Genomic DNA, 72,089 nt, shown 5'->3' with positions numbered 1-72,089 from the left:
TCCACTGTGCCATCTCTAGATTCTAAAATAACTTTTAAAATATACAATTATGATAATTTTACTCCTCTATACACACACACACACACACACACACACACACAAATTCAAGAATTCTACATTGTCAGAGGATAAAAAATCAGGTCTTTTACTGTAATGTTTATATCTCTCTGCTTATCTGGCTCCAAAGTACCTGAAAAGCTTTTTTTTTTTTTTTTTTTTTTTTTTTTACAGTATTCCTTTTTATGAACTGTATATTCTGAAATAGATGATTATGCCAAGATTTGCCCTTCCTGGCTGCATGTATATGAACAAGCTGGCTAAGTCTAGAACATTCCAATGTACCTTTCCTCTTGCTGAATTTTTTCTCTTCAAAATAAAATAAAACAAAATAAAAACTTTTTTAAAAGGTAAAAAAAAATGAATGTTCAATGATAAAAATGTATCCTAGATAGTGTCTAATAACATATACATTTCAATATGTATGTTGTTTTATGTGATTGAGAAAATGAATGTAGTCTATTTATATAAAAGAAACTTAATTAGGTGCTATCTCAGATCAAAATTATAGGATTATCACAAAATAAGGTTAAAGAATGAGATTATTTGCTTTTTGAAGAAAAAAAAAACTCCATGAATTTCAAAATATACTACTGGAATAAAAAGGAAATGTGTGTATTTCACTGATACCTTTCAGGCCTATATACTTCTATGTGCTATTTTAAAAGTTGTAATAAATGATTTATTTTATAACATAGAAAAATAAGATATTTAGAAATGGACACCTACTGCTGTGCCTCAGTTTCCCTGAACTGTACGCCTTGAATAGTGTTGTTATAGCCCCACTCCTTTGTCCCTTGCCATTGGGACTGAATTGGAGAAAAGGCCTTGAAATCCCATTGAGTCATAAAATTCCAGATGTCTTATTTCAAATGTTTGCTGGGATAATTCCCCCTCCTTTTGAGTATTGCCCCTTACCTTGCTGTCTCCTGCCTTTGGCCTTCTTATCTTGCCCCCTCCTGTCAGGACTAAGAATGCTTTCCTAGAATTAAGGCTTGTCCACCCAACCCAGTATCCTTGCCCCCCTTATCTGACTTATTCAGGCCATATTACCTATATACATTAAAAAAATAAAAGTTCCATGTATCTAGCTAGCCCCAGCTAGTCTAAACTCTTCACATGAAAATATTAAAAACCAATCTTTGTCTTGCCTCAGTTTCTCTGGAATACACTATTGTATTGATCATAAGGGTCCTGTAATTAATATATATATATATATATATATATATATATATATATATATGTGTGTGTATATATATATATATATGTAACTTGGAAGGATCTATAAAAGGTAAAATTTGAACTTATTTGCCTATCTATTACATTTTCATGATTCTGGGCTTTCATCTTCTCCTGCTGGGCAGGGGATTAAAGGGAGAAATATGTCCTATATGTTTTCATTCATGAAAAAGTAACATCAATGCATCATTCACTCTTCATGACCCCATTAAGATTTTCTTGATAAAGATAATAATAGAATGGCTTGCCATTTCATTTTTCGTATTTTCCTGATGAGGAAACTGAAGCAAATGGGGTTAAATAATTTATCCAGGATCACACATCTATGAAGTGTTTAATGCCAGATTTGACTTCAGGTTCAGCATTTTATCCACTGTGCCAAAAACCTGAATTACATACATTACTTCTTGATTTTTTTAGAGTTCTAAAATGATGTGATGCTTTTTTCATTTGCCTATAATAACAGCTTACTTCTTTCTGCATATCCTTATAAATAAAAAGGCCTTGGGGGAAAATATTTTTAAGTAACAACAATAAATAGTTAAATACAGTGTACTAATTTAAATTCTTTAATTAAACATCTTAAAATAAAGTTTTTTAAAAAAAGATAAAAACAAAACAACCACCAAATTGACAAATCCTGCTTTATTGTGTATAAATATCATCAGTCATGAAATATAAATTCAGTATAGGACAACATCTAGCATTTATATTTACAATCCAATTATTTTTACAAAATGTCTTTTAAAATATCTTGTTAGTTGGAAGAACAAATTATGAGAAATACTAAAATCCGTTAATTCAGTATTTGCCAATTACACTGAATTTTATACATAAGATTTTTTTTTGTTTGCTTGTTTGTTTGTTTTTATATTTTCTACATGATTCCCAAAAATGAACACACAAGACATTGGTTTATGGTTGCATAATAAAAATTTTAAGTGAAAAAAAAATTAGATAATTTTAGAAAAGAATAATATACATTTTAAAACTACATTATTATATTTAAAGTAAAATATAAATTCAATGTAAAGGCAACATGTATGTGTGCATTATAAATATACATATATAAACATATCTATGAAGCAACTTTAGCTACTAAAATTTTGAAATATATAATTCAATCCATAACTGGATCATGTTATATTTAGACTATTTCTCAGATTTAACTTGCTATGCATATGTTATTGAAATAGAAGGTATATTCTTTAGAAAGTATGGCATATAAAATGTCTGCAGAAATAAATAAACAAATTAATTAATTAATTGATGTGCCATGAATTCTTCTTAAGTCAGTGCTTGAGCTACCCAGATCTACATTCATTACAATTCAAGAGATTAAATGAAATGATGCTTCAAATATAATGCTATAAATAATAATGTCAGTGTCGATATATGTCAACTAAAATATTAATTTTAAAAAACTTTAAAATACTTATGTTTTTATATCAGATAATGGTATGTTTCTGTCTCACAGAGAAACTATTGAAAAGCTCTATTTATTTTTAAAAGTATTTTAGGTTTAAATATAGCTATGCATTTAATTATGGAATTGTTCATGTATTTCTGTAAAACATATAACTGAATCATGTCAACTTTATGATAATCAGATGTTTAATCATGTATAATGTTAAACTTAAAATATACAATATTATATTGTTTTTAATCTTTAAAATAATCATATTGTTTCTATGGTCTATTCATGAAATTGAAGAATATAATATTCCACTAACACTTTTTGTTTTTATTACTCTAGATTTTCACAGTGCTATAATTACTGCCTAAGTTCTAAACACACATTTTTGGAAATTGCATTAACTTTAAATTAAATTAAATTGATTTAATTAAAAATGAATGTACTTCCTAATGTTAGAAATAAAATTCTGAACTCCAAAGAGGGTGTAACAGTAAATGAATCACTTCACAATGAGTGAAGCAGTTTAAATTTTTTATACTCTCCTGCAGAAGGCTGTGGAAAAATCTTCTTTTGAAAGAAAGGAAAACAAGCCTAAATTCTAAGTTTAGTCTTACTCCTCCCTTCAGAGTTCTGTTTGGCCTGAGTCCTTTTCCTTTACAGTCTTCCTCATCTACCCCTTTGTGGTGTTCTTCTTTTCTCAAATATGATGGTTCTCTAGGGGTGCAGGTTTCTTGGGGAGGTTTTCTGGAGGCAGCCTTAGTTTCAATTCCAATTAATAATCACCTCAAATGCAGCCAGCTGTTATAGTAGTTCTTTATTTTCTCTTCCAACATAGCCCAGTTAGCTTTCTTTGGTTCCAAGAGCTCTTGTTGCTAGTCTTTTGCTTCTGCCAGCTTCTGCCTCTAGCTCAACTCTGACTCCTGGCTTCTCAATCCCCTCAACTGACTGACTTCTGGCTTTCAATCTCTTCAACTCTCTTGACTGAAGCTCTAAGAGCTTCTTATATATGATCTCTTAAAGGTGTGAACCCAAAAGTTGACTCCTTCTCTGAGAGAGTGGGATTGTGGGAGATGTAAACTCGTGAATCTCATACTGAATCCTGAAATCTGCCAAACTTGTGAACTAATGTGTGAGCTAATGTGTGAACTCTCAAAGGTGTAAACATAAGCACTGTTTCTACCAATTCTAGTGACTTAACACTTTGTAAGGATTCTAACACTTCTTACATGTTGCTCTTAGACATGTTTCCTTTCCCTGGTCATATGTCCCAAGTTAAAAAATGGCTGTTATCTATGCCCTGAGATGTGTCAAATTATATGCAATGAACCTATTAAGCAAGCTCAATGAAGAAAATCCCTTTCCTTGTCATTGACCCTGGCCGGTTTAAGCCAATTTCTAACCTAGTCCCCTTTATCAAGACTTTATGGTTAAGCTAATTCTTACTTCTGAAAGCTGATCGGTCAGTAATTCTCAGTTATCCTACATTACCTTGAAACATACAATATTTTGTGGAAACTTAACTTTGAGTAGTTCTCATACTAGTAAATTTTAAAACCTGATATAGAGTAAGTTGGATTTCTTTTTTTTTTTTTTAAAGGGCAAAAGCCTAATATAGAATAAGTTAGGTTTCTATTTTTTAGAATATCAGGAACATGATTACCCATTTGTAGGCCTGCTATAGCATCCTCTACTCCGAAGACAGAAGTTGAAATTCTGTTTAGCTCAATGTCAATGACAAATGCCATTCCCATATATCTTTTTTTTTTTTTTTTTTTTTTTTTTTTTTTGGCTGAGACAATTGGGGTTAAGTGACTTGCCCAGGGTCACACAGCTAGGAAGTGTTACATGTCTGATAGCAAATTTATTTGAACTCAGGTCCTCCTGACTTCAAGGCTAGTGCTCTATCTGACGAGAGGAGCCCCAAAAGTCTCTCATTCTCTCTCTCAGACTTTGGGGGAAAAGCTTGGGAAACTCCCTCAGAGAAACCTCCCTTGAGAGACCTGCCCCAGGAATCAAGATAACTGGTTTTATTCTGTTATCTGGGTGGGACTAGTTGAGTCCAGGACCACTCCTACTTGGCCAGAGTTGGAAATTGAGACTTTTATCCAACTCTATTGAGTGAGAGACACTCATTCAAATAGAAAATTTCTATTCAATTCCAAAAATCTCGGTCTCATTCCAACTCAAACTGCCTCCCAGCCTCTAGCCAAAGTTTCAATTATAAAAAGAGGCAACTGGCAGGAGCCAAGATGGCAGAGAAGGCATACACGACTTTCTAAGCTCCTCTCTTACCCTCACTATCAATAATATATTCAGTTTCAAAAATGGCTTGACTGCTACAACTCATAAAGGTTAGAAGTACAACCCACCAGCTGAAGATTATCTGGAATCTCGACAGAAAAGGTTTGTTCTGAGGGGCTTGGGAGAAGATCATCACAGACAGGGAGAGAACTAGAAGCAGACTGAGTGGAACCCCAAACCAAAAAAAGTGAGAGCACAGATCACAGCACAATCTTGCAGTCCCAACCCGCAGTACAGGGCTTTTTCTTGGGGCGAACTTGCATGGCAGAGGGGCACAGCCCAGGGCAGCCTCTAATCTGTACAGTGCAGGCTCGGCTTAGGGCAATAGAACTTTCGCAGGGCGATTTGCTTCCGGGCAGAGACTTCTGGGCAGAGCTATTCACTGGTCAGCTACTAATACCCACAACCCCACAAGGGGCTCTAGCCTGGGACAGTGACACTTTCACAGCTTAATCTCTAGCCTTAGGGCAGTCACTAAACCACACAGCGGTTCTCCACTGGGCTAAATCACCTCCTATTGGGGGAGAGGGAAACTTGCACTCAGAACACTCTGGAAGCCGGTTTACAACTCTCCCTGCTCTGCAGAGGAAGCTGGTAATCCCCTTGCCCTACAGGCATACCCTAAAGGTTTTAAAAAATGAGTAAAAAAAATCAAAAAAACTATCTATACAGAAAAAGAACAGGTCTGAAACCCTGAAGAGACTAATAGCAAACATGACAATATCCCAAAGGGGAATGTTACCTGTCCCCTTTTACATAACACTCTCATAGAGAATATTATTTTCTTTTCCCAATTCACAGATCCTACTTTCTTGTGAGTTCTTTATCTTTTCCAATCCACAAATCTTCCTTTTTTGTTCACAAATCTTACTTTCCAGAGATTTTTTTTATCTTTTCCAATTCATATTTCAAAGCTTCTCTTTCCTTTCCCCATTTTTCTTCTAACTCCCTTTTGAGACTTTTAATGGTCTCTTCTATGAGAGTGTTATGTAAAAGGAGACAGGTAACATTCCCCTTTGGGATATTGTCATGTTTGCTATTAGTTTCCTCAGGGTTTCAGACCTGTTCTTTTTCTGTATAGATAGTCTTTTTAATTTTTTTACTCATTTTTTAAAACCTTTAGGGTATGCCTGTAGGGCAAGGGGGTTACCAGCTTCCTCTGCAGAGCAGGGAGAGTTGTAAACCGGCTTCCAGAGTGTTCTGAGTGCAAGTTTCCCTCTCCCCCAATAGGAGGTGATTTAGCCCAGTGGAGAACCGCTGTGTGGTTTAGTGACTGCCCTAAGGCTAGAGATTAAGCTGTGAAAGTGTCACTGTCCCAGGCTAGAGCCCCTTGTGGGGTTGTGGGTATTAGTAGCTGACCAGTGAATAGCTCTGCCCAGAAGTCTCTGCCCGGAAGCAAATCGCCCTGCGAAAGTTCTATTGCCCTAAGCCGAGCCTGCACTGTACAGATTAGAGGCTGCCCTGGGCAACACTCTCATAGAAGAGACCATTAAAAGTCTCAAAAGGGAGTTAGAAGAAAAATGGGGAAAGGAAAGAAAAGCTTTGAAATATGAATTGGAAAAAATAAAAAAAAATCTCTGGAAAGTAAGATTTGTGAACAAAAAAGGAAGATCTGTGGATTGGAACAAAGACAAAGAACTCACAAGAAAGTAGGATCTGTGAATTGGGAAAAGAAAATAATTCACTAAAAAAAAATTTTAGTGAAATGGAAAAACATTCCATAGAGCAAAACAATTCATTTAAAAACTCAATTGGACATATACAGAAAGAAGAAGAAGAAAAAAAAAAGCTAATGAAGAAAATAATTCATTAAAAATCAGAACTGAACAAATAGAAATTAATGATTCATTGAGAGAGTAAGAATCAGTCAAGCAAAACCAAAAAAAATGATTAATTGGAAAAAACCATGAAATATCTACTTGGACAAATGTTAGACCTGGAAAATAAATCTAGGAGAGATAAACTGAGGATTATTGGACTGTGTGAAAATTATGATGAAAAAAAGAGCCTAGATACTATTTTACAAGAAATCATCAAAGAGATATGTCCAGAGGTAATAGAATCAGAAGGTAAAATAGGCATTGAAAGAATTCATCGAACAACTTCTGAAAAAGACCCTAAAATAAAAACTCCAAGGAATATTGTAGCCAAACTTCAGAACTATCAGACTAACGAAAAAATATTACAAGCAGCTAGGAAGGTAGCTAGGTATTCAAATACCGATGTGCCACAATAAAGGTCACTCAAGATCTGGCTGCCTCCACATTAAAGGATCGAAGGGCCTGGAATCTGATATTCCAAAAGGCAAAAGAACTTGGAATGCAACCAAGAATAAACTACCCAGCTAAGCTGAGCATTTTCTTCCAGGGAAGAAGATAGACATTTAATGAAACAGATGAATTCCATTTGTTTCTAAGGGGAAAAAACCAGAACTAAACAAAAAATTTGATCTCCAACCATAGGACTCAAAAGATGCAGAAAAGGTAAAAAGAACTCTTGAGAATTGTATTTCTGTTGTGGATATACAAAAAGACCACATGTATAATTTGATTTTACTGATATAACATAGAAAAAGGGAAGTAGAAATGGAAAAGGGATAATATCAAAAAAGGGGGAAAAGAGGGATAAAAAGAGGGAAACTACATCCCACAAAGAGGCAAAGGAAACATCATATTTGAGGGAACTCAGAGAGGGGGAGGAACATTGTGTGAATCTTACTCTCATCAGAGTTGGCTCAAAGAGAAAATAATTGACATGCTTATTTTACAGAAAATCCTCTCTCGCCTCATTAAAAAGGGGGAGAGGAAAAAGGAAAAGAAAAAGAGTAATAAGGGAAGGGTATAAGAAAGAGGAAGAGATTCAAAGTGGGGGGGGAGGAAGGGATCCTAAAGAGGGTGAGCCACATGATACAAGTGGGGCACAAAAGTTTAAAACTTGGAAAGAGGGTTGAGGGGGCAATTAAAAGAAAAACATAATCTGGGGATAACAAGATGGCAGAAAATACAGAATTAGTCATTTTAACCATAAATGTGAATGGGATGAACTGTCCCATAAAGAGGAGGCGGATAGCAGACTGGATCAGAAGTCAGAATCCTACAATATGTTTTTTAACAGGAAACACATTGAAAGTAGGGAGATACATATAGAGTAAAGGTAAAAGGCTGGAGCAGAATCTATTATGCTTCAGGTGAAGTAAAAAAAGCAGGGGTAGTCATCCTTATCTCAGATCAAGCAAATACAAAAATTGATCTAATCAAAAGAGATAAGGAAGGAAACTATATCTTGCTAAACGGTAGCACAGACAACAAAGCAATATCAATACTAAACATATATGCACCAAATGGTATAGCATCTTCCTAAAGGAGAAGTTAAAGTAATTTCAAGAAGAAATAGACAGCAAAACTGTAATAATGGGAGATCTCAACCTTGCATTCTCAGAATTAGACAAATCAAACCACAAAACAAATAAGAAAGCAATTAAAGAGGTAAATATAATATTAGAAAAATTAGGTATGATAAATCTTTGGAGAAAACTGAATGTAGACAGAAAGGAATATACTTTCTTTGCAGCAGTTCATGGAACCTATTCAAAAATTGACATAAAGACCTCAAAATTAAATGCAAGAAGGCAGAAATAGTAAATGCTTGCTTTTCAGACCACGATTCAATAAAAACTACATTCAACAAAAAGTTAGGGAAAAATAGACCAAAAAGTAATTGGAAACTAAACAACCTCATCTTGAAGAATGATTGGGTGAAACAGCAAATTTCTAAATTTGAAATTCTAAAATTAAAAGGAGAAATTAATAATATTGAAAGCAAAAAAACTATTGAACTAACAAATAAAACTAAGAGTTGGTTCTATGAAAAAACCAATAAAATAGATAAGCTTTTGGTAAATCTGATTAGAAAAAGGAGGGAGGAAAATCAAATTAGTAGTCTTAAAAATGAAAAGGGAGAACTTTCCACCAATGAAGAGGAAATCAGAAAAATAAGGAGTTACTTTGCCCAATTTTATGCCAATAAATTTGATAACCTAAGTGAAATGGATGACTACCTCCAAAAATATCGGCTTCCCAGATTAACAGAAGAGGAAGTAAATTGCTTGAATAGTCCCATTTCAGAAAAAGAAATAAAACTAACTATTAATCAACTCCCTAAGAAAAAATCCCCAGGACCAGATGGATTTACATGTGAATTCTATCAAACATTTAAAGAACAATTAACTCTAATGCTATATAAATTATTTGATAAAATAGGGAATGAAGGAGTCCTACCAAATTCCTTTTATTACACAGATATGGTACTGATACCTAACCCAGGTAGGCTGAAAACAGAGAAAGAAAATTATAGACCAATCTCCCTAATGAATATTGATGCTAAAATCTTAAATAAAATATTAGCAAAAAGATTACAGAAAATCATTCCCAGGATAATACACCATGACCAAGTAGGATGTATACCAGGAATGCTGGGCTGGTTCAATATTAGGAAAAATATTAGCATAATTGACTATATCAATAATGAAATTAACAAAAAAAAACCAAAACTAATTAACATCACATGATCATCTCAATAGATCAGAAAAAGCATTTGATAAAATCCAACATTCATTCCTAATAAAAATACTTCAGAGTATAGAAATAAATGGATTTTTCCTTAATATAGTCAGGAGCATCTATTTAAAACCATCAGTAAGCATCATATGTAATGGGGATAAACTAGAACCATTCCCAATCAGATCAGGAGTGAAACAAGGTTGTCCACGCTCACCATTACTATTCAATATTGTATTAGAAATGCTAGCTTTGGCAATAAGAGTTGAGAAAACGATTAAAGGAATTAGAGTAGGTAGTGAGGACACCAAATCAACACTCTTTGCTGATGATATGATTGTGTACTTAGAAAACCCCAGAGATTCTACTAAAAAGCTATTAGAAATAATCCAGACCTTTAGCAAAGTTTCAGGATACAAAATAAACCCACATAAATTATCAGCATTCTTATATATCACTAACAAAATCCAACAGTCAGAGTGACAAAAAGAAATTCCACTTAAAGGAACTACTGATAGTATAAAATATTTAGGAATCTATCTGCCAAGGGAAAAATCTGAAACTTTATGAGCAAAACTGCAAAACACTTTTCACACAAATTAAGTCTGATCTAATTAATTGGAAAAATATTAAATGCTCTTGGATAGGGCGAGCAAATATAATAAAGATGACAATACTACCTAAACTAAACTATTTGTTTAGCGCTATATCAATCAGACTCCCAAAAAGCTATTTTAATGACCTAGAAAAAATAACAACAAAGTTCATATGGAAAAACAAAAGGTCAAGAATTTCAAGGGAATTAATGGGAAAAAAAAATCAAATGAAGGTGGCCTCACTGTACCAAATCTAAAATTATATTATAAAGTAGCAGTTACCAAAACCATTTGGTATTGGCTAAGAAATAGATTAGTTGATCAGTGGAATAGGTTAGGTTCAAAGGACAAAACAATCAACAACTATAGCAATCTAGTGTTTGACAAACCCAGAGACCCCAGCTTTTGGGATAAGAACTTACTGTTTGACAAAAATTGGAAAATTGGAAACTAGTATGGCAGAAACTAGGCATCGACCCACACTTAACACTGTACACCAAGATAAGGTCAAAATGGGTTCATGACCTAGGCATAAAGAATGAGATTATAAATAAATTAGAGGAACACAAGATAGTTTACCTCTCAGACCTGTGGAAGAGGAAGGAATTTATGACCAAAGAAGAACCAGAGATCATTACCAATCCCAAAATAAAAAATTTTGATTATATCAAACTGAAAAGCTTTTGTACAAACAAAACTAATGCAGACAAGATTAGAAGGGAAGCAATTAACTGAGAAAATATTTTTACAGTCAAAGGTTCTGATAAAGGACTCATTTCCAAAATATATAGAGAATTGACCCTAATTTATAAGAAATCAAGCCATTCTCCAATTGATTAAATTGATTGGTCAAAAGATATAAACAGACAATTCTCAGACAAAGAAATTGAACCTATTTCTAGCCATATGAAAAGATGCTCCGAGTCATTATTAATCAGAGAAATGCAAATTAAGACAACTCTGAGATACCACTACATACCTGTCAGACTGACTAGAATGACAGGGAAAGATAATGCAGAATATTGGAGGGCATGTGGGAAAACAGGGACACTAATACATTGTTGGTGGAATTGTGAATGCATCCAACCATTTTGGAGAGCAATTTGGAACTATGCTCAAAAAGTTATCAAATTGTGTTACTACTGGGCTTATATCCCAAAGAGATCACAAAGAAGAGAAAGGGATCTGTATGTGCACGAATGTTTGTGGCAGCCCTCTTTGTAGTGGCCAGAAACTGGAAACTGAGTAGATGCCCATCAATTGGAGAATGGCTGAATAAATTGTGGCATATGAATATTATGGAATATTATTGTTCTGTAAGAAATGACCAACAGGATGATTTCAGAAAGGCCTGGAGAGACTTACATGAACTGATGCTGAGTGAAACGAGGAGGGCCAGGAGATCATTATATACTTCAACAACAATACTATATGATGATCAATTCTAATGGACCTGGCCATCTTCAGCAATGAGATGAACCAAATCAATTCCAGTGGAGCAGTAATGAATTGAACCAGCTATGCCCAGCAAAAGAACTCTGGGAGATGACTAAGAACCATTACATTGAAGTCCCAATCCCTATATTTTTGCCTGCCTGCATTTTGGATTTCCTTCACAGGCTAATTGTACAATATTTCAGAGTCCGATTCTTTTTGTACAGCAAAATAATGGCTTGGTCATGTATACTTATTGTGTATCTAATTTATACTTTAATATATTTAACATTTACTGGTCATCCTGCCATCTAGGGGCAAGGGTGGGGGAAGGAGGGAAAAAATTGGAACAAAAGGTTTGGCAATTGTCAATGCTGTAAAATCACCCATACATATAACTTGTAAATAAAAAGCTATGAAAAAATAAATAAATAAAGCAACTTTAAAAATTTTTAAATAAAAAAAAAGAGGCAACTTGGGGCTCATTCCTTGCAGAAGACCTAGAAGCAGGAATTATGCCAAGGAACCTCTCCTTAGCATAGTTGCGACCCTCTGCCCACTGAAAAGACTTTCTCTTTTCAACATTACTCTCTCTTTATCTCTCTCACCTAGTTCCCTAATACGACCCTATTTACTTCTCTGTCAGGATTTCTCTGCTAGATCTTTACTTCTCTGTTGGGACCTGCCACTAAGGAAGTCAGCCTGAAAAAGCTGACTTCTCAGTTCTAATAATAAACTTCTTTTGCCGGTTTAACTTTTCAGGTTTGTAAATTCATGTACAAAGGACCTGTACCACCACAAGGGGGTTGCCACAACTCCCTTTCCTGCGCCGAATCTCATCATTTCTGGCTCCCTGACTGAGAATCAAGGGGAGCCCAACCTCATCATATCCACTGCATCACCTAGCTTCCCCATTCCCATATATCTTGAGATGGATTCCTTGATTAAATTCACATCAATATTTTGATGAATTAGGAATTTCATTTGAGGAAATAACCTTTCCATTATGATTTGGCCTTCGAGAAATTGCTGTGAATGCATATTCACTCAGATACAAGAACCTATGAGTACCCTTTCCTCATCCTTCTTAATGATTTTTGCTTTTCCTTTGATGATTGTTTCCAATCAGTCCTGAATACATTTTGTTTGTACATAGTTGTTTTCATGTGGTCCAATTCATTAAACTATAGAAAAAAGGGATTGTCTCTGGCCTTTTTTGGTATCTTTTGCACTTACTTAGCATAATATCTGGCCAATAGGAGGTGATTAATAAATACTCAATACATTGACTCACTGAAGGGAAATTTCCAGTTATTGTATTCCAGGTGGTATTGCTGCTTTTTAAGGAGTAAATGCCCTGAACAAATATCTTTATTGAAAGTGCCTGAATTTTTCTGTCTCCTGATACAAAAATTTTACCAAATATGCAATTTATTTAAAATTAAGAAGGATAAACTTTTAAAAATCCAATTACTTCTAGTAGGATTAAAAAGCTTCTTTAGTTTAAATTTATATACTACTTCGAAGTTTACAAAATATTTTCCTTACATTAAAAACCATTTTACAAATGTGAAAACTGAGGTTAAGAGGTAAAATAAAAGTAAATCTTTTGTCACACAAGTAATATTTTAAGCTTGGATTAAAACCAGACCTCCAAATCCAACTTTTCTTTACTACAAATTCTACCTCACCAATACAAACAAATTCATTCAATTAGATTGCTTACTTTTTAATTCTTGAAGGAATTGGAAGTATGATTAGTACAAGTACCTAAGGTGGAATGTCTGGGACAGCAAAAGAACATCAAGTACTTTTAAAAAAAAAAAACCTATCTTGATATATTATCAAACCCCAGCATAATAGGAGTAACTTTCTATAAAACATATACATATATATTATGTATAATATATATGTATATATTTTTTAAGTTATTTTAAAATACAATGAATTTATATATTTTTAAAATGTATGGCACAATTACTACTCTTTTTTCCCCATCTATTCTTGGACTACATAGTCCTTAAGCTCTGAGAATAGTATTCATACTCTTAATTGACCTGTATTACTGGTTAAATAGTCTCTCTCTGTATGAGTCTGTGAAATCAATCACTATTCACAACATTGTTTGCACAACAACAACAAAAAGAATGTTCTGTACAACTACCTTTTAAAACACAATATCTCCAGAAGACTCACTTCAACATAATTCAATGGCATTTAATTAAGTATATAATATAACTTGTATAATATAATATTCTAGGTGCAAAGAATGCTAAAATGAAAAATGACAGTTCCTAAAAGAATTTACAAATCTAGTAAGAATGCAAGATATATAGCGATCAGTAAGGTCAAATAGATAGAAGTAAGATCAGGAAAGTCTTCATGGGAGAGACAGAATTTGGTTAGATGTATGGGACATAAAATATCTATTTATAGGGGTTAAAAAAGAGGGGTGGGCAAAACATGGTAACAGATAGTACAACATTTTCACCATTTTGTGGCCTGAAATGTATGGAGGAAATAAAGATTTTTAAATGTCTAATCAGAATTAAGAATAAGCTAACAATTATAAAAATATCCACAGCTTACGTCCATTGACAGTTCTGGCTGTGGCAGTTTTCCTTGCATTATCAAATCCCAGCATAATAGGAGTAACTTTCTATAAAATATATACATATATATTACATGTAATATATATGTATATATTTTTAAAGTTACTTTAAAATACAATGAATTTATATATTTTTAAAATGTATGGCACAATTAAGAAAACCATTTTTATGATAATCATTTTCTAATGATCTAATATAGAGGGGGAAATGTAATAAATATTTCCAAATGACATAAATATCAACAACAATAGTTTTATAAATATTTTTGTATCCTATAGGACTTTTTAATCTATTAGGCCTCCTTGGCCTAATTTACTTTAGTGATGTTAATATAACTCCACATAGGTTTTCAGAATGGATACAAGTCATAGCTCTACAAAAAACTCTTTAGAGTGCCTATCTTTCCACAAAGCCTTTTACAATTGTCATTTTTTCTGACAATTTCAGGGGTGTGAGGTAAAGTCTTAAGAATCGAATTGCTATAAACTTACATTCTTTGACTATTTATTTGTTGAAGAATGGCTCTTCTTATCTATTTGGTATCAACTATCAAGGCTATGGAACAGCAGGTACAGTTCTTGGCCCAGTGTCAGGAAAGTCCAAGTTTAAATCACTTCTACAAAAGTGAACAAAACCTGGAGAACACTGTACACAGAACAGTAATAATGTACAATGATCTAGTGTGAGAAATTTAGCTTTTCTCAGCAATGATCCAAAAGAATTTCAAAGGCTCATGATGATGGTGTGGTACCTTTCAGGAAAATTATGGGGAAAATAATAATATTATTCTATATACATCTTTTTTAAAACTCTAATTTTTTTTCTTTTGTAGAAACAAAGGAAAATAACTGTGGGTTATCTATTATGATTATAAAAGCTCAGGAAATAAAATCATAAGTTATAAAAAACTGAATCTACAGCACATCAAAGTATCAAAGGAATAAATCATCTCATTAAAACCTACAAAATTACAAAATAGTCCTGTAAATAATTATCACCAAGCTTGAGCTCCAGGGAAGAAAGAAAAATATCTTCCCATGTTCCTCTCTCCTTTGAAGGGATAGAGTGTGGATCCTTCCACATAGCATAGCATCAATAGGCAGATTGTTTAGTTATGTTGGCTAGTTTGTTTTTTATGTTTCTTTTAAAATTCTTTTTTTGCTTTATTTTTAAATGTTATTTTATTTTTCCAAATACATGTGCGAAGTTTTCAACATTCATCTTTGTAAAACTTTGTGTTCCAAATTTTTCTCCCTCCCACACTTACCTCCCCCCACAAGACATCAAACAATCTAATGTAGACTAAATGTATACAGTTCTTTTAAACATATTTCCTTATAATGTTGTGTATTCTTTTTCACTTTAGTTTGTTCATGGGGTAGGGAAGCAAGGGAGGGATGTTATAACTAAAATGATACAAGAAAAGTATCATAAAGTAATGTAAATATCAATCTTACATTTGTTTTTAAACTTTGAATTCCAGATTCTCTCCTTCCCCCTCCCACTGAGAAGACACATGTGAAGTTATATAAAACATTTCCATAAAAGTCATGAAGAAAACAGATTTCCCCCCCAACACACACACACACACACACACACACACACACACACACCTCTCAAGGAAAAAAGGTAAAAATATAAAGTATGCTTCCATTAGACACAATCAGTTATTTCTCTGGATATGGATAGTATTTTTCATCATAAGTCCTTCAAAGTAGTCATGGATAATTGTATTGCTGAGAATAGCAAAATCATTCATAGCTTATCATCCCACAACAGTGATATTACTTTTTAAATAGTACATTTCACTTTGCTTCAGCACATGGAGGATTTTCCAGGTTTTTCTGAGAGCATCTGCTCCGTATTTCTTATAGAAAAATGATATTCCATCAAAATTATATCCTAGTACCTTCCTCTCTCACCCTTTAATTTTATTTTTTGGATTATTACCCATTAATAATCAACTCACGCCTGTGCCCTTTATCTATCTATCTATCTATCTATCTATACATATATTCCATCTATAAATACTCTTGCCATAATAATGAGAAAGTAGGAATGTAAGCAGACTAACCTTATTAAATCTCTTGTGATTTTCCTTTCCTGATTACCTCCTTATGCTTTCCCTAAGTCCTATATTTAAAAATCAAATTTTCTATTCAGCTCTGTTTTTTTCATTACATATACTTCAAAGTCCTTTTACACTGAATATCCACCTTTTCCTCTAAAAGATTATGCTCAGCTTTGCTGGATAGGTGATTCTTAGTTGTAATGTTACTTGTAATGTAATTGCCATTGCTCTTCAGAATATCCTATTCCAAGTCCTTTGATTCTTTGATGTAGAAGCTACTAATTCTTATATTATCCTGACTGTGACTCCACTGTACTTGAATTGTTTTTATTAAAGTTAGTGCTCTGTTTCTTTCTAATTCTATTACTTTCATTCACTAGGAAGTTGGAAGTACACCACCTTTCACTACAATTCCATATCAAAGGATATCTGTCACAGATTTCAGGCACCGTGGTCAAGACGAAGGACTATGTTAAACTGAAAGGGGAACAAAGGGAATGGCCATTGTAAATTTGTCACATTTATTTCAAGTTAGGAATTGCTACCCTGCTATCATCAATACAAATATTTTTTAAACATTGGCATCCTGTTTTATTGATTTTGCAAAGTAAGTATATCTATTAACTTTTTAAAATACATATCTAAATAATAGATGCTGTTATACACAAGATCAATGAGAGTAATGTAGATGAGGAGATGGATATAGAGAGGCGATGTATAGAATCTTGGTAGGCTGATAAGAATAATATTTTGAGGGAGCTGAGAATTTTGTAGTATAGGTTGTTACCTATACTTGCAACAATTCATAAAACTGATATTTTTGTTTTATCTCTTCCTTATCTATATACTGATAATCTTGATGATTTCCTTGTTCTTTTTCTTCTTCTTCCCTCTCCCCAAATATTCTACAGTATTGTGTGTGGGAACTGAAGCAGTAATACAATTAGCTTAAAACACCACTTTTTGATGGAAGTTTTAGTCCTTTAATATTCATTTATGCAGCCTAACTTGTCAATTAATCAGATATTTCAGTTTCTGTGCCAGTAATGTCAACAAGTTAGCATACCTAAAGAGATCATTTTGTTCAAAATCAGTATTTTGATTCTTCCTAAATTCAATTTCAAAGTTTCTACAAAGGACTAAATAAATGAATTAATACAATATTGTACCTCAGGATTATCTGTTTAGTTACAAATACAGGCTCTTGAGAGTATTCACTGAAACCAACTTCTGCGAATTACTGCCATTAGGAAATTGCAACAGAAAATCCTTCACCGTCTTATCAACTTTTCTTTTTTATATCTGATGTGAACTGAGTCTGATGATTTCTCAGCAGTAGCTTTCAGCAAGTAACAATAAGATATGTTAGACATGGCCTTTTTCAAGAATGAGACAATTCCAACACATTTGGGATGGAAAATGTTGGCTTTCTCCAAAGAGAAAACAATAGATACTGAATGTGGATCAATGCAGAGAATTTTCATCCTTTTTTGGTTTTTAGTATGTTTTTCTTTCTCTGGTATTTTCCCCTTGTTGTTCTGATTTTTCTTGCATACGTGACAAATACAAAAAATGTTTAAAAGGATTGCACATATTTAATCAATATAGGATTATTTGCTGTTTTGGAGAGGGAGATAAGGAAGGGAGAGAGAGAAATTTAGCATCCAAAAATTTTACAAAAATGAATGTCTTTAAATATATTTGAAAAATAAAAATACTATTGAACAAAAAAAAAGTAAAAACAATTTAAAATTACCAGCAAAAACAAAAACAAACAAGCAAACAAACAAATAGCTACAAAGGACTGTTTCCTGAGAACTGTTTATATTGAAAAAAATGAACTCACTACTGGGTTTTGGAAAACATTTTTAATCAAACAGTGATTTTTATTAGAATGAAATTTGACCTTTGCCTGCAAATTTGGTTGTATTCATGTAGCAAATTCGATCTCTTTTTAAATCTCCAAATAACTAGATTATAAATTCCTTGATGGTAAGAACTGTTTTGTTCATCCTTGTATAGAACCTGAAAGAAGAGGTACTCATTCAATAAAAGTTGAATTGAAAGGAATTCTATTTTCTATGTCACTTATCATCAGATACAATATTGCATCTACCTTTCCCCCTTCTTTTATTTTATATACTCTATTATAGATTATAAACTCCATATATAGTGACTAACATAGACAATAATAATCTCCTCATTTCTACTTCCTAGTTTCCTAATTCATCTTCTGCAGGAAACCTTTCCTGATCCCTGTTAAGTCTCTCAATTCGATTTCATCCTGTGGGTGAATTATGTGGATGATTATGTACAAATTACTTGTACATAATTATTAGTAAGTTACTTCCTCCATTAGATTGTGCCCTTCTCAGGAGCAGGACTATCTTTTGCATTTTTTAATATCCCAAGAATTTAGCATAGTGCTTGATACATAGTAAGCACTTAACATATGTTTATTGACTGATTGACTGACAGTTGTCCTTAGCACTATTCACTGTTATAGGTACAGTCACATAAATGTGAGTTGTGATATTTAGAAAAACAAAGCTAGATATTAGAATACCATCTATAGTGGCTGAGCTATGACAGTGGAAATATAAGATAGGTCTGGAATCAAGAATTCAGATGCAGAAATTTAGCACCTCTCTCCTTTCCTGTCTTGGACAACTCATGAACTCAGAAAAAGACAAAATGCCCACATGCAAAACCTCAAGGAGGGGATATGAATTCATCACAAACCCAAAGAGCCTTCTTGGCAGAGCTTATAAAGTATTTTAAAAATCAACAAGAGAGGGAGAGGAAAAATTGGCAAAAGGAATGAGAGGTATAAAGACGAGAGTCAACAGCTCAGAAAAGGAAACAATTCCTTAAAAAATACAAATAGTCAAATGCAAGAAAAAAAAAATTCCACTGCCTTAAGAAATTCAACTAGCCAAATGCAAAAAAAAAAAAAAAAATCTACTTAAGAAAACATCTTTAAAAGTAGAATTAATCCAATAGAGAAGGAGAAACAAAAGCTAACTGAAGAAAATTATATATTAAAAAGCTAATGACTACATGAGACATCAATAATCAGTCAAACTAAAAAGAATGAAAAATATGGAAGAAAATATAAAAACATCCCATTAAAAAAACTGAACTGGAAAATAGATCCAAGAGACAAGTTAAAAATTATTGGACTACCTGAAAGCCATGACTAGGAAAAAAAAAAAAAGTTTGGATAGCTGGATGATCAAGAGCTCATCAAGAAATACTAATCTGATATATTAGAACTAGAAGGAAAAATAGTCATTGAAAGAATACATCATCAATCACCTCCTAAAAGAGATCCCACAAGGAAAACTCTAAGAAACATATCAGGTGGGGATGGAGCCAAGATGATGGAGAGCAAACACAACTTTCTGTGACCTTTTCTGACTTTCTCTCAAACCAATAGTAGTTTAAGCCTCTAAACTGATTTTGAAGTCACAGAATCCAAAAATATTTGGAGTATAACACATTCCATAAGAAGATATCTTAGAAGAATTTCAGAACAAGTCTGTTTCAAATAGGCAGGGGGAGAGTCTGCTGAACTCAGACTGCAGCACAGGGAACACAGGGCAAGGAGCTGGGATTGGGAATCAGAGCATTGAAGCTTCCAGCGAATTGGGAATCTTTTGTGAACCTGTTAGGCTACTCTGTTCTGGTTGCAAGTGGGTGATCTAGCATATTTGCTAAAAAAGGCAACTTGTAAACCACTGAACCTGGGAAGAATGCAGGACCTAGCTGCGATTACCCAGTACCGGAAGTCAATCAGCAGAACTAGTTTGCCTTGGCAAACTAAAGTAGCTATTGCTCCTTTGCATTAAGAGCAGACCTCACGTCTTAAAAAAAAAAAAAAATGAGCAAAAGTAACCAAAAAGAACTCTCACCATAGACAGACCTCAAATCTTGAGGTTCCTAAAGGAAAATCAACTCTAGATGAAGCCCCAAAGAAAGATATGAGCTGGTCCCCATTTCACAAGGCTTTCTTGGAAGATTTCATAAAGGATCTTTGAAAAGATCCTTAAAAAAGAAAAAAACATGAAGAAAGGAAATGAGATCTTTACAAGAAGAGATGGGAAAAGCATATAACACCCTACAAAGCAGATTTGATGAAATGGAAAAAGCATGTAATTCCTTACAAAATAGATATGAAAAATATTGCAATTCATTGAAAAACAGAATTTTTGAAGTGGGGGGAAAAAATGCAATGAACAAACAATTCAATTGGCCAAATACAAAAGAAGCTAAAAAAGGAAACTGAAGAAAATAATACACTAAAAATAATAATTGAACAATGGAAGTGTATAATTCAATAAGACTTCAAGAATCAGTCCAACAAAACCAAAAAGATGAAAAAAAATAGAAGAAAATATGAAATACCCCCTAGGAAAAACAACTGACATGAAAAATAGATCTAGGAGAGACAATCTAAGGATTATTGGACTTCCTGAAAGCCATAATGAAAAAGAATCTAGACATTATCTTACAGGAAATCATAAAGGAAATTTACCCTGATCTCTTAGAATCAGCAGGTAAAATAACATTTGAAGGAGTTCACCAGTCACCTCCTAAAAAGAGACCCCAAAATGAAAACTCCAAGAAATTCCCTGGCTAAATTTCAGAACTATCACACTAAGGAAAAGATATTTCAAGCAGCCAGAAAGAAATAATTTAAATATAGAGGAGCCACAATCAGAATCACCTAGCAGCTTCCATCTTAAAGGATCATAGGTCCTATAATCTGATATTCTTAAAGGCAAAGAAATTTGGATTATAGTCAAGAATAAAGTATCCAGCTAAAATGAGTATTATCTTTCAGGGAAGAAGATGGACATTCAATGATATAGGTGAATTTCATCTAGTTCTGATGAAAAGACCAGAACTAAAAAAAAAAAAAAATTGATCTCCAAACAGAACTCAAGAGAAGAATAAAAGGTAAACAGGAAAGAACTCTTGAAAACTATATTTCTGTTATAGATATACTTAGAAACTGAGGGCATAATTTGATTTTATTATGTTAATATACAAAAGACATTAGAGGTGAAAGGGGGATTGTACTGAAAAAAGAGGAAAAGAGGTAAAATTTCTCAGGGAAATTACATCTCATCAAGAGGCAAAGAAGACCTATTATAATTGAGGGAATGAAGGGAAGGAAATGAGCATTGTGTGAATCATACTCTCATCAGATTTGACTCAAAGAGAGAATATTAGACATATTTGGTTTCACAGAGAAACTTGTCTCACCTTATAGGAAAGTGAGAGGGAAAAGGGGAAAAGAAAGGGAAAGGCTAATAGAAAGGAAAACAGAAGTAGTAGGGAAAGAGTTAAGAAATGGGGAGGGGCTCTAAAGGGGGAAGGCTATTTGAGAGAGGTGGTGATCAGAAGCAAAATACTGGGGAGGAAGAAATGGGGAAAGGAAAGAGAAAAGCATAACATAAGATGGGAGAAAATAAAGAATTACTTATTTTAACTTAATAATGTGAATGGGATGAACTCTCCCATAAAACAGAAGTGGATAGCAGACTTGATTAAAAGCCAAAACCCTACAATATCTTGCTTACAAGAAATACATTTAAATATGCATGATATACATACAGTGAAGGTAGAGTGAAGCAGAATCCATTATACTTCAGATGAAGTAAAAAAATGCAGGAATAGCAATCCTGATCTCAGATCAAGTAAAAGCAAAGAAATATCGAATTAAAAGACATAAGGAAGGAAATCATACTAAAAGATGCCATAGACAATGAAGCAATATCAATACTAAACATATATGTACCAAGACGTATAGTATCCACATTCCTAGAGAAGTTAAGAGAGATGCAAAAAAAAATAGATAGCAAAACTATACTAGCAGGGGAGCTCATCTTTGTACTCTCAGAACTAGATAAATTGAACCACAAAATAAAAAAGAAAGAAGGAGGTTAATTGAATGTTAGAAAATTTAGGTATGATAGACTTTTGAAGAAAATTGAATGGAAACAGAAAGTAGTTAACTTTTTTCTCAATGGTTCATGGAACCTATACAAAAATTGACTATGCATTAAAGCATTAAAAACCTCAAAATCAAATGCAGAAAGATAGAAATAGTAAGTAAAAATCACATGCAATAAAAAGCCAGGGGAAAATAGACCAAAAATTAATTGGAAACTAAATAATCTAATCCTAAAGAATGAATGGGTGAAACAACAAATCATAGACACAATCAACAACTTCATCCAAGAGAATGACCATAATGAGATAACATACAAAATTCATGGGATGAAGCCAAAGCACTTATTAGGAAAAATTTTATATCTCTAGATGCTTATGTGCATAAAATAGAGCAAGAGAAGATACATGAATTGGGCTTACACTTAAAAAAGCTAAAAAAAGAACAAATTAAAACCCCTCAATTAAATACCAAATTTGATATTCTAAAAATAAAAGGGGAGATGAATAAAATTGAAGGAAAGAAAACTATTGAATTAACAAATAAAACTGAGTTAATTTTGTGGAAAAAAGCAACAAAATAGATAAACCTATAGTTGATTTTATCAGAAAAAGGAAAGAAGAAAATCAAATTGTTAGTCTCAAAAATGAAAAGGGAGAACTTTCCACCAATGAAGAGGAAATTAGAACAATTATTAGGAGTTATTTGGCCCAACTATATGCCAATAAATTTGATTATCTAAGTGAAATGGAGGAATATCTACAAAAATATAGCTTGCCCAGATTAACAGAAAAGGAAATAAATTACTTAAATAGTGCCACTTTAGAAAAAGAAATAGAACAAGATATTAATCAACTCCCTAAGAAAAAATCTCCAGGGCCACATGAATTTACATGTGAATTCTACCAAACATTTAAAGAACAATTAATTCCAATACTATATAAATTATTTCAAAAAATTGGGAAAGAAGGAGCCCTACGAAGTTCCTTTTATGACACAGATATGGTGCTGATAGCTAAGGTAATATGAAAACAGAGAAAGAAAATTATAGAGCAATTTCCCTAATGAATATTGATGCAAAAATCTTAAATAAAATATTAGCGATGAGATACAGAAAGTTATCCCCAGGATAATATACTATGACCAAATAGGATTTATGCCAGGAATGCAGAGCTGGCTCAGTATTAGGAACACTATTAGCATAATTGATTACATCAACAATCAAACAAACAAAAATCATATGATTACCTAAATAGATGCAGAAAAAGAATTTAATAAAATCCAATACCCATTCCTATTAAAAACACTAGAGAATACAGGAATAAATGGATTTTTCCTTAAAAGATCAGTAGCATCTATTTAAAACCATCCACAAGCATCATATGTAATGGGAACAAAGTAGAACCATTCTCGATAAGATCAGGAATGAAACAAGGTTGCCCACTATCACCATTACTATTCAACATTGTATTAAAAATGTTAGCTTTGGCAAAAAGAGATGAAAAAGAGATTAAAGGAATTAGAGTAGGTAATGAAGAAACCAAAATATCACACTTTGCAGATAATATGATGGTATACTTTGAGAACCTTAGAGAATCAACTAAAAAACTACTAGAAACAATTCACAACTTTATCAGAGTTGCAGAATACAAAATAAATCCACATAAATCATAAGCATTTTTATAAATTACCAACAAAATCCAGCAGCAAGAGATATAAACATTTAAAATAATTGTCAATCATTCAAAATATTTGGGAGTTTACCTGCCAAGGCAAAGTCAGGAACTATACAAACACAGCTACAAAATACTTTCAACATAAATAAAATCAGATTTAATCAATTGGAAAAATATGAAGTGCTCATCAGTAGGCCGAGCAAATATAATAAAAATGACAATACTACCTAAATTAATCTACTTATTTGTGCCATACCAATTAAACTCCCAAGAAATTATTTTACAGATCTAGAAAAAAATAATAACAAAGTCCATCTGGAAGAACAAGAAGTCAAGAATTTCAAGGGAAATAATGCAAAAAAAAAAAAAATAATGCAAGTGAAATCTAGCTGTGCCAGATCTAAAACCATATTACAAAACAGCGGTTATCAAAACCATTTGGTACTGGCTAAGAAATAGACTTCAGTGGAATAGGTTAGGATTACAGTACAAAATACTAGTGTTTGACAAACCCAAAGACCCCAGCTTTTGGGATAAGAACTCATTACTTGACAAAAACTGCTGGGAAAATTGGAAACTAATATGGAAGAAACTAGGCATTGACCCACACCTAACACCACATACCAAGATAAGGTCGAAATGGGTTTATATTTATATATATTATATTTATATATAAATTAAATAATATATATAAATAAATATATATATATAAATATTATATTTCTATATAAAATATATATTTTATATTATATATATCATGTATATTGTATATTATAATATATATTATAAATAATATATAATATAAATAAATATATATAAATAATATATTTATATATAAAAATATATATTATATTTATATATAAAGAGTGATATTATGAGCAAATTAGAATAACATAGGATAGTTTACCTCTCAGATCTATGGAGAAGGAAGGAATTTGTGTCCAAAGAAGAACTAGAACTCATAAGAGAACACCAAATAGATAATTTTTATTATATTAAGTTAAAAGGATTTTGTACAAAAAATCTAATGCAAACAAGATTAAAAGGGAAGCAATAAATTGGAAGATATTTTTACACTTAAAGATCTGATAAAGGCCTTATTTCTAAAATATATAGAGAATTGACTCAAATTTATAAGAATTCAAGCTTTTCTCCAGTTGATAAATGGTCTAAGGATATGAACAATTTTCAGATGAAGAAATTAAAACCATTTCTAGTCATATAAAAAGATGTTCTAAATCACTATTGAACAGAGCAATGCAAGTTAAGACAACTCTGAGACAACATTACACACCTCCTCTTGACTAAGATGGCAGGAAAAGATAATGATGAATGTTGGAGGGGATGTGGGAAAATTGGGACACTAATACATTGTTGGTGGAACTGTGAACAGATTCAGCTGTTCTAGAGAGCAATTTGGAAATATGCTCAAAAAGTTATCAAACTGTGCATTCTCTTTGATCCTGCAGTGTTTCTACTGGGCTTGTTCCCCAAAGAGATCTTGAAGGACAGAAAGGGACCCACATGTGCAAAAATGTTTGTGGCAACTCTTTTCATAGTGACAAGAAACTGGAAACTGAGTGGATGCCCATCAGTTGGAGAGTGGCTGAATAAATTATGGTATATGAATATTATGGAATAGTATTGTTCTATAAGAAATGATCAGGAGGATGATTTTAGAGAGGCCTGGAGAGACTTGCATGAACTGATGTGAAGTGAAATGAGAAGAACCAGGAGATCATTATGCACAGCAATAGCAGGATTATACAATAATCAGTTCTGATGAATGTGACTTTTTGTTTGTTTGTTTTGTAAAATCAATTTATTGAATTTTAATCCATTTTCTTCAGTATTTTCTTTCTTATTAAAGCTTTTTATTTACAAAACATATGCTTGGGTAATTTTTCAACATGGATTCTTGCAAAATCTTTTGTTCCAAATTTTTCCCTTTTTCCCCTATCCCCTCCCCTAGCTAGCTAGTCCAATACAAGTTAAATATGTTAAAATACTTGTTAAATCCAATGTATGTATACATATTTATACTATTATGTTGCTAGACAAGAAAAATCAGATCAAGAAGGAAGAAAAAACTGAGAAAGAAAACAAAATGCAAGCTAATAACAGAAAGAGTGAGAATGCTATGTTGTGGCCCACACTCAGTTCCCACAGTTCTCTCTCTGGGTGTAGATGGCTCTCTTCATCACAGAACAAGTGAAATTGGTTTGAATCATTTCATTGTTGAAGAGAGCCACGTCTATCAGAATTGATCGTCATATAGTCTTCTTGTTGCTGTGTATAATGATCTGGTTCTGCTCATTTCACTTAGCATCAATCCATGTAGGTCTCTCCAAGCCTCTCTGAAATCATCCTGCTCGTTGTTTCTTACAGAAAAATAATATTCCATAACATTCACATACCATAATTTATTCACTTGATGGGCATCCACTCAGTTTCCAGTTTCTTGCTGAATGTGACTCTTTTCAACAATGAAATGAATGATGCCAGTTCTAATGATCTTGTGATGAAGAGAGCCATTTACACCCAGAGAGAGGATTGTGGGAACTGTAGATCACAACATAACATTCTCATTCTTTTTTGTTGTTGTTTGCTTACATTTTGTTTTCTTACTCATTTTCTTTCTTTTTTGATCTGATTTTTCTTGTGCAATGAGAGAATTGTATAAATCTGTTTACATATATTGGATTGAACATATTTTAACATGTATAACATATTGCTTGCCATCTAGGAGAGGGGTGGGTGAAAGGAGGGAAAAATCTGAAACATAAGGCTATGCAAGTGTCAATGCTGAAAAATTATCCATGCATATTTTGAAAATAAAAAGCTTAGAAAGAAAGAAAGAAAACATAGTTGCAGAAGTCTAATCTGAAGGAAAAAATATGCAGGTTGTTAGAAAAAAAAACAGTTCAAATATTGAGGATCCATAGTCAAGATTACTGGCGATTTGGCACCCTCTACAATAAAAGGATCAGAAGTGCTGTAATACCATATTCTGCAAGGCGAAGAACCTTGGATTATAACCAAGAATCAACTACCTGGCTAGACTGAGCATCATCAAGGGGAGGAGTTGTGGCAGTTAGAGGGAGCATACATAGACAGGGGTTATAAATTGACTCTATGATGATATTAAAAAAAAAGTGGTGTAATGCAGTGTAAAAAAAGTATTTTACTGGGAGAAGAAGAAAAGGGTGGGTAAATTAGATCACGAAGAGGCACAAAAGACCTATTACAGAAGGGGGAATTGTCTGAAGCTTAATCTCACCAATTGTGACTAAAAGAGGGAATGACATACACAGTCAGCTAGGTACAGAAATTTATCTTTCCCTATAGGGAAGTGAGAGGGAAGAGGGGAAGAAAAAGGAAGGGAATGGATAGAAGAAAGGTCAGAAACACTAGAAGATAGGAGTAAGAAAAAGGAGGAAAGATGATAGAAGGGAGAACAGATTGAGAGAATAGTTGGTCAGAAACAAAACACTAATGAGGAAGGACATGTAAGAAGCCCGGGGTGGGGAGGGGGGAAAGGGGAAGGAAGAAGTATATACAGGGGAGAAAATAGGATGGAAAGAAATACACATCTGATAATCATAATTGGGAATGTTAATGGGATGAATTGTCTTGTAATATTAAAATATTGGAAGCCAAACTAGACAGATGTAAGTAGAACTTGAAAGGAAAGGCAATGGAAATACATTGATTAAAAGTATTATCTCTCTTCCCAAATGCTGTGCTATAGGGGACTTCACTTAAGACCCTAATCTAGGAAAAAGAGTGTGAGTTGTACTGGATGTCCTCCAAGATCCTTTCTTGGAAATTTCAAACCCCAAAATGCTAGTAATAGGTCCTTTCTCCCATCAGAATGAGTTTTTCTGAATTCTATCACTTGTACATCATGTAATACAAATTTGACTTGAGAGCACCTTGGTGCCACCAGGAGCAAATACAAAATGCTGTATTTGGCATTCAAAGCTCTCTATAACCTAGCCCCCTGCTACCTTTCCAGACTTATACTTTACTAAAGTCTGTTAAAAAAAAAAAACCAACCACCTTGGCTTAAAAAGGAACAGGTCTCCTGTGGCATCCAGGGCATCCTGATCTATACCTACCTTGCCACTGGACCATATGGTTCTATAAAACAAAGAGGCTGGTGACTTTACATAGCCTTATCTCACTTAAATACAATTCACTGCCACCATCAGGGCATCATTTCCCTGATGTCATGGTCCTTTTTGAGAACAAAGATTAACACCATAGTATGGTGACACCAATATCATAGTATCAACAATGACACTAGCCTTCTGGCCATTCCACCAAAAAACACTGCATTTCTCAGTTTGGGGTATTTTTTCTGGCTGTTCCCCATGTCTAATCTACCTATAAAACTTCCCTGGATTCCTTTCAGTGAAAACTAAAATACTACCTCCCATAAGAAGTATTCCCAAACTTCTTTTAATTCCTATACTTTCCCTCTTTAAATTATTTCCTATTTTTCCTGGGTTTTATATTTATTTGTTTGCATGTTGTCTCTTCCATTATCCTGTTACTTAAGAACAGGAGATGTCTTTTTCCTTTCTTAGTATTTCTAGTACTTAGTACTGTGCCTGGAACATAGTAAATGTTTAATGAATTGAGAATATTCCTGTATTCTTGACTATCAATAATTTTAAATTAAAATTATTACATGGGGGTTCTGGTAGATAATTAATTATGGAGGATGATGAAGATTCGAGTTTTCCAATAAGAAGAGAAGGAGATAATGATAAAAAAAAAAGTTGTGTTGAAATATTTGGCTAGGCTACTCTTTTTGTATTAATTCTTTTTCACAAATTCTAAAGATGGATCTGTGGATTCTATGCCTAACTAGAAGGAAAATCATATATTGTATTCTTGAATCATCTTTCTTCTGTTAACAGAGGCACAAAATCTCTTAGAAACAAGACCCCAGTAAAATTCCTCTTATTTTATGTCTATGACTTGGGTGTTAATGTTCCTTTACGTTCTGTATTCAAGAGTTTCTGCATTAAGGAGTTTTGTACTTTCTAAACCTCTTTAGGTTAAGGGGTACAGTAATTAATAGCAAACAGTATTCATGAACATGAGGGAAGGTTGCTCATGTTCTGTTAGGAATGCTGCCTATAGGACATCATCTTTAAGCAACTCTGTCCCAGCAATGTGTACCCTAAAAGTTGAATAGGGCAACTGTGACCATAGGCTGTAAAAAGACAATTGGTGTATTCTGATGTCAAGGAGACCTCAGATCTCTGTCCTGGGACACATAAGCAGAAGCCTTCAGACATGTTATAGATATATTAGGAAGAACATCTATTTCCTTTGCATCCTGGGACACAGTTCTCCCAAGAGATAGTTTTATCATTCTCAACTTCCTGATTTTATTGTTATTGGAATTTCAGTACTCTTACTTCCTCTACTGATGAAGATTTGTAGGTGCTGAGAATACAAAATGGAAGTAAATTTGCTTATGGTTACTGATTTTAGGAGCCTTTGAAATACCCTGTTTGCTGATCATCTTAAAGATCTTACAGGTAAGAAGCTTAGAAATACCAGCTTTGTGCAAGAAGAAAGAGTTCACATTGGAAGGTTGGGGTCATCAGAAGCTCCCAGGAACAAATGGGATAAGAATTGTCTTGGAGTTAAGAATGGGAGAAGGAAATAGCAAAAAGGTTTATTCTCAATAGTGAGAAGGACCCAGTCAACTTAGTAGCAGTCCTCAGGTCCTATTAAATTAGATCAGGGATTCTAAATCTCCTTTTCATGAACTTATTTTATCATTACATAACTATATTTCAATATAATTGGTTTATTTTTTAATGTTTTATACAGTTTATATAATGTATTTATAATAGCTTTATATATTTAATATTTGTATTTTTATATATTTAAAATATTACTATGAAAGAGTATGAATGGACTTCACTAAACTACTAAAGAGTTCCAAGATACACAAAAAGTTAGAAATGACCCTTACATTAGGGGTTCTGAGAAGCTATCTTTTGTTCTGTCTTGTAAACCCAGAATACAGAGAAAAGCCTTTGAATTGATCTCTTACAGTAGGTGGTGGCAGGAAGAATCCATGTTTCAAGATAAAACAATTGATATCTTAGCTAAATGCCAGGACTAACAGCTTTCCTATTCTTTTAAAATTACAGGAGTTTACTTATTCTATCAAACCTTCACTACTATTGTCATTGCTAATTCAATTGTCTCTGGTTAAACAGATGGGAAGCTAGTTTAAAAAAATCCTGTCAACTATTCTTCATTATAGTCTTGTCCAAATGTTATCAGAATGAGGGAAGAAGTAAAAACAACTCCTTATTTGCCACACACACCATTTTCATTAACACACAGATCAAGTTTTGTCCACTGGTTTGCCTACAACTACAGTCAATGAGAAAATCCTATCTGTGGCTGTTTTTCCCCCTTTTTTCTTAAACTTAAAACTTAGCTTTCTCCCCCATTCTCAATATTATAGAAAGGGCTAACTGATAGCAACCTAAAGGCTAACTTATAGCAACTTAACCTGTCAGAATTTTCATCTTTTTCACAGTTTAAAGTGTTTTCCTAAAATTGAATTTAGTTCAAAATATTGTTTTAATTCAAAAATTCTTCACCTTAAGTTTGTGAACATGTTTCAAAAATTACTCTGACAACTATATTTCAGCATAATTGCTTTCCTTGGGAACTATGTATTTCATTTCAAGTATATAAAATTATAATACTTTGAAGAGTCTCTTAGACTCTACTAAGCAGCCAAAGTAGTAGGGAATGGGTTGATAAGTGGGGAGAGTCCATGACACATAAAAATTCAAGTACCTTCTTCTAATCACAAGCATTCACAACTTCTCATTCTCCATCATTCCTCATATCTAATCAATTGCCAACCTTGCTATTTACACTTCTTTAATAAGGGTCCTCTTTTTTTCAAATATACAACCACCATCCCTGTTCAAATCTTTATTAGCTCCTATTTGGACTTTATATTGGTTTCTTAAATGGTCTTCTTGCCTCAAGTCTTTGTATTCCAATACATTCTCTATATAGTGGCCAAAATGATTATCTAGTTTGGAAATAAATTCTCTTCTTTACTCAGAAAACTCCACAGACTTTCCTAACACCTCTAGGATCACATAAAAACACTCTATAAAGTTTTGTCAAATTTCTCTTACCTACCCATGACTTGTAACAATGATTATTCAGGAGGAATAATCACAGAAACTGGAGTTAAAACCATGGGCATTTAGAGTTTGCCAAAACACACTTTGTCCACTGTTCAAAAAGGTCAAGGAGAAAAGTTAAGAAAGGAAAGTCAAAAGAAAAAGGATGCTAATTGGTGAGAACAACAGGAGGAACTAAGAATTTAATGAAGCTTCAAGGAAGAACTACTTGTGCTTAGTGTCTCATCCTGGTCAATCCATCCTCTAATGCTAAAGTGATTTTCTGAAATTGTCAGTTGAAATCACCACTCCACCCCCATTTGATAAATTCCTGTGAGATTCTTTTCCCATCAGATCCAAATATTAATTTTTCTATGGACTTTTAAACTCTTTACACTCCCTTTCCTCCCCACCTCATTCTCTCTCTGTGTGTGTCTTTCTCTCTCTTTCTCTTCCCCGCCTTCTTCCCTCCCTCAAATAGTCTTTACTCCCTTCAAATAATGTATCCCTCCAACTACATTCCCTAGTTGATATTCCAGGACATGAGCATAATACTCCATCTTCAGAATGATTTTGATTTGCCTTTGTCTTGCCTACACAGGTCTCCTATATTTCTTAAACCTTCTAGTTTTCCTACCTTCTTTCAATGCACAGCTCAAATCCTACCTTTTACAGGAAGCTTTTCCTAGTCCCACTCTATTCCCTCATCACTGTTAATGCCCCTTTATTTCTGAACCTGCTTCCCTTAACTCTGTACATTCCTTGTATAGACCTAGTTCTGTATTTGTTTGTTTTCTATATCAAAATGAAATCTCTTGGAGCACAGTGATATTTTGGTCTTGTTTTGTTTTTATTTTTTTATACTCAATAATGTCTGTCAACTCTGATGATTCACAGTATTATCAGAGCACAGCTCATTAGATACCATCATTGACCTCTAAATGAGCTCTCTTTTCTCTTTTTTTGCCATCTGCCTCAATACCAATCATTGTCTAAGAGATGACTGTAGCAACTTAATGCTTTATGGTATCAAAAGGAAACCTCACTTAATCTCTCTGGGATAAAGGAATTATTAAGGATAAAGGATAAAGGATAAAAGAGTTCAATACTGATTCAGGGATTTGAGGAAGTATGCCTAGATTTTGTTTGTTTTTTTTTTTTTTCTCAATCCCAGGATATAGTTCTTCTCTTGTTTTTTTGAAGTAACAAGCTAATTTTACTTACATTATTTTTTTTAACATTATTTCACTTACTAGGGATGGTTTTAGCCAAGACTTCATAGTAGCTGAATGGTATTTCCAAACGTTATCATAAGAATATGGTTTCATCTCTGCTTGAACTCCTAAAAAAAGGTGAGAATGAAGTGATAATTGTGTGCAAGGAATAGGAGAGAGAGCGATCAGTCACAAAACTTAGGGTCTTCAGAGCTTTCCCAGGCAAATAAGACAAATTCTTTTGGGAAAAAGATGGAAAAGGGGAATGACTAAAAGTTTTGAAGCTCAATAATCAGTTAGACAAAAGAAACCCTGCCAGGCTATAATTCATTTTAGCCCTAGACATTTTCACCAAGGAGGAGGCTTGGGAGGAAAGTCTCTGAATTCATCCTTTCCAAAAATGGAAGAGAAAACCAGGAAGCAAGGAGCCTGTGCTGAGACAGTAGAGGAAACATCCGGGTAGGTGACACCTGAAAATGGCCCCAATGCTCTTTAGCACAAAGCAATTTCTCTTTAATGTGAGGAAGGATTCCAAGAAAAGGGGCTAAACTGAGTTTACTTTTCCTTCCATTATTTTCATGTGGGTCTGATTCTGTTGCCCTTAGCCTTCCTCTAAAGAGGACATTTTTAGTTACTACAACTTTGTAGTTGTAATTGGATTGACCAATTTTGCTTTAGGAAGCCTAAGAAATAATCCTGATTCTTAACCTAATCATGAAGTCAAGTGAGAAAGAAAATAGTCCCATGGTACTAGCTCTATGCAGGTGTAAAAGGGGTCAGAAAAATATGTGTACTGGGTGGTAGGTACCTAGAAATCAAAATGATATAGATTGTCTTGGAGTCAAGAACAGGTAAAGTCTAAAACTTTTAAACTTTATTTGGCCATGCGAATTCCTTTAACTTTTTCTATGCTTTGGTTTCCTTATGGTAAAATGGGGACAGTAAAAGAATCTTCCAGAGTTGTTGTGAAGAACAATACAGATATAGTATATGTAAGGTGCATTTCCACTCTCAAAACAGTACATAAATATCAGCTGTTAGTGAGAAAAATATTGTCCTACAAGTTGTCAATTCATGGAACAAGCTTGAGAGTTTATTAGTTTCTTCTATAAATCCCTTTTGAGAGAATCTTGTTCTTGGGCTCTAAAAGGATTAGGTATTCCCTAAAGATTAGGAAGACAGTGTATTGATGGATTTTAGAGACAACAACTAACAATTTTGGTTCAGATATTTCATTTTAGTTTCATCTTTAAAAAGGAGGGTTTTCAAATTATATATATTTAATATATTACATATTTTTTTATATATGTATATATATTTAGTACATATAAATTGCATATAATACACATGTATATGATTATTATACAATGTGCCTATAATAATACTTCTGTTAGATAAATACTAGACACAACCCTTAATGAAAAGTGAGCGGAGAAAGAAAGACCAACAGGCAGACAGACAGAGAAAGGATTTCTTCTAGGTATACTCCCTCAGGATCTAACATTAGCTCTCCAGACCCCAAGAAGTACTGCAGAATCTTTACCCCAACGCAATGAAAATGCAGCTACAAATTAATTTCTTATAAAACAATTAAGTCCTCCTTATGGACATTGGCGGATTTTAGAGACAACAACTAACAATTTTGGTTCAGATATTTCATTTTAGTTTCAGTATATCTTTAAAAAGGAGGGTTTTTAAATTATATATATTTAATATAGTACATATTTTTATATATATGTATATATATTTAGTACATATAAATTGCATATAATACACATGTATATGATTATTATATGATATGCCTATAATAATACTTCTGTTAGATAAATACTAGACACAACCCTTAATGAAAAGTGAGTGGAGAAAGAAAGACCAACAGGCAGACAGAGAAAGGATTCCTTCTAGGTATACTCCCTCAGGATTTAACATTAGCTCTCCAGACCCAAAGAAGTACTGCAGAATCTTTACCCCAACGCAATGAAAATGCAGCTACAAATTAATTTCTTATAAAACAATTAAGTCCTCCTTATGGACAAGGTAGATGATGTCTCAAATAAAATAATGCCAAACCTAGCTCTGCATACATCCTACCAGCCCTAATACATAGTAGTGGGGATATGTCCTCAAGAAGAAAAAAAATCTTTTTTTTTTTTTTTTATTAAATAGGTACACTTGACAGTATTGAGGTCATTTGTTATGGTGCTATTAGTCTAGGTTTAGGTCCTTGTACATTTTGCCATAAATTTTTACAAAATTCTTCTTATATTGCACATTCAGAGAATTATATATATATATATATATTGTGTGTCCTTAAACTTCCAATCTTATTTTGTCTCTTGGAGATTGCTGAATGCAGCTTGTCTAAGAAGGGGAAGGGACTAGATTCTAAAATCTATTTGGAATTATGGGAATGATAGTTGGGAAGAAAATTATTTGCACACAGATTTCTAGATACATTTTGCTGCTAGTTTTGTATAATATTTATTGAACATTTTCACAAATATTTTTGTAAGCCTAAAAGTGATTCTTTGAAAGTTTAAAAAAACTTGACCAAAAGACAATACATAAAAACTAGCACTTGAATGTTGAATATCACTGTATGTGTGAAATTAAATATTTCAGAGTAGTATGAGCTTTTAATGTTAAGTCATATTAAACTCTTAAATCAAATTAAACAGACCCGGCATTGGCAATGTAGCCATAACTTTCTGATATTAGTAAAACAAAAATGGCAACTTGAAATTAAAACATGCCAAGGTTTTGATACACTGGTCTTAAGATATTAATGAAACATTTTTAAACACTGCTGTGAAGTTTCCAGATTCTCTGATGTTTGTTGCATGAGTTTTGTTTAATTGTGTGTTTTGTTTTCTCTGTGAATGTCTGGCACATTGCAATCCTCAAACATGTGGTTATCTTTGTTGTATTGGCATAATCAGTGACTTGTACATTCAGCAGTAACATTTTAGCAAGTTTTATCAGCCAGCAATATTTCAATTCATAAATAAGGATTCAAATCATATGCAAGAATGGATTTAAACTTGCTGAATGTAAAGACTGAACTTCAAGTCACCATATGTTTAGTAATTGCTTATTATATTAGTTTAGATGCTAGCACTGCATGTGCGGTGCATATTCTGATTTTCTTAAAATAAAAAGTTGAACTGCCAAAAAAAGAACTCATGTTTTATGGTTTTTAAGAGAAAATATACTGAGTCTTGTGATAAAAGGATATTGAGGAAAAAAGTTTTAGTTGTATGTGAAGACAAAAAGGATTTTACATTTTTTATACAATTTCAAGTCCAAGCATATTAAGGATAACAGTAGCTTATCTGTATTTTTATTTTGAAACTACAAATGTCCAGAATTTGAGATTGTTCATTCCTCTCATTTATTATATCACTTCAGGCAATCAAGGTGATTTGCCCCTCCATGATATCAAGGGGATATTGTGTCCTCTATCAGAGACAAGAAATTGTTTCAATATCTATGAAGAAGCTTGTCTTTTTTTTTTTTTTTTCTGGACCCTAGGACACATCTCAGTCCCCACACCTCTCTCTGGTTTCTCTCTCTGTCTCTCTGTCTCCGTCTTTCTGTCTGTCTCTCTGTCTCTCTCTCTCTCCCTCCCTCTTCCTTTCCCTCTTTTTCGGTTTCTCTGTGTCTATTTCTCTGTTTCTATCTCTTTCTCTCTCCTCTTTCCTCCCTTAACCCTTTCCTTTCCCTCTCTGTCCCTCTGATTTTCAGAAGATATTTATTACTTTTAGTTACTCAGTTTCTATTAGGGATTACATCTTTTTATTTCCACAAATTAGAGGAACTCTTTTTTTACAAATTTAATTTACACAATTTGCTTTAGACAACGGAACTTATCGAAAAGTTCTTGGAAATGGTAGGACATTTGAAATTCTTGCTTCTTTCTGTACAATCTCTACTAAGTCAGAGGTACTTTGGAATGGCTGGAGTGTTCAGAAGAATGCATTGTTGTACCCCCTGTACAAATCTTTAATCATCTAAGAGAATGGAATAAATGATGTTTAGAAGAAAATATAGTTGTTCTAGACCAGAGTTCAGATTGATTAAAGGAATGTCACAAAATACAACACTATACCAAAATTAATTGTCATTTTACCCTTGAATTTAAAGGGTGAATACACACATTATTTTTTAAAATGTACTTTTGTTTGCAAGTTCAACACTGTTGTTTGAGTTTGGGTCTTGAGCCTGTGGTATTTTATGGCAGGCATCATAAAACTACATAGTGATGACCCTGGGGAACTTGTCATTCAGGCAATTAGGAGTAGAGACACTGATGGGATCTGAAAGCACTGGGTGATGCTAAAAATCCTGCCTTTAGAATCTCATTTGTTCAAGGGGAAGAATCTTTTAATTAAAGCAAAAGGAGGCGACACTATTCCCTTTTATCATTCTTTTCATATGCCCATATAAATGATCAAAGTCAGATTTTAATAATTGTGAGGAGATGGGAGCAACATCGTGGAGTTAGTGGTATGCGGGTGGTGAAAAAAAGGGTAGTTCCTATAAGGCCAATGACTAATGAGTTGTATTTTTTCCTTAGGTCCTAAGTTGCATATATGACAAACTCATCAATAAGTGAAAACATTTTCAGCATTGAATACTTGAGACCTGGGGGGTCCTTATATCCAGATTGTAAAGAAAGGGCCTTGCCAGAGTGGGATTGATATAAAGGCTGTTTGTTAAATAGATGAAGAGGGTCTTTTTTTTCCTAGTACTTTAAGGAAATAATTGGAGCTGGAGTTTGGTTGTTTTGGGGTTTTTTGTTTGTTTTTTGCATGTCTTTATTAACATTATTTTCTCAAGGAAATCATTTAATAAGAAGAAAATGGAAAAAGAATAAAGGTACATCCAGTAGGTAAGTAGTTTATTTTTGTTCTACCTCTAGTTATTTCAAATATACTCCATTACATCTCTTCCAGAATTATTTGTTTGATATTTTCCTTCTGACATTAATGATCCTTAAATTCCTATTGTCCTCAGACTAGGAAGGGTAGGGGAAAATACACTGATCCAGCAGACAAAATCCACTTCTATCTATATCTTCCATTTATTAACTATGTGGGCTTGGGAAAGTTAATTAAGCATTTCTAAATCTCAATTTCATAGGTTTGAGTCTCCTAGTTTACCATATTTACTACTTGGGTATGTCATCTCTTAAGTTGTTCTCTGTGCCTAAACTTTCCTCATCCTCTAATTTTAAGTAAATCCCCTAATTGGTGGAGTTTTCAGGAAAGCATATTTCTGAAAAACCTAAATTGTACTAATTAGAAGGGTGATGATGGCTTATCTCTTCATCTGTGAATTAAGTACACTGCATCTCAGTTTCTCCAATTGAGTCCTAGTGGAACTAAATGTCTATTTGTACAAGTTTCTTGACCATTCTTTGCATTTCGATTTTCCTCATCTGGAGAAAAGACAAATGATGTTTCTTAAGCTCTTTGATTCATAATTATTGTTTAGAAAGTACTTATAATGCATTTAAGCTTAACTGTTTTATAAACATTATAACTTATTTTCTCCTTTGTGAAATGAAGATAATAATAAATGCCTTGCTTATGATAGGGCACTTTTGTAATTTCCAAAAGATGATGAAAATGGAGAAGTAGTAAAAAGAAGTAAAAAATGATTGTTATTTAATATTCTTCCCACTGGACCCAATTCTATACCTGTCCCATCCACAGAGGGTCAGCATTTTACTGTCTCACTCTCATTGTTTCTTCTTCATTAGAAACTCTGGTTAAGATCTCACCAAAAACCTGTCTGGACAAAGTAAAAAAGAGACTATTTTCAGTTGCTGGGAATAATCAAATAGTATCACTATGCAGAGAAGGAGAACAGCATTCTAGGGCTGATCTGATCCTTGATTTCAACTATCCCATACCTCGGACATGCAGCAAACAACAGTCCACTGCAATGTACTTGCCCTATCAACATCAGAATCCACTGGCTGTTGATGACAAGGGAATTCCAAAACATTTGAATCCCCTTGGCAAGTCCTACAATATGCCAGACTTCTCATTAACAAGTTACACTGCCAATAAATCCTACATGCAGTCACAGTCAATATGTGGACAAATCTGGAAGACTTTTCAGATTGATCATCATATAGCAGAGGACCACCAGGCTGATATCCCATTTTTAAATGTACACAAAACTACAGCTGTCCCTAGAATCCCACAAGGCAACACCATGGACAGAGAAAGAACAGCTCTACCATCATCGCCAGTCTTTGGACCATGGCAAAGTGGGAAAAAAGAGAAAAGAGAATGTGAAACTACTACCATTATACCTGCATCAAAGCCTGACCCTGTGGCCAGAGTAATTGCAGCTCTACAATTAACACCACCAGACTTTGGACCATGGCCAAGTGAGAAAAATGAGGCTTCTTCAGATTTTCCAAATTTGGTACAGTGGACTCGGTATTATTCTTCATATTTGGACTACCATTGTGATTATGCATTTCCAAAGAGACCAGCTGCACCACGAGAGACCAACTAATGAGCCAAATTTCCACCAGGCTCTTTATCAGAGATAAGCTTCCACCAGAGCTAGAAAATTAGCCCACAATTATATCAGGGTTGAGGGTTGTTTCAGTGATTTTAATTACTTGAGTTATCATGAATACCTTAATATCTTTCTTCTAAAATCTGACCCCCTGAATATGCCACAAACAATCAAGTGAGGTGAAAACACAGAGCAAACTGCAATACTAGGCCATTTTCTACTAAAACTTCATTATTTAAATATTCTAAAATCATACAGGCACAACCAAGCAAAAGAAATAGTGTACCCTGAGAACACCATGCAATTTTTCTTACTAAAGCTTAAAGACCAAGGTTCTGAGTATTTCTCAATCAGACACAAGCTAACTACCCATAAGAAGATATAAAGCCCCTTGCCTCCTGCATGGAATTTATGTATGTTCAGTTCCAATGACTGCCAATGTGGTACCTATACCCCGCCTCCCTTTCTAGAGAGTTATAGATTATCCCCAATATGCTCCTAAGGTTTTTTCTCCTTTATTTCCTTTAAAAATTTTCATATTGTGGCTAATAAAAAAATAAACATTTTAGATCATGTGTCTATTATAAATGAAACATAGGCTCTTAAGTATATATAACTTGCTTTTACTTTTATTTATATAAATAATTCAATCCATGCCCCTTAAAAGCAACACTATTATTTTGTTTTGAATTTTTTTCTCTTAGCTTCTATACCTTTCGCAAAAATCGTCCAGTGACTCATTTTTTTAAATAAAGATGTTTCTAGTTCCTTGTCCCATCCAATTTCATCCCCTTATCCTTACAACTCACCATCCCCATCACAAACTTTGACCTTTGGAAAAAGATGAAAAACAAAAGTACTTTAGCAAATATATTTAGCCAAAGCAAAACAACTCCACTTAGTGGCCATGTCTAATTCTACATGCTGAATTTGTCTTCATTCCATCCAGATGTAACATTCTTCATCTTTTGTCATTTGTATCCTTGGATGGTAATTTCAATGATCAAATTTCTGAAACCTTTAACAAATATTTTCCTTGACAATGATTTATTGTCTAAATATTTCCTTTGGTTCTGCTCAGTTCAATCTGTATCAACTCATAAATGTATTTCTGGTTTCTCTAAAACTATCTTTTTCCTAATTTCTTCCTGAGAATATTTGAACAAATAATGACATGAATATAATGGAATATTATTATATTCCATTATATTCATGTCATCATTTTTGAACAAATGATTTGAACAATTTGAACAAATATTCCACTATATTCATGTCATCATTTGTTCAAACATTCTCAATTGATGGACACCCCTTAGTTTTTTGTTTGTCAGCCAATAAGTAATCGTCTCTTTACCATGTGCCAAACTCTGATGATAGAAAAAAAATATACAACAAAGTTTCTGCCATCGAGAAACTCACATTCTAATGGGGGATAGACAACATGCAAAAGATAAAATAAAAGAAAAACTCAACCCAACATCTTTTTGTAAGACATATGTAGATAGGATTGAAGGTGATCTGAGAGGAAAAGGACCAGCATGGAGAGGGGATAGTTGGGGAAGGTCTCCTATGATTTGAGCTGAGTTTCAAAGAAAACCAGGAAGCAAAAGTGAATAGAAAGAACATTTGAAGCAAAGAAAGCACAGAGTCAGGATAGAGCATCATGTTGGAAAAAGAGCAAAATGAACAGCATAGCTGGACTGGACCATAGAGTATATGGAGGAGATGAGCAAACTCTCAGAAGACTGATACATTAGAAAGGAGCCAAACAGTTGCAAAAGACTTTAAAAGCCAAACAAAGTAATTTTTATTCAATATTGGATGTAATAGGAAGCCATTAGAGTTTGTGACTTGTGGATTTATATTGTCATATCAGTGTTTTAGAAGGATCACATTCGCAGTTAAGTATAAGTTCAATTGGAATGGAGAAGATATAAGCCTGGGAGATTAATCAATTAATTAATAAGTAGCCCAAGGCATGAAAAATAAAGGCCTATTGGCCCCAATCGGGGTCAGCTGGTAAGAAGAGGGTACCTAAAAGACTACAGAAAATCATCCCCAGGATAATACACCATGATCAAGTAGGATTTATACCAGGAATGCAGGGCTGGTTCAATATTAGGAAAACTATCAATATAATTGGCCATGTTAATAATCAAATGAACAAAAACCATATGATCATCTCAATAGATGCAGAAAAAGCATTTGATAAAATCCAACATCCATTCCTATTAAAAACTCTTGAGAGTAAAGGAATAAATGGACTTTTCCTTAAAATAATCAGTAGCATCTATTTAAAACCAGCAGTAAGCATCATATGTAACGGGGACAAACTGCAACCATTCCCAATAAGATCAGGAGTAAAACAAGGTTGCCCACTATCACCATTACTATTTAATATTGTATTAGAAATGCTAACTTTGGCAATAAGAGTTGAGAAAGAGATTAAAGGAATAAGAATAGGCAATGAGGAAACCAAATTATCACTCTTTGCTGATGATATGATGGTATATTTAGAGAACCCCAGAGATTCTACCAAAAAGTTATTAGAAACAATTCACACCTTCAGCAAAGTTGCAGGATACAAAATAAACCCACATAAGTCATCAGCATTCTCATATATCACTAACAAAACCCAACAGTTAGAGTTACAAAAAGAAATTCCATTTAAAGTAACTACTGATTGTATAAAATATTTAGGAATCTATCTGCCAAGGGAAAATCAGAAACTTTATGAACAAAACTACAAAACACTTTCCACACAAATTAAGTCTGATCTAACCAACTGGAAAAATATTAAATGCTCTTGGATTGGGCGAGCAAATATAATAAAGATGACAATACTACCTAAATTAATCTATTTATTTAGTGCTATGCCAATCAGACTCCCAAAAAACTACTTTGGTGAATTAGAAAAAATAACAACAAAGTTCATATGGAAAAACAAAAGGTCAAGAATTTCAAGGGAATTAATGAAAAAAAAATCAAATGAAGGTGGCCTAGCTATACCAGATCTAAAATTATATTATAAAGCAGCAGTTACTAAAACCATCTGGTATTGGCTAAGAAATAGACTAATTGATCAATGGAATAGGGTTAGGTTCAAAGGACAAAACAGCCAATAACTTTAATAATATAGTGTTTGACAAACCCAAAGACACCAGTTTCTGGGATAAGAATGCATTATTTGACAAAAATTGCTGGGAAAATTGGAAACTAGTATGGCAGAAACTAGGCATTGACCCACACTTAACACTGTACACCAAGATAAAGTCAAAATGGGTTCATGACCTAGGCATAAAGAATGAGATTATAAATAAATTGGAAGAGCATAGGATAGTTTACCTCGCAGACCTGTGGAAGAGGGAGGAATTTATGACCAAAGAAGAACTAGAGATCACTATTGACCACAACACAGAAAATTTTGGTTATATCAAATTGAAAAGTTTTTGTACAAACAAAACAAATGCAGACAAAATTAGAAGGGAAACAATAAACTAGGAAAACATTTTTATAATCAAAGGTTCTGATAAAGGCCTCATTTCCAAAATATATAGAGAATTGACTCTAATCTATAAGAAATCAAACCATTCTCCAATTGATAAATGGTCAAAGGATATAAACAGACAATTTTCAGATGAAGAAATTGAAACTATAATAGACATATGAAAATATGCTCCAAATTATTAATCAGAGAAATGCAAATTAAGACAATTCTGAGATACTACCACACACCTGTCAGATTGTCTAGAGTGACAGGGAAAGATAATGTGGAATGTTGGAGGGGATGTGGGAAAACAGGGACACTGATACATTGTTGGTGGAATTGTGAACACATCCAGCCATTCTGGAGAGCAATTTGGAACTATGCTCAAAAAGTTATCAAACTGTGCATATCCTTTGATCCAGCAGTGTTTCTACTGGGCTTATACCCCAAAGAGATACTCAAGAAAGGAAAGGGACCTGTATGTGCCAAAATGTTTGTGGCAGCCCTGTTTGTAGTGGCTAGAAGCTGGAAAATGAATGGATGCCCATCAATTGGAGAATGGTTGAGTAAATTGTGGTATATGAACATTATGGAATATTATTGTTCTGTAAGGAATGACCAGCAGGATGAATACAGAGAGGACTGGTGAGACTTACATGAACTGAAGCTAAGTGAAATGAGCAGAACCAGGAGATCATTATATATCTCAACAACGATACTGTTTGAGGATGTATTCTGATGGAAGTGGATCTCTTTGATAAAGAGAGCTGTCATTGATCAAAGAATAACAGAAGCAGCTACACCCAAAAAAAGAACACTGGGAAATGAATATAAACTGCTTGCATTTTTGTTTTTTCTTCCCGGGTTATTTATACCTTCTGAATTCAATTCTCCCTGTGCAACAAGAAAACTGTTCAGTTCTGCACACATATATTGTATCTAGGATATACTGTAACCTATTCAACATGTAAAGGACTGCTTGCCATCTGGGGGAGGGGGTGGAGAGAGGGAGGGGAAAAATCGGAACAGAAGTGAATGAAAGGGATAATGCTGTAAAAAATTACCCTGGCATGGGTTCTATCAATAAAAAAGTTATTTTAAAAAAAGAAGAAGAAGAAGAAGAAGAAGGTGCCTAAGATATCTATTGTGAAGGGAGAAAATGAAATGATTAGGGTTAAAAAAACAGATGTCATATGTTGAGTAAATGAGAGTGGAGTGTTGAGAATAACACAAAGAATTCAAACTTGGGTTCCTAGAAAGATGGTGATACCTCTAATAGCATTAGGAAACTTGGTAAGAAGGGAGAGTTTTAAGAGAAAGAAAATGAATTCTAATCCTGATGTTAATTTGGAGATGTCTACATGCCTATGGAACATCCAGTTTAAGGTATCCAACAGTCAGTTGCTGGTGAAAGAATAGAGAATAGGAACAGAAGAAGGCTCAATATAGCTATATGTATATTTGTAGCATCTCTTTTTCTTTCTCTGTGTATGTATCTATCTATATATGTCTATCTATATTCATGTTTATATAAAGACATATAGATCTAGATGCAAATATGATATAGATATAGATATGAATAGATGCAGAAATAGACACAAAGAATAGATATTGTAGATAGATGCACAGATGTGTTGGAATACATGGGAGAGCTACTGAAATACACGGGAGCCACTTGATAGTGGCTGCTGGAGGTCCAACTCAGAATGGATCTCCTCTTGTGAAAGAATGATACAAGGAGACTGAGAGGCAGTTGCTGTTCTCTGACCTCTCTGACTGAGAGGCTGTTGCATTGTCTGACCTCTCTCCTCTTCCCTCTGCCTCCAATTTATCTCATTCCCAAACCGCAACCAAGGCCGCAAAGGCTGCCTTGCAACTCCTTCTGATGTCATGATCCACAGCTGTGGAATCTCTCGGGGAATTGACCTGTTCCTTAACACAGATGGATGGAGAAATAAAAATTTTTGAATCATTTGTTGAGAAATAATAATAAAGGGTATAGTTCCAAAACCTTTCAATAATGGTTGATTCAGTTTTGAATTCTTTAACAAATCATTAGTGTGCCTGCCTTGCTACAGCTTCTCATACAGTTGCTATTTTCTCTTTTTGGTCATCTTTGCAAAAATAATGGTATCAGCTAGTGATAGGTCAGAGTTATAGCATCCCTTGCATCCCAATCCCTTGTGTCCTTGTCTTACAGTACTCATGCCTTGCCAAACTCCAGCCTTGAATGAAAACAACCTTTTGCTGCCTTCTCTACAATTCACATGCTACTGAACAAAGATGGAGACAACTTATGAAATCCTATTGGCTGGGTCTGACCACTACAATTTTATGGTGTGATCTCAAATGGATACTCATTCAACAAGGCAATCATTTTACATTTATTCACTTTCCTACTTAACCAGAGTGGCAATTCCAATCCTTTTCATCTCCTCTCCCCCAGTCCCTTTCCTCAGCTCCAAGCCCTCACACTTTCCAGTCTTGCTCTAACTGCAAACTTCAAAACTTTATTATAAGCCCTTTTACATCTGTAATCCCATCTCTTCCTTCTTCTCAAGCCTTTAGATGTGAATCTAAGACACTTGTTTTTTCTCCAATTTTCAGTCATTCTACTGCCTTCTCCCTGGTTCATAAACTGTTTCCTACTACAAAATCCTACTTCCCTACTGCATAACAATATGCTCATATCTCATCATTAGAAAACCCTCATTGCATCTAGCATCTTTGCTAGCTTTAAGCCTGTATCTTTCCTCCCATTCTCTATTATAACCCTAGAGAAAGGTATTTACAGTGATAAACCTCCACTTTTCACTGGATTCTAAAAGTATTGCACTCTGGTTTTCAACCTCATCAACTAAAACTATTTTCCAAAGTCACCAGTGATGTTTAGTGATTTTTAAATTTAATCTTTATTTAGTCATCCTCATTTTGACACTGTTGATGGAACAATCTACTTCTACTAGATACACGTCCTTCTGTAGATTTTTTGTTACACTGCTCTCTTTTGATTTCCTCCTGTCTCAAAACATCTTCTCAGTCTGCTTCCCTAGTCCTCAGTCCAGGTCCCACACACTAACAATGAGTTTCCCCAAGGCCAGACTCTCTCTGGGCTTGGTCTCTGGGCCTGGTTCTTTTCTCTGTCTGAAATAGAAATTCCAGTAGTCTTACCTCCCTGGAAAATCTCTATTCCTCTGAAGATTTCCTGTGCTGCAGTCTTCCCCTTTGATCCCTTTGTCTGTTTGTTAAATTCTTCACTAAATCTACATTTGTAGGAGGGCCTTAGCCCAGCCATGTTAACCGTTTAATTCCTCTCTCCAGTTCTTGCTCCTGATTCTTCAAAATTCTTTCTCCTCACCTGTTCTCCACATGAGTACCTTCTCCCATCTTAAGAATCCTTGCTTTATGCTCTCTTGCCTGTTGAACTCTCTGCTTCCAAGGAATCAATTGTCATCTCTATGTAAATGATTCTGAGTTCTATCTAATGATCCATTTCTAGTGCTTTGATTCAACTCCACTCTTGAATCACCCAACTGCTTTGTAGACTCAACTCATTGAAAACATTATTCATTATCTTCCCCTTTCCAGTTTTGCTTTACCTTTATCCCAGGACACCACCATTGTCCTTGTCACTTAGGTTTAAAATGATAATGTCATTCTTGATTCTTCTGTCCAATCATTTTTCATATCTAATTTGTTGCCAACTTTTTTCACTTCTAACCTTTACAAAATCTCTCAAATATATCTCATTCTCTCTACTCCCACAAGCACCTGTCTCCTGGATACCCTCACAACTCATGGACTATTGCAACAACTTTCTGATGCAATATTCTATCTTTCTTTGAATGTCTCTGCATTTCAAGTCATTCTTCATTAGCTGATAAAATTATTTTCCAAAATTGTAGGTCACACCATGTCACCCCCTCAACTCAGTAAACTTCAGTAGTTTCCTATTCCCTCCAGGATTACCCAACAGATCATGGCATTAAAAGTCCAATAAAAGCCTCTATCCTTTTCCTGTCTTTCCAATCATAAGCTTTCCTTCCTTTAAAGTACTTTACAAACAAGCTACAACCTGTCTACTTGCTGTCCCTTCCATACAATATGCCATCCCCTGATTCTCTGTTTTTTCAGTGACTGTTCTCTTTCCTAGCATGGTCTTCCTCCTCTCATCCATCCCTTTCTTCCTCTGTTTTAAGACTCTTCCTCCCATAGTCAGCTTAAATCTTACCTTTTATAAGATACCTTTCCCAGTCATCCCCACTTTGTACTCTACACTAGTACCATCGATGTTGTCTTTCCTCTGAGATTTTCCATCTACTTAGCTATATTATTTCTAGGTACACAGTTATTTACATGTTGGCTTCCTGATTAGAATGGAAATTCCTTGAGGGCAGCTACCATGTGCTTGGCCTTTTTCTGAGCTATAGCACAATGCTTGTCACAGTCAATGTTTAATAAAAGGTTATTGATTGGACTTCCCAAGCAAATTTTTTAATAGAGAAGACAAAAAATGTATCCCACAGGTAAGGAGTTTTGTTGTTTTTAAATTATTTTGATGAGGCTCCTACTACAATTATTTCTGTTACTTTTTTCTGGTGTCTTTCTTCAATCATAGATGATTCTTAAAAGTCATGTGGGCCTCAACCTGGAAAAGTGTAGGAGAAGATCACTGGCACAGGAGAATTGCAGCTCTGTATCTATCATTTGTTAACCATGTGTGTGGCCTTAGGAAAGTCAGTATATGAGTCTCAGTTTCCTGAGTTTGAGCATACTAATGGTGTTATATTTAACTAACTTTTCCTCATCCTCAGAAGGCAATCATGATTTAAAACTCAAAGCTTATGTTGTACTGTTTAGAATGGTGCGGTAGCCTATTTCCTCATCTGTGAAAAAATTTCAGCATTCTGAATGTCAGTTTTCCAAGTCTGAGTCCTTTAGGGAACAAATTGGCTACTTGGGTAATTTTCTTAATCATTCTCTGTGTCTGAATTGTCTCCATCTGAAAACAAAACAAAACAACAGTATTATTTAAACTCCCAGCCTCATGTCTGCTGTCAGGAAAACACTCATAAAACATTCAAGCTTTACTGTTCTATTAAACAGTAGACTATTGTCTCATTTGTAAAATGAGGGTAAAAGTGTCTTGCTTAAGGGGCATGTTTATATTTTCCAATTCTTTGTCAGTCATTCAATGGGAAATAATTAAACTCTTACCATGTGCAAACACAGATAAGAAAGAAAGTAAGTAATGGATAAGAAAACAATAGATCTAGAGAACAGATTAAGAAGAGGAAACTATAAGAATAATTGAACTGACTGTAGTCCTTGATACAATAATTCAAGAAATAATCTATGGGGGACAAGCCAAGATGGTGGAGAGTAGGTAAATCTTTGCCTGAGCTCTTCCTAGTTTCCCTCAGAATCAACACCAAAGCAAGCCTCTGCATAAAATTTGGAGTGACAACTCCACAAATATTTAGACTGTAACAATTTTCCAGCAAAAGATACCTTGGAAAGACTTCAGGAATTGTCTCAATTTGGGAAGAAGGAAAGGGAAGGCATGGCCTAGTGCAGGTGCAGTAAAAGGAGACCCAGAGTGAAGAGAATCCAAACAGGGAATCTAGCATAAGGCTCTTAGCTAAAATACAACAGCATTAACTACTCTGTCCTGATTCAGAAGCCAGTGGATCAACAGATTAGCTAAGGCAACTAAAGAAAGCAAATAGTGAGCCACTGAGCCCCAGCATAATAAGGGGAACTTGGCCATACTCACTCAGTGTGGGTAGAAAGCTGGCAGCACCAGCCCCAGCATAATGTGAAGCCCCTGTTGTTTATAAAAGAAGCTTGAGATAATCTCTCTTTTGTCCTAAGAATAGACCTCAACCTTTAAAAATCAGCAAAAAAGTCAAAAGAGATCTGACCACAGATGACTACTATGGAGCCAGGGAAGAACAGACTTTAAATCTTGAGGATACTAAAGACAAAATGTTGCCAGATGAATTGTCAAAGGGGTGATATGAATTAGTCTCCAACTCAAAAGGTTCTCTTAGAATTCAAAAAGGATCTTAAAAGAAAGAAGAAAAATGGGGATAGGAAATGAATTTTGGAAAAGGAAACACAGAAATTGTCTGAAGAAAACAACTCCTTAAAAAATGCAATTGTTGAAATGGGAACAAAAAAACATACAAAAGAAAACTACTTCTTTAAAAATAGATTTGGTGAAATAGAAAAAGGAAAACTCCTTCTTAAAAATGGATTTGATTCAACATGTATAGGACTGCTTGCCATCTAGGGGAGGGGGTGGAGGGAGAGGGAAAGTCCAAACAGAAGTGAGTGCAAGGGATAATGTTGTAAAAAAAATTACCCAGGAATGGGTTCTGTCAATTAAAAGTTATAATAATAATAATAATAATATATTTAACATATATTGGATTGCTTATTGTCTAGGGGAGGAGGGTGAGGGAAAGGAAGGGAAAAAACTTGGAACACAAGGTTTTGCAAGGATAAAAATGTTGAAAAATTATCTTTGCATGTATTTATTTTGAAAATACAAAAGCTGTTATTCTTTTTTAAAATGCTAAATAAAAAAAAATTAATCTAAGAAAATTGTCCTAGAATGATAGAACATGAGGGGAAAGTAGAAATAGAAAAAAAATTTACCAAACACCACCTCAAAGAAACCTTTGTAGAAAGTACATAGGAATATTATTGTCAGATTTTGAAACCCCCAGATCAAAGAGAAAATTTTGCAAGAAACAAGAAGAAAACAATTCAAATATGATGCAGCTATAAATAGAAAAGGAAAGGGTTTATTTATCATATATAATGTCAATCAAAATGTGACCAAAAAATATCCTATCTAGCAAAATTATCCATAACATTGAATGAAAAAAATGAATATTCATGCACTTGCAGATTTTCAGGACTTTCAACCAAACCAGAAGTTAATAGAAAGTTTAACATATAAGAGTCAATTTAAAGATTAATTTCCAGGAACTAAACATGGACAAATTGTTTTTTACATGCAATGAATACCATATATTTAAGATTAACATCAGTAATTGGGTAGTTCAAAAGAAAGATTGGGACAGTTTTAAATATGATCTAACTCTAAAAAGCAAAACAATCTAGGAAAAGGTAAAAATAATAATTACATTATACAAACAAGATGCAAAGGAAAGTTAAAACACAGAGGTATTAGAGGGGAGAGAAAGACACATAGTTCTGAAAACATACTTGTAACAAGAATGGGTTAAATAGGTAACAATACATATACACTATGAAGGGTATAGAATCCTGCAAAATCTATAAAGAAATAAGGAGTAGGGATGTGGGGAGGGAATTTGATAAGGTGGGGTATTGAAGGATGTGTAGATTTATGGCAGTGAGAGAAACAATAAGGTGAGATACAGAAGGGCATGAAGAATTATGATAGTGGTACAAGGTATGTTAATTAATAGGAAAGGTATAAAAGAGGAAAAGGTAGCATAGATTATTCAGACTAGGATAAGGTATGTAGATTAATACGGGATAAAGAGGAAAAGAAAGGGTGGGGGAGAAGATAAGGGAAGGATCCATGTGGGGTGGGGAAGTTAAGCAAGGCAAATTAAGAAGCAGAATTATAGAAGTTATCAGGGATAGGAAATAAGAGATATACAGAAAATACTACAAGGATCAGGAGTAGAATTTACTAGAAAAAAAAGTAGAGCTAGTAATCATTAATCTTATTGAAAGTCAAACTTAAAGATTCAATTAAGAGAAATCTGCATTATATGTCATCCATATTATCATTTTAGATGCATGTTTACATATAAATAAATGCATATTCATATATATGTGTTTGAGTATATGTGGATATGCATGCATGTAGGTCTGTGTGTGTGTGTGTGTGTGTGTGTGTGTGTGTGTGTAGTAAAAGAATAAAGTAAAAAGTGCTCAGCAGAGAACAAAAGAATAATCTACAAGGAAGCAAAATGAACACTCATAAATACAATGTTTTCTATTATTATATATGGCTTTCTTGAAATGGAAATTTATTGTTATATATTTTGAATCCTCCCTGATGTTATGCTGGGCATATGACAATGTTTTGTTTTATTTTGTTTTTCTTTTCTTTTTTCTATTTTGTTTCTTCTTATTTTGTATTTAGTTCAGAAAATTAAAAAGTAACTAACTTTTTTCCCCCATTTTTTCCTCTATTACCCTTATTTTTTTTTTAACTCTTCCAGGAAATCTTGTTGATGTAAAATCCAATTTGTTGCTACTGTAGGTACAGAGGTAATAGTCCAATCAAGAAAGGGGAAAGTAGGAAGATTTCCCAAGAAAGAGAGGGAGTTGTTATCAGATTTAAATAGCACAATTAGTTGTCTCTGGAAGAATCAGATGTGACTCATTTTCCTTTCTTCTAACTGGTTGATCATATGTCCCTTAGAAATCAGTCCATGACCTCTATTTTGAATACCTTTATATCACTATAGACTCTAAAGTAAAGATAGATAGATATCGTTGATTTACTAGTGTACTAAGTGGAATTCATTTTCATCTCAGAAAAAAAAAATTGACATGCAATTTTTCTATTAGAAATTCTATAACACAAAGGGTCCACATTCACTTTATGGAATTCCTTAGATCTTTGACCTGGAATCAAATTACACACACACACACACACACACACACACACACACACACACACACACACATATGTATATAAAATTTGTTATTAATCTGAGGTTTGTGAATATTAAAAAAATATTCTAACTGTATCAAACATTTTTAAGATTTAGGCACAGTATGTTTAAATGGTAGGAATTTTATTACACTAGTTGGCTGATCTGTTATTTGAGATCTTAAGAAGAAATGCCCAATATATAAATATATATAAATCTTAAAAATGTTTGATACAGTTAGAATATAGATTCTGGATATGAATGAACTCTCCACCAGATATATGGATAAACTGGTTTGTTTGTTTTTTCTTTTTGAATCTCTTGAGAGGAAGGACTGGAGAGCTTCATCCTATTTCCAGAGTTTGGGGAGTATAATGACCAAGTTATTAATTCTGGACATTACAATAGGTCACTTTTCCCACCCCAAATGCCTGCATTTGGGTCTGGATTGGGTCTGGAAGAAAGGTCTATATTCCTGGTGTAGAAGGCAGACTGAATTACTCTTATGCTATTGCTACTCTACCTTGCTAGAGATATTAGTGCAAGAGGGAAGGGGATGTGTTGTGATATGGGAGCCACCTGCCAGTGGTTGCTGAAGGTCTAACTCAGACCAGCAGAATAGATCTCTTCATATGAGCAAATGACTATGATGATGATATAATAAGAAGACTGAAAGGCAGTTACTGTTCTCTAACCTCCTTACTCTTCCCTCTTGCCTCCAATTTATTTCAATCCCAGTCCACAAGGAACATCTGTGAAGGCTGCTTTGTAACTCCTTCAAGTGTTATGCTTTACCGCTGTGGAGGCTTTCGGAAAATTGACTTGCCCCTTCACTTAGGCATGGTCCTTAACAGGGCTGCACCATCTGCACATAGCAAAGTGAATTATTCTATCCTCTTTAAGACAAATCATTGTAGTAAAATGCTCTAAATGAAAGGCTGGTGCCCTCTGGCATTCACATAGAAATGTTTCCCTTGTAGATAACATTACAATTTTCATTCTCTCATCTAAGTGCTAACTCTTACATTACCCACATTTTAAGGATAGGAGGACAAATGATTTTCACTGTAAATAATTTACCCACTAAATAATCATCTTAAAAAACACCACAAAAGAATACTATGGCCATCATCCGAAAACAACTGAAATATGTAAAGCACTTTGCAAACCCTAAAAGCTATTTCATTATGATGATGATGATGATGATGATTGATCTATATCTTGCCGCTGGACCCTGATATCTCTGGGACAGAAAGTGAGATAGATGATCTGACACAGCCCTCCCTCATTTAAATCTAATTCACTTGCATATCATGGCATTATCTCCCTGATGTCATAGTCATCATCTTCAAGAATAAAGGACAAACAGCACTTATTATTAATAGTAGTAATAATAATCTGAGGTCTGTGAACTTTACAAATATTTTGATGGATGTATCTCATTATTTGGCTTCCTTTGTAATTCTATGCAGCCATCATAACAGAATTAGTGTATTGAAATGTCATACTGACTTATTGCTAGTTTTGAAAGCAGGTAGCATTTGTGCATAACTGTCAAATGAGTTACATAAACAAGAGAGAAAGCTATCTTTGTCTGAATGTCTGGCTTTAACCCTTACAAGCAAGATTTGTCCATATTTGCTATCACTCTATTGATTATAATAATTATATAGTAATAATCAAGTATTGAATATAGTAATTATATAGATATATAGTAATCATAATAATTTTCTTTAGGAATATAATGCACATTCTTTCTGTGTGGCACTGTGGAAAAACTGTTAGATCAGAGGTAATGGGTTCAAATACTAACTCTATCCCTTATTTCTTATAATGATTTTGATCAAATAACTTAACCTCTATGGATCTCATTTTCTCAATTACAAAAAAATAAAGATTGGACTAGAATCTTGACAATACTTTCCAACTCTAAATTTATGATACTATTGCAACAGTGTCTTCTATGGGAAGAAGGGGAGATTTCTAGGAGGTTTCTAGGGTCTCTGAGGTTTATAGTTATATAGTTTATATATGATACAATGTAGTATACTCTTCAATTGTTTTTCAGATGTGTCCAATTCTTGGTGACCCCATTTGGGGTTTTCTTGGCAAAGATACTGGAGTGGTTTGTCATTGCCTTCTCCAACTCATTTTATAGATAAAGAAACTGAGGTAAATAGGGTTAAGTGACTTGAGCAAGGTCACATAGTAAATGTTTGAGGCTGGGATTTGAATTCAGTCTTCCTCACAACAGGCCTGACACTCGATCCACTAGCTACCTTGCAGTCCATGTGAGTGCAGGTTATGTTATAACATATATAAGTAGATAAGTAACATGTATAAGTGCATATTTTTATAGACTGCATCATATTCTTAGACTATAACATCTTTTAGGGACACCCAGGTGGGGCTGTGCATAAGAAGCGCCAGATACTTAGAAGATGTGTGACTGTAGGCATGTCACTTAGTCTATATGTACTATAATTTCTTCTTTGAAAAATAAGGATAATAAAAATACCTAACAGGGTTTCTTTTGAGCATTAAATGATAGCATATTTGTAAGTCACTTGGCATGGAACCTGATATAGGGTAAAGACTCAGTACATACTTGTTCCCTTCTACTCTACCTTCCAATAGAGAGTAAAAGGGATATGCCTTGCTTTGGTGGAAGAAGGACTCACAGCCCTGAAAATCCTTCAATTATGTTGTGACTGACAATTGAGTAGTAACATGGACAAGACTCATCTAACTATTTAAAGGCAACTTATTGACATTGTAAAATGGTGACCAGAGCTCTAGACTTCATTGATCAGTCTCAGTTTCAGAAATAGTCACAAATCAATTGTCCCTTCTGCTACTTAGTTCATAAAAAGCAACAAAAACGGAAGTAGCTTTTAAAATGAAAAGATAAAACTTATGATTCTTTTTTTAATATTCCATTTCCTATAAAAAAGCAATTTGGGGCAATCTGGGGCCTTGGAGTCTGGAAAATGTGGGATGGAATTCCACTTCTTATACTTGTTTGCTAAATAATCCCATTTATACCCATTTAGCCTCTCTGAGTTCCTTTTTTCCTGAATAATGGAGATAAAAATATATCTAGTACTATAAGTCATCAGCATCCTTATATATCACTAACAAAACCCAACAGTTAAGAGTTACAAAAAGAAATTCCATTTAAAGTAACTACTGATTGTATAAAATATTTAGGAATCTATCTGCCAAGGGAAAATCAGAAACTTTATGAACAAAACTACAAAACACTTTCCACACAAATTAAGTCTGATCTAACCAACTGGAAAAATATTAAATGCTCTTGGATTGGGCGAGCAAATATAATAAAGATGACAATACTACCTAAATTAGTCTATTTATTTAGTGCTATACCAATCAGACTCCCAAAAAACTACTTTGATGAACTAGAAAAAAATAACAACAAAGTTCATATGGAAAAACAAAAGGTTAAGAATTTCAAGGGAATTAATGAAAAAAAAAATCAAATGAAGGTGGCCTAGCTGTACCAGATATAAAATTATATTATAAAACAGTAGTTACTAAAACCATCTGGTATTGGCTAAGAAGTAGACTAATTGATCAATGAAGTAGGTTAGGTTCAAAGGACAAAACAGCCAATAACTTTAATAATATAGTGTTTGACAAACCCAAAGACACCAGTTTCTGGGATAAGAATGCATTATTTGACAAAAATTGCTGGGAAAATTGGAAACTAGTATGGCAGAAACTAGGCATTGACCCACACTTAACACCGTATACCAAGATAAAGTCAAAATGGGTTCATGACCTAGGCATAAAGAATGAGATTATAAATAAATTAGAAGAGCATAGGATAGTTTACCTCGCAGACCTGTGGAAGAGGGAGGAATTTATGACCAAAGAAGAACTAGAGATCACTATTGACCACAACACAGAAAATTTTGGTTATATCAAATTGAAAAGTTTTTGTACAAACAAAACAAATACAGACAAAATTAGAAGGGAAACAATAAACTAGGAAAACATTTTTACAATCAAAGGTTCTGATAAAGGCCTCATTTCCAAAATATATAGAGAATTGACTCTAATCTATAAGAAATCAAACCATTCTCCAATTGATAAATGGTCAAAGGATATGAACAGACAATTCTCAGACGAAGAAATTGAAACTATTTATAGACATATGAAAATATGCTCCAAATCATTATTAATCAGAGAAATGCACATTAAGACAACTCTGAGATACTACCACACACCTGTCAGATTGTCTAGACTGACAGGGAAAGATAATGTGGAATGTTGGAGGGGATGTGGGAAAACAGGGACACTGATACATTGTTGGTGGAATTGTGAACACATCCAGCCATTCTGGAGAGCAAATTGGAACTATGCTCAAAAAGTTATCAAACTGTGCATATCCTTTGATCCAGCAGTGTTTCTACTGGGCTTATACCCCAAAGAGATACTAAAGAAGGGAAAGGGACTTGTATGTTCCAAAATGTTTGTGGCAGCCCTGTTTGTAGTGGCTAGAAGCTGGAAAATGAATGGATGTCCATCAATTGGAGAATGGTTGAGTAAATTGTGGTATATGAACGTTATGGAATATTATTGTTCTGTAAGGAATGATCAGCAGGATGAACACAGAGAGGACTGATGAGACTTACATGAACTGATGCTAAGTGAAACGAGCAGAACTAGGAGATCATTATATATCTCAACAACGATACTGTTTGAGGATGTATTCTGATGGAAGTGGATCTCTTTGATAAAGAGAGCCTTAATTGATCAAAGATGAACAGAAGCATCTACACCCAAAAAAAGAACACTGGGAAATGAATATAAACTGCTTGCATTTTTGTTTTTCTTCCCGAGTTATTTATACCTTCTGAATCCAATTCTCCCTGTGCAACAAGAAAACTGTTCGGTTCTGCACACATATATTGTATCTAGGATATACTGTAACCTATTCAACATGTAAAGGACTGCTTGCCATCTAGGGGAGGGGGTGGAGGGAGGGAGGGGAAAAATCGGAACAGAAGTGAGTGCAAGGGATAATGCTGTAAAAAATTACCCTGGCATGGGTTCTATCAATAAAAAGTTATTTTAAATATATATATATATATGTAGTACTTATCTTACATGGGAGTTTCAAGTCTCAAATGATATAATGTATGTAAAGAGATTTACAAGTTTTAAATGTATGTACAATGCTTCAAAAACTTTGCTATGCAATGCTATACAAATACCAATTAAAATTATAATCTTTATATCTTTATAATGTGTCATCCAATCTAAGCTCAGGGTAGGTAGGTGGTACAGTAAATAGAAAGCACCATGTCTGAAGAACAAGAGGACCTTTATTCAAATACAACTTCCAGACACTTATAAACTGTATGATCCTGGGCAAGTCACTTAACTCTATTTGCCTCAGTTCTCTCATCTGTAAAATGAATTGGAAAAAGAAATGACAAACCAGTACATGTATGTTTGCTAAGAAAACTCCCAATGGAGTCATGAAGAGTCAGACATAACTGAAAAACTGAAAAACAACTAAGTAACAATTTGATCTTTTTCTATACCATTATTCCATTCTGTCCTCAAAGCCCTCTACCCAAAGATATCTGCAACAGTATGAGAACAGCTTTCCTATGTCTCTTATTTTAGGACATTTTATTTTTATTTTATTTTACTTTTTTAGGGATAAGAGGTATTATTTTATCCTTGTAAATCTCTCAGAAGCAATCTCTAGGAGTCATGCACCCGCACTCACAGGTGCATAGGTGCATGTGTGTGTAGGGGTGTGTGTGTGTGTGTGTGTGTGTGTGTGTGTGTGTAGGTGTGTGTAGGTATATATATATATATATGTGTGTGTGTGTGTGTTTTATCTTAAGAAGTTTCCTTGGATTCGAGCCTTTTGTTGGTATTTATTCACTCTAGACAGTTTAATCTCTGGGCTACGGGTACAGAAATAAGACAAATACATGAGGAAGCTACCAGTTGTTGAGGATAACTAAGGGCTATAGGCCAATTCACATGGCAAAGTTTCAACTGGAGAAAGTGCTGAGTTAGAGATGAAGGAGATTATTCTAGGGGGGGAAAAGGCTTACTGAAGGGTTCCAACTGTGATAAAGCTAGAAAGTCAGATTAGGGAAAAGTGAAGCCAAATTGTCAAACAGAAAAGCAAGTTTTTCTTTTGATGAGCTGAATTTGATACCCATGGTCTTGGACTATTTTCATGCCTGACTCTCCCTGGCTCTCCCAATCTTTAATATTTGTGTTGGGCATGGAGTATGGATAGAAGTGGATCAGGAGAGAAAGAACCTAGAACTACACTAACTTTAAGATATCAAGAAGAAAAAAAAGAGGACGAGAAGCCAACAGAGGGTTAGGGAGATCAGAATCACAGAAACACAGAATTTCAATAATGGAAGGGACCTCAATGCCCAGCTAGTCCAACCTATATTTGAAAAATCATTCTCTCTATAACATACCTGATTATCCATCTTTGGTTTGAAGACAAGGAGGAACCCACTTCCTTCTGTAGCAGTTCATTCTACTTTGAAATAGCTCTAATTCTTAGGATATCTCCTCCTCTTATATCTGCCTCTTTATAACTTCCCCTCTTTATTTCAAATTTTGTCTTCTGGCACCAAACAGAACAAGTCTAATGCCTCTTCCAAATGAGATTAAAAATACGTTAAGACAACTATCAATTGATCCTTAAGCCTTCCATTCACAAGAATAAACATCCTATACTTTTCCTGTACAGTTGTGTATTAAGTACCTACTATAAGGGCAGCTAGGTGGTACAGTGGACAAGAGCTTGGTTCTGTAGTCAGGAAGACCCAATTTCCTCAGTTTAAATTTGGTCTCCAACTTACTAGCTGTGTGACACTGGACAAGTTACTTAAATTTGTTTCAGTTTCCTCATACGTATTGGGTTAGAGAAGAAAATGGCAAGCCTCTTCAGTATTTTTTGGCCAAGAAAGCCCCAAATGGGATCACACAGAGTAGAATGAAACTAAAATAACTGAACACAAAAGCTTTAAGACAGCTATTGAGTCCTCCATAAATCTTCTCTTCACTAGCATTAACACTCCTAATATGTGCCAAATAGTGTGATAAGCAGATCCTCATACAGCATGAATTTGAGGATCTGTCTTCACCCTTCTGGTTACCCTCTTCTACATTCTCCTGCTTGTCAATAACTTTCCTAAAATGTGGTTCTTAGAAACTAATATTGCATCTGTGGTCTGACCAAGGCAGAGCACAAAACAATGCTTTCCTTCTCCATCCCAGAAGCTGTATCTCTCGAAGCAACCTTATAGACTTACATTAGTTTTATTGACAGTAATAGTAATGATTAACTCATATTAACCATGAAATACATTTTTTTTCCAGGAATGACTATCTAGGTATGCCTCTTTCCCTTATACTAGTGCAGTTATTTAATTTCATCTTATTTGAATAAATCAGTTGATAAACATCTTTTCAAATGCTTACTGAGAATCAATAGTGTATTAGAAACCAAAGGAGGAGTGAGTATGTAGGAGAGAAATGTTAATTTTTAAAATTGTGGAAAAGGCCAGAAGAACAAGGACTAGGTAAAGATTTTAGATTAAAGAAGTTATTTAGTTTCAGGAGAGCATGATCACAGAATTTAAATTATAAGATTGCTCTATTGTTTATGCCATGCTTTGGCACTCTTGACAGCAAACTAATTTGTTTTTGTCAGCATCCTGAACTCCCTATAATAGTGTCTTGAATATGGTAAGCTTTCAATAAATGTGTGTTGAATTAGATTTATAAAATTTTTTATAATATTGTGAGCATAAATAAGCTAACATACTTAGCTCATCATGCTCTATGCATGCCTATGCTTATAAGGCATATAATTATTAGTGAAATATTTAGGACTGAGAATGTTTGCACGCTCAGGCAAGGTAGGGTAATTAAATGGGGAGAAAGGCAACAGCTGCTGCCAATAGCCTTTCTGAGAGAATGAGCATTTCCTCCACTGAACAGCTTCTTCTAGGCAACAAGAAAAGTCAAAGTCTCTAGGTTGATATTGCTAAATTGGTCTTTATGTTATGGATATAAAGTTGCCTTTGTTCAGCCTTCATTCTTGGAGAGGACCTTATTATATTTTTTTAAAAGCATCGTAAAGAGAAAGAGGGCAAAGTATTATTCTAGGTGCAGGAGATATAGACAAAAATAAAGCATTCCTTGTCCCCAAAGAGCTTATATTCTATTTTGGGAGTGGAGAATTTGGCTTATATTTAGGGGAGAGGGATTGGATCAGTGATAATATTATTATAATTTTCTGAGTGGGGAAATTCCCTTTACCAATATACATTGGGTCTTTCTCTTCAACTTAAAATCTTAGAAAGCTTCCCAGAACACAGTGACATTAAACTACTTGTCTCCCTATTCATACAGCCAATACATTTCAGAATTGGGACTTAAACCCATTTCTCTCTTGTTCCAGGCAAACTCTCTGCTGCCTTGTCATACCATGGCATGTATATAGATATAATTTATTTTTTCTTTATTTTTATTATTAAAGGATTTTTTTTTGCTATTTGTGAATTTTATTTGGCCATTCTGAGATACTATTGATTAATGTCTTTGTCCTAAAAATTACTTCAGTGTATGATTTAAAAAATCCACAAAACTATAAGGGAAGGATGCAACAAAAGGAAGGATGGAGCAAAAGGAAGGAAAAGGGTGATGTGAAAAACATTGCTTTTACTCTTTGACTCCACAGAAGTGGGGGAGGGGAAAAGAAAGAGGCAGAAAGGGGCCAAATCCAATTCAATAACTGATTCCCAACAGCAAAGTAAATACATACATACATACACACACACACACACACACACACACACACACACACAAGCTTGAATAAACACATTCTTTGGAAAGAAATAAAACTGGCGAATGTACATCCTCACAAAAAAACATGATGAGGCATTAATCCACTTTGTACAAAGTTAGAGTCAAACAAAATTCTCATAGATGAAAAAATTTAAGTACCACAATTTCAAGCCTTCCTAGTCTTTTAAATATCTATTCTGCAATAGAGAAAAATCACTTCATAAAAATGATATAATTGAAAAATTATAAATGTATATATATATATATTGCTTCACAGCTTTATTTTTAAATTACAAGCAATTCAAAATGACCAGAGCCAGGCAGGCCTCTGTTAAGAGATCTTCCAGCATAGCCATTAAGACCAGCAATATTGCACTTCAAAGTTAATGATGTATAAACAGATCTCTTCAAAGAAGACATTGTATTGTTTTCAAATGTCCACTTGTGCTTTTAAACAAGCATACTGCAGAAAACTCTACTTTAAAAATTAATACTTCAGGGTACAGTGAAATAGTGGATAAAGTACTTGCCTCTATTCCCAAACCTTTTTGAACATTCCATTTGTGAAAAACAATTTAATTCATAACCAATAAAACATATGGAGCATTTTTTTTCTTCAGTAGTCCAATATCTGAAGATTACCAGATACAATTTTATTCTTTAACATAGCTCCAGGAGGGATATCAATTCTATCACCATGGTTTGCAATGTTGATAACCATTCCCTTTAATGAGACATTCTTGCCAAATGTCTCAGACACTGTGAGATGGTCCAATTGGAGCATATCTGGTATACTTTCAAACATCCTTAGGTAATCCTGGACCTTTGTAAAAGAGCTTCCTAATTTAACCAAGGGCACAGTAGGAAACTCTCGTTTTTCTACTCATTGTTAAGGATCTTGCATTAAGGCTTTGAGATATGACATTACAAGTAGAAGATCAGATGGAGTTTTAACAGGCAGAAAAAGGCTTCAAGCCTTTTTCTCAAAACTTGCCCGATAATATATCTTTCATCCTGAATAAGTTAGTGGTAGTAAAACTCAATGGTGGCTTGGGAACAAGCAATTGTTCTCAAATTTTTTAAAAGCAGCTCCAATTGCAATCTCCAATTGAATAATATTTAGGCCTCCATCCAAGGTCTTTGGATTGACAATGATTTCCATATCAATGGCATTCTGCTCCTACAATCTCTTGACTGCTGCTAGAGAGATCCACAGATTGCTTGTGTTAAATATTTTGAATTTTGATATAGACTTGAATTCATCAAGGTGGGCTTTTGACACTTGAGCAATTTCTACCAATCTCAGTTTGCCTTCATATTGTATGCAGGTACCCAGTCTTTATATCTGCCCTTGTCTTGTTTGGGACTTTCATGACAAATTCACAACATTTTCCATTGGGTGGATTCATAAGGTGGTTAAGAATATACAGATCTACTGTGGCACTCAAATTGTCTATGTTGGACATAAAAATGTATTCTTTTCTTTCTCCTATAAGAGTATCAAGCAAACCAAAATTGTAGAAACTGGTGTAAATGTCTTCATGACCTGGAGGATACCAAGCTTCTGTATTTTCCCCTCAGTATGATACATCCTTTGCTACAGGCAGTAAAGATTCTTTATTAATTCTAAGGTACCTGCTTTGATTAAAAGTGTAGATTTTTACACGGCAATGACTATATTTCTGAAGTATTTTCATCACTATTAAAAGAGTTCATCAAAACAAGAGGAACATCTGTGTTTTACGTTTTGTTCAAGTGCTCAAATTGCTGAATTGTCAGATCCAAAAAGATCTTTTTATTCTGTTCCCCAATTAGACTTTTGAGGCCTTTTATAGCCCATGCTTGTTCCCAAGCCACCATTGAGTTTTACTACCACTAACTTATTCAGGATGGAAGATATATTGTCGGGCAAGCCTCTGGCCTTTACCTTCTCATAAGGCTGAATTGAATCCTCTGGAGGCCTCTGGATTTTTTCCCCAATCCACAGAAGGTCCCTTTTCTTGTAAGAATCTATGGAATAACTTCCAAAATCCTTCAAGATATTTTTTAGTGTGCTCAGATTCATTTTGTGGGACTGTTGAAAGCATTCCTTCTTCATTGATAACTCCATTTCTTGTCAAATGACTTCTTGGAATTGGGAAATACCACACTAAGACCTTGCTTTGCTAAGATCTCAATGCAGAAATGTTCTGGCAGCTGGCACCACCCAATCAGAAGCCAGAGCAGTCGCAAGAGCTGGCCAATGAGCACGACCTAAAGTTTTTTTCTTTTCAAAACATATGTATAGATAATTTTCAACATTCACCCTTGCAAAATCTTGTTCCAAAAACTGTTCCCCCTTCCTTTTCTCTACTCCCTCCCCTAGACAGCAAGTAGTCCAATGTATGTTAAACATATGCAATTCTTCTATACATAATTCCACAATTATCAAGCTGCACAAGAAAAATCAGATCAAAAAGGAGAAAAAAAGGCACAGCTAGTTGGTACAGTGGATAGAGCAATGGCCTTGAAGTCAGGAAGACCTGAATTCAAATCCGACCTCAGTCAATTAACTCTTCCTAGCTGTATGACCCTGGGCAAGTCACTTAACTCCAATTGCCTGGTGGAGGGAGGGGGTGAAGGAGGAAGGGAAAAAATGAGATAGAAAATGGAAGCAAATAACAACAAAAATAGTGAAAATACTATCTTGTGATCCACATTCAGTCCCCATAGTCTTCTTTCTCTGGGCTCTCTTCATCACAAGACCATTGGAACTGGACTGAATTATCTCATTATTGAAAAGAGCCACGTCTATTAGAATTAATCATCGTATAATACATAGATATAATTTAACATAAAGAAGGATCAGACAAAACGCTCCATAAGTTTTTTGAGGAAGGAGAAAGTACAGACAGTAGGGGCAAAGTAGGAAATGTCACATGAATGATGTAACACCTGAGTTGAACTCTGAATGAAAAAAGAGGGATGGATTAAACTCTAGTCTAAATTAGAGGATGGGATAAATATCAGTCATGAAAGATAGACTGCAATATAGAGTCACGGAATGACATATTAAATTCAGGGAACCCATCCAAAACCTAGAATATAGAGTGCATGGAAGAGAGTAATGTGAAATTTGGAAATGCCAGAATATTGTATTGTATCTTAGAGACAATAGCTGAAGGAACTGAATGTTTTTGAGTGGAAGAATGATCTCTGATATCAGAATATTATTTTAGCAGCCATATGATGAACAGATTGGAGACTGGAAGAAAGGAATTAAATTAGAAAATTAACAGCCTAGTCAGGAGATAATGAAGATCTGAACTAGGGAACAGAAATAAGTAAAAGATATGGTAGAGAGAGAAATGACCAGATTTAAGGATTGAGGAAAGATAACTATTTGGGATATGGTGAATTTGAGATACAGGCAAGAATATTCAGGTAGTGATGACTAGCAGACAATTGATGATCTGGCATGGAATTCAGAGAAAGATTTAGTTGTTTCAGATTATAAAAGAGGCCTTGGATATAGTCTTGGGGGGAACATCAAGTGATATTTAATCAGATACTTAAGATTGAGGTTTGGTGGCATACACTGGAGGAAGCCAACAAAGGAAAAAGTATCAAGGAGAAGGAAGAAGTTGTCTTCTAAGATGAAGTGTAGATAATGAGATAACTCACAATGGATGGCCTCCATGTTCCCAAAATGTCATTTCAGGTGAGGTCACTTGTTAAAAGGAAAGGCAATGAGGGTGGCACTGAGGGATTGGGGAAAATGGACAAGATCTAGAACAGCAAAAGAAAATATGAAAAGTTTCACAATATCAGGTTTGCAATGTAACAGAAGATCCAACTGAGATCAGATAACATCACTTTTAGTGGACCCAGTTGATATGGTCTTGGGAATTCCTCCAACTCTCAATAGCTCAGGAGTAGGAGTGGAAAGGGTAACCAAGGGTTGAGTATGGGTGATCAGACAAGAAAGTCAAGGGCAGAGAATCATATCTTGTTGATGAGTTATATAAGATGAAGATTGTAAAGGTGAATGAATAAAATTGCAAGAGAAAGGAATAGTTTTGCATAAGAAAAAATAGGTTTAGGAAGCATTCTGCCCTTGAAAGTGTTTTAGCAGCTCACTGATGCCTTAAGTTCCTCCCACAGGATTGTGGTAAGTACTTAACACATGCCTTAACATGCCTAGGTGAAGAGGCAGGTCAATTTTCCTAGAGCCTCCACAGCTGTGAATCATAACACTTGAAGGCGTTGCAAAGCAGCCTTTACTAATGCAGATGTTCCTTGTGGATTGGGTGTGGGAATATTTACAAACTGTTAAGTCATTAGAATTGATAGAGACAATAATTATCTAATTTAGCATGGTTCAGTATCATTGATCTGATCTTACAAGTAGATGTTTTGGGCCAGAACCTGAAACAAGGTACTAAGTAGAATAGAAACAATCCTTGTGTTCACACCTTTAGAGAGCTCATATAAGCAAGAAGTGTTTAAGTACTCATTGGAGTTCACAAGTATTGGAGCTTCACAAAGTAAACTTTGTAACTCTGTGAATTCACACCTCCCTTGAAGCCTTAGGGCCAGAGAGCACTCTGGGAGGAAACCCATAATCCCACTCTCTCGCATCCCACAAACCCTCTCAAAGAAGAAGGAGCATAAATAGAGCTTCAGTGAGCCCAGTCAAGAGAGTTCAGCTGAATTTAGATTGAGAGGGGAGCGTCAAGTGAGTTCAGCCAGAAGCCTTCTCTTGGAGGCAAGAAAGATTCATTACAACTTCCACCTGGCTGGCTGGAGGCTGAAGGACAAACCTTTGGATCTGGAGACATTTGGAGCGAGCTCTTGGAACCCAAGCAGAAAGATAGGCCACTAAGAAAAAGTAACTGGGCTATTTTGGAAGGAGAAAACAAACGTTTGCATTTTGACCAGCTGGCTGCATTTTAGGTGATTATTACTTTCAACTGAAACTAAGGCTGCCTCCAGAAAACCTCCCTGAGAAATCTGCTTTCTCCCAGAGAGAACCATTATTATTATTTAAAAAAAAAAAAAAACACACCACAATTGGGAATGAAATAAATTGGAAGCAAGAGGAGAGAGGTCAGAAAACAGCAACTGCTTCTCAGTCTCCTTGTATCATCTTCATCCTCTCACATGAAGAGATCTATTCTACAGGTATGAATTAGACATCCAACAGCCACTGCCAGGTGGCTCCCATAACACAACAGAATTGGAGTCATAAAGACCTGAATTCTAATAGGGCCTAGCTGTGTGTTCCTAGTAAGGTTCACTAAACCTTACTTGCTTCAGTTTTTCATTTGTAAAATGAAATGAGAAGGAAATGGCAAACCATGCCAGTATTTCTGCCAAGAAAACCTCAAATGGGGTCATGAAGAATCAAACATGACTGAAATGACTGAACTACACAGGACAATGACAACAGGACTTTTTTATTTCATAGTTAGAGATACAACTTAAAATATATAATTCTAGCAAAGGTAGAATTCATTTAACATACACTAAGATATTAAAAATAATTCTTTTATAAGCAAGTTTTGTTGGGGAAGAAATTGTCAACAAGTTATCAGGAGAAAAAAAAGGAAGGGGTGGAATGAAAGACAACACTGGAGTTGCTAAACAAATCCTCAAATAATTAACACCTTGACTACTCTACTACTACAAAATCTCTCCTCAGTTCCCTTCTCTCCACTCACATGTACCAGTCTACAAAAAAGAAGGGAAGGTGTGTGGTACAGTAAATCCCAATTCAAAAATACTCAGAGATATCTCAAAGTGAAGAACAGAAATGTTTATTAGGATCTCTGGAGAAAGGGATGGTCCACTCACTGAAGTGCCAGAGGAAGGAGGTCAGTCTCACAAAGGTTGTGAGATGATTTAAATGATCCTAAAATCATTGACAAACTCGACCTTTGTCTCTGGAATATAGGTGGGCTTTTGTGGCATGAAGGTCTTGGACTTCTTCTGAAAGAAAGAGTTTGTTCTGCTTCTAAGGTTAATCACTTAAAATGGTTTAAGGAGACTTGGTTTTACCTCAGGCTTTTCTCAATCAACAAATAGAGATTGGCCAGTTTATAGACCTCTCAAATATCTCCAGGCCATTCAATAACTAGTCAGATTCTTCTCTAAGCAGTTATCTCTCAAATGTTTTCCCTTGGAGAGTCTTTATTCTTCAAAGGCTAATGTTTAAACTCTTGGTGCTGAGAAATCCTCAGTTTCCCACTTTACCCATGGTTAAAGTGTTATTAAGTGTTACAATGTTTGTTAACAATCTATTACAATCTGTTACTCAAACCTATATGGTTAACTAATTACAAATACTTGCTCAAGCTTAGCAGGTCACAATATTTAAACTATTTTAAGTTCTTTATCATGATATTTATACAAATAATTTCATTTCCCAAACCTGTCAATTTACTTCATACATTAAAATCTTAATGGTAGGTTTAGTCTATCTTAGTGATTTAAGAGAAACCACATAATCTCTCACAAAAGGAAGAAGGAAAGGAGGAAGAGCACTTATTAAGTGATTATTATGTGCAAAGCACTGTGGGAAGAGCTGAAGATACAGATATAAAATAAAAAATCTTGCTCTCAAGGAACCCATACTCTAAGGAAGGAGACAACACAGATGGAAGTTTTCAGCTACAAATCAGACTGGTTCTCAAGATCAAGCAACAAAGCAGTAGCAATGTATCTTCTTGAATGCCATTTCCATTAATAAAAAAAATATATTGATTTCTGTTATTGAACCACTTGACTGTGCCAACGATTTTGGGGACAAGAACTTTCATCTCCTGGTCTCAAATAGCTGTGGCTGCTGAGGAGAGCAGTGCTACAGAGAAAGTTACCAAGTGATATTTCCAACAGACTTTGCTTCCCTTGATTTAGGACTGCAAAAGCCAGCTTTTTGCAGCCAAGTAGGGAGGAGTGAAAAAGGGGACTACTGTTGTGGTCCCAGGCTGTTTGGGCTTATCTGTCCGTGGCAGATATTACTGAATTTCACCTAAAAGGGTCTCAATCAAACTTCTATTTATTTCCTATCACATTCACCCAGAAAAGGTCACTTAGCAGCTGTCTCATACCTTACATATAGAATTCTGGGGAAATCATTCTGCCTTTAAATATCAGTGGTTTTTTATCCTCTAAAGGGTAGTTTACTCATTTTACTCATCCCCAGGGTCAATTAATTATATGTAAAAAAATTTTAGTCTTTAAGTCACAAACAGACAAATGTAGTTGCTTAGTATTATTATTAGGTGTTATGGGCCAGAACTCTGAACTTGAAACAAAGGATTCTTACAAAGTATTAAGTCTGTGGAATTGATAGAGACAATAGTTATCTAATTTAGCATGTTTCAGTATGATTGATTTAATCCTACAAGGAGATGTTATGGGCCATTAACTTGAAACAAGGTACTAAGTGGAATTGAGGAGACAATGGTTAAATCTAGTTTTAGCATTGATTCAATCCTACAACAAATAATGGTTTCCTAGTGATATAATGATTGGTATATACTCAGTGTATGGGATACGAGCAAGAAGTTCTCAGGGCCAAAAAAGGACAAGCGCACTAAGAAGCTCTTGGAGGCTGAGACAGATTCATTCCATAGTCCACCTTTGTGGTGGCTGCATGCTGAAACACAAACCTTTGAATTTGGAGAGATTCAGAGGGCAAAGAAGGAGGCAGGAGCTCAAGCTCTTGGAACTAAGGAGAGAGAGAGGCCTCTAAGAAAACTAACTGAGCCCCAAGTGAAAGAAATAGGACTTTGAAGGAGACAATAAAGCATTTGGACTTTAACCCCTGGCTACCCTCCTGGTGATTACTGAATTGAAACGAAGGCTGCCTCCAGAGACCCAAAGAAAACCTCAACAGAGAATATTACATTTTAGAGAGAATATTACAATTAAGTTTCTTCCATTGTAAAAATGGCTAAATGTTGTCCTGGAGAAATTAAAGTCTTGATCTCCAATGGCTGGCTTAATATATGCTCTACTTTGCACTACCTCTGACACTCCACCTGTCAAATAAGAAATATGAACTGGTTTTGGTATTGCATTTTACTGGTTACAAAATTCTTCCCTCACCAAGCTCCATAAAAGGAGACTTTACTGCTCCCCAAAAATGTTAGCTCTGCTCTTGAAGAAGGGACCCCAAAACTCTAAAACTCCTTGAAGGAGAAATTCTCCTTGGACTCTGCCTCAGTGAGGTACCTTGCCTGAGGGAAACAAGACAAACAGCTTCGTTCTGTTATCTAGATGGAGTTGGTTCAGTCCTAAGCAAAAGAATTCCAACCCCATTCAATGAAAGAAACTCATTTAATTCTATTCACATTCAGCTCAAGCTGAAACCCAGCTTGAAAGCCAAAACTCCTATTATAAAAGAGCCAATCTAAAATCCTCTCTTTGCAGAGGTTCTAAACATGCCATGCTATGACAAGAAAGCCTCTGCCCACTGGAATAATATTCTTTTCCAGTGCTACCCTCTCTTTATCCTCACGTATTTCCCTAATGAGACTTTATGCCTCTTTGTCAGGATTTCTAACCTTACTTCCCAATGCCTATAATAAACCTCTTTTATCAATCTAGGTTTTCACGTTTGTAAATTCTTTTACAGAGAATCCCTGCTCCACCAGAAGGGGGTTCCCCCAAACTCCCTACCATTATGCCGAATCCCAAGCAGGGTGCAGGGGAGCCAAACGTCTCCATTTGGTTCCTTGAACCCCAAACTAGACCTTATCATTTAATTCCTTGACCACCAGAAACTCTCATCTCATTTTGGTTCCCTAAATCCAGACCTTATTTGGTTCCCTATGAAAGGGAACCCCCAAACCTAAACCTCATCACTCTCTTCCTTCTTATTATAATTTAGTAGAAGGTGCATTGTACTTGTGATGTGGCTGATGTAAACACCAGATGATGGTAGGCACCAAATGTTAGGGTTCAGTCATGGGAAGAATTTACAAGGGCCATTCTCTTTGACAAAAGGTAGATTTATTTAAGAAAAAAGATGACAGGAAAAATTTAGGAGAAGAGATTACAGATAAAATCAAGGAATACAATAGATACTAGGAGTGGTAAATATGAAATAGAGTAGAAAAGTATATAAAAGGCAAGTTCCTTAGTGGAACTGTGAGGGATGTAGAAGACCCTTACCCAAAATGACTACTCAGAGATCACTCAGTAGAAGGCAGAAAAGTTTATTAAAAACCTCCAGAGGATGAGCATGAAGATAAGAAAGAAAAAGCTCTTGGTAGGAGGGCTAAAGAAATAGTAAAGATATATAGCTTTTATATAAGAAATTACATCACAAGAAATCATTGAGAAGGGGAGGAGGAGGCATCTAATTGGTTGTTGCTATTCAGAGAGATTGGAATGTAAGGTTTCCGTTTCCCGAAATCTCCTGATTTCTAGGAAACAGAAAATCAGGCCTTCAGGCTTAATCAAGCAGATAGTGATCCAGCTAATAGACTAAATATTGCTAAATGTCATCAGCTCAGGTTAAGTTTAATAGGTTAATGTTTATAGCTGGCCAAGGCTCAAGTAAATATGAACCTGCACATATTATACAGGTCATAAGGGGAAACATAGAAATAATGAAAATAAAATACAGAAAAAGAATTCATACATTCCTGTAAGTTCTTCTACCTTCTCTCTCTCTATTCCATACAGAACTCACAAATAGGAGAAAGGAGAAAGGCTACCTGAAAAAGTTGGGGCATGCCCTTAGCTGGCAGGCTAAATCCTGAAAGAGACTTAACCCTTTAAAAGAGTTAGTTGTAAGGAGCAGTGTAGTCAGGAGAGGAAAGGCACCATAAGGCATGGTGGGATTAGGTTGGATATCATGTGACATGGGGGAGGGGCAAGGGGAAAGACACCATGAGAATATCCTGCTGGGCTGAACCAAAGGAAGGCAGTATGACATAGACTATGAGTAGATTTATAGAGAAATGAGTTTATATCCTAAAACAGGCTAAAATCTACCAAAAAAAAAAAATGCCGCATAAATATTAAGCTATTAAATCCAAAGTAGTTAAATACAAGGCAATTTGGGAAAGAGAACATTAGCATTTGAGAGGCTCCTGAAAGGCTTCCTGCTGAAAATGGTCCAATGAGCTGAATCATAAAAAAAAGAGAAGATTTGTACCTTTATGACATAGAATTAAAGAAAATGTAAAGATAACTATTATATAAAAAATGTAAAGAAAAAGTACATTCCAGACTTGTAGGATTGTTGGTGCAAAGGTACAGATATAGGAAGAAATAGCGGTGAGAAGTGGTTTGCCAGTCTGACCTGAACTATAGAGACCAGAACTATGGGAGCATGTAGTAGACCTGAACTATATAGTAAATTCGAGAAGCATTGTCAGAAGTATAGAAGTTAGCAGAAGTCAGCTAATGGAAGACTCCAACCAAATGATTCCTGATTTATCAGAGAGAACATTGACTTCACAGGCAAACAGTTCAAGAGACAACTATTGATCTTCAGTGTCCTCTAGATTTAGTTAAGTCCCTGCTGCCCCTCTTTTAGAAATCTTAGTCGTGGATTTAGGGGAATCTGTTTGAAGGGTGAGAAATGAGGGATGAGAGATACACTCCAGGCCAGAATTGCTAGAAGTTTTTTGGTTTAAAAAAAAAAAAAAAAAAAAAAAAAAAAAGGTTTATTTTACATTGAGAAATTCCCCAGTGGGCTCTTCCTGATTAGGAATTAGCCAAAGTTTGGGTTTCACAACCTTGATTACATTTAGGTTTGCCCTGGAGCACTCTCCAGATGCAATTGAGGGACTAATCAATAATGGGTGGTAATTATGCTCCAGGCCGAGATCTCCAAATAAATTGTAGATGGAGATATTTATGGGAATTTCCCCTAGGAATAGGAGGGAGGGGTTGAGTTTTAGAATTTTTCCAACCCAGGTCTATGGTGTTCTTGTTCTTCTTTAAAATATAATATAAGATGGTTCTCTCTGGGTGAGAAAGCAGGTTTCTGGGGGAGGTTTTCTGGAGGCAGCCTTAGTAGCAGTTGAAAGTAATAATCACCCAAAACGCAGCCAGGTGATAAAATGCAAGTGTTTATTTTCTCCTTCCAAAATAGCCCGTTTGGTGGAGAGGCCTATCTCTCTGCTTGGTTCCAAGAGCTCCCTCCGAATGTCTCCAAATCCAAAGGTTTGTCCTTCAGTCCTCCAGCCAGCCAAGTGGAAAATGGAACAGATCTATCTTGCCTCAGAGAGAGGACTTCTGGCTCTCAATCTCCAATATAGCATGGTTAGCTTTTCTTAGAGGCCTCTCTCTTTCCTTGGTTCTAAGAGCTCTTGCAGCTTTGTCCTTTGCTTCTGCCTCTGCTTTCTTCAGCCTCCAAAGCCAGCACCAAGTTGAATCTGTCTTGCCTCTGAGAGAGGGCTTCTGGCTCTCAATCTCCCAGAGTGCTCCTCTCCAACCCCAGTCAATGTTCTGAAGTAAAACTCTTCACTCAGAGAGGGCTTCTGGCTGAACTCACTTGACGCTCCCCTCTCAATCTAAATTCAGCTCCACTCCCCGTGTAATTCAGCTGAATTTTGTCCGAGAGTCTCTGTCTGTTTCTTATATATGAGAGAGAGGAATTGTGGGATACGAGAGAGAGGGATTATGGGGTTTTTCCCAGAGTGCTCTCTGGCCCTAAGGGCTTCAAGGGAGGTGTGAATTCAGCTATCTCATACTAAACCCTGAAATCTCCCAAACGCATGAACTCCAATGAGTAAAGTTGTGAACACAAGCATTGTATCAATTAGTTCTACTTAGTACCTTGTTTCAGGTTCTAGCCCAAAACATCTCAACTCTAATGACTTAACAGTTTGTAAAGATTCCAACACAGGTCCACCTCCCACCAAAGATCAGAGGGACAGTTCCTATTGTATCAAATCCTTTTTTTAACTGTGTTGCCATGAGATCTGTTTTGATTGGACTATGTTAGACTGAACCGGTTTGTATATTTTACATATAGCCAGGGGATGAGTTTTGAGTCTTCTATTTAAAAGAGAACTTCCATTCACATTAAGGGTAACATATTCTAAACACCTTTTTTAAAGGGTGATGGTTAATAGAATTTATAATTATCATGTTCAAGTATAGAAAAAAAAATTTCTAACTAAAGAATGGTTAGCAATGAGCAGAGAAATTATTTAGTGTATTATTCCTGAATTGACTAATAGCCATCTAGGTCCAGT

General features: G+C 34.7%; 1 long non-coding RNA gene across 1 annotated transcript; it reads right to left on the bottom strand.

Moving 5' to 3' along the window:
- Positions 1-18,148: 18,148 nt before the first annotated feature.
- LOC127557839 (uncharacterized) lies at positions 18,149-45,733 on the bottom strand. Its single transcript, XR_007952642.1, has 4 exons — positions 45,518-45,733; positions 38,022-38,115; positions 32,359-32,447; positions 18,149-18,308 (listed from the first exon to the last, which is right to left on the bottom strand). It is a non-coding gene; the product is annotated as an uncharacterized LOC127557839 (long non-coding RNA).
- Between the last annotated feature and the right edge of the window lie 26,356 nt (positions 45,734-72,089).

The sequence above is a fragment of the Antechinus flavipes genome, chromosome 3 (genome assembly GCF_016432865.1).
Source record: "Antechinus flavipes isolate AdamAnt ecotype Samford, QLD, Australia chromosome 3, AdamAnt_v2, whole genome shotgun sequence".
Lineage (NCBI taxonomy): Eukaryota > Metazoa > Chordata > Mammalia > Dasyuromorphia > Dasyuridae > Antechinus > Antechinus flavipes.
This window is presented reverse-complemented; position numbering and strand designations above follow the sequence as displayed.